Below are 72,089 nucleotides of genomic sequence, written 5' to 3'. Positions count from 1 at the left end.
GTGCAGTTGACGGGTATAGTAGGCTAGTGTAAGACTGTTACTCACAGTTACACAGTAAACACTACCATAATGTGCATTTTTTTATTGTCCTATTGACAGATAGCATACAGCATGTAAATAGCAAGACATGGAAAGTAGATCAGTTGGCCTGCTTTGGTGGAAAGCCCACTCACCACGTCAAGGTAGAGGCCGTGAGTGGGTTTGTTAGTAGGACAATACAAAAGACAGGAGTGGGTTTGTTAGTATGACATCACACAACAGACAGATATTTATCCATACACAAACCCAAATAGGCTACACTAATTTAACATATATAGTCCTATGAGTGCCATGAGTCCTAAACGCCCATCAGTTTGTTAAGCAAATTTAAATAAGGCATTCCCAAAAAGGACAGAAATTTGCGTTTAGACGCACTCAGCCACAACTAAAGAGTGGGTTTTTTTGAGACGAGAGGTACATATCTCTACAAAATGAAGGAGTTTGCCGTATCCAGTATAAAAGCTAACAAAGGCACACAGACATATACACAAACACAAACAGGCTACACATTTCACGGTCATCTGGTTCTATGACCCTAAATTTGCTTAGTAGGTCTTAAACTCTTAAACGCCCAGTAGTTTCTCTGAAGTTAATCAAATAAGCCATTCAAAAATGGGAATTTTGTGTGAACATCCACAACTAAATAGAAAATGAATATCAGACCTCTACAGGTCTACTAATCACTGATTATTAAATAAAATAAGTTTGGAATACTGTCTGCGAATTGCTTTTCCCTTGATTTTCTCTGTTTGTCTCTTTGCCAGGTGATGGAGACGTATTCTGCAGAACAAGGAGGACACCTTTTTCACAAGCAAATGAATGTGGTTGCATTCTACAGTGGAGTCGAACATGTGGCTGTGCAACTGGGGGAATAGGTTTTGATCAGAGCAGGTGGTAAGAACTTTGTTCACAATGGCAGATGTTATGCCAGGTCCCCTTGGAGGCTGACCATCGGTGATTTTAAGAAGCCGTTGGAAATGTAACTCTGTGGTTCGGCATACTGTAGCAGTATCCAATGACGGCTTGCAGAGACCACCTCTGTCCTTCAGAGCTACAAACCGATGAACTGGGCCTTCGGTTATTAGTGCCTGTGCGCAGGGAAGACAGGACAATTTGTCATACAGCTTTTTTGCGACAAAGCCAGTGATGTAGTTCACTGCTGCCTCTTTAAACTCTGATAAGCCTTCCAAATCTTCACAGAGGTCAAGGTCATATTCATTTATTTCATCAGTTGGACCAGTGATTCCTTGAGCTACAGACAATACAGAAGAAGAGGCCTGAAGAATGTCAGTGTCATCCCTCAGCAGGCAGTTACCATTTGCTTGCTTGATTTGGTGTTTTAGGAGAAGGCGCTTGTAAGCTGCCTTGAACTGCACTGCAGTAGGGTTATTGTTGCAACCACCACGGGCCCTGATGGCCCCAAAAAACAGTTCCAGGTGGTCCTGGCTCAATTTGTAGGTCAGTAAATACCTGGATACTGGATTCTGGCTGAGTACAAGGTCAGTGAACACACTGAAAACACTTCTGCAGCTGGCTATAAAGCCAATGACACAAGTTTTGCGCAGGCCAGCAGACAATGGCTTACCACTACCATCTTGGAGTCCCAGGAGATAATCCTCTGCGTGTTTCAGGATAGCCTTGGCACGGTCTTTATTGTGGTCCATGAGCGGGGCTTTGTAGCCTTTAGCCAGAGGATTCCTGCTGTTGAGGACATCAAAAGCAGCATCGACAACTCTCAGGAATTCCACCGTATGCTCAGATCCTGTGAACTGAGGTAAGCGCAGGACATTATTGCAGTAGTGGAGTGCATCTGCGACACTCGAGCTGAGGGTTTGAGCAGCCAGGTTCACCTTCATTTTTTGTTTCTGCCACTGCATGTGTGCCATCTTCATGTTATTTCCTAATCGGAGGCCTTCCTTTTCTTGAAACCGATTAAGCTCCTCAAGGTATTGCCATTTGATTTGCCCCCCATTTCGTGTTTTGAAGACTTTTCCATCGCCCCAAGCATTTCTAATGAGTTTCAACATATGGCAGGCATCCAGAAGCACATGCACGTTTTGTGAAGGGTCAACAGGGTGAGGAAAGAATGGCTGCATATTTGGGACGGCTAGTTTGGCTCCAAGTTCCCTGAACATGGCAAAATTGCTTGCAGCACCATCTGCAGTAAGTGACACCACACGAACACCTATACAATGTAGCCGGTGAAGACACTGCCTAATCATATTGGCCCTTTCTTCTCCAGTCATGCCACTGATTAAGAAGTAGCCAAGAGGGATCTTCCAGGATTCATTAACAGACACTGCCATGATGACCAGGGCCTCCTTAGCTTCTGGTAAGGAATAGTTCACCACTCCGCTGCCTACATCAACATATCCATGTATTTTACCCCCACAAAACTCTGTCTGTTTCCTGATTGACATTTCGTCCATCATCAAAGCACATATGGTGTCTTTACCCTGTTTCTTATTGTCTTCCACATGGCACTGAAGCGCACTGAAGGAGGCCTTGGTGAAACCAGGATCAGCTTCCACAGAGTTGTACCAGTTGCGGATTGTCTGTGGATGTGGCAAGACTAGGTTGAAGGATTGACGGACATATTCGTAAGCTTTAGCAGAGTAGAAATGCAAGGTCATTGCAAACATTCTTAACTCCTTAGATATTCTGTGAGATTTTTTGTTCCTACTCACTCTCAACAGAATTTCCCATGGCACACCAGAAATGGAGCCCTTGAGCAGCTCTGCACACTCAGAGGAGATCAGGGATTTCTGTTTGAGCTCCAATTTGACAGTGGACAGAGAGGTAACTTTTCGTTTTAACCTCATTATAGCATCACCCTGCAACCTGATCCGTTTGCGGCACCCTTTAAGTTTGTTCTGCACTGCATCAAGCTTGCGTTTGAGTGTTCTGGGCGAGTCGCCTAACATATATGTATGATCCACTGATGCATAGGATATGCCACTTTGGAGATAGCAATGGTCATGCTCAACACGGTCACTGCTCTGCTGCTCCAATCCCTCCGCTGTATTGCCATCTATCTCTGGCAAGTCATCCTCATTCTGTAAATGGTCTCCCTCTTCCCATTCATTTTCTTCAGTTTCACATTGATCCCAACCACCCTGCATTTCAGAGCCATCATCCTGAGAGAGGGCACCTACAGCGACATCCGAGGGAGGAGGTACTACTGTATGGCTGTGCTGGACTGGAGTTTGGACAGCTTTGAAGCAGCTTGCTCTACAGTAAGTATGATCTGCTAGATAAGGATCAGTCTGACATGCCTGATCATGCATTTTCACTTGACGTTTACTCACATGGTCTCTCTTTTTCTTTCCTCTCTTCTCTTTCTGTTGCAGGCTTTCTGGGAGGGAGAAGATGGAGGGCACAGCTGTCTCTGTCAGAAGCACTCGGCCATCAGTGGTGCTGTAAAAGCATTCCTCTTCAAAGTGGATGGAGCACAACCTTGAGCCAGCTTTGGGTGTCCAGTTAGGACGTCCAATCCTTTGTAGCCAGAGCTGAAGCCTGTCATTTTGTTTTAAAGGGAATCTGTGTGTGTGTGTGTGTGTGTGTGTGTGTGTGTGAGACAGAGAAGGAGGGAAAGAAAAATCATGAAATGAGCCACCAATGAACTTCTATTTAATGAACTTGTATTTAATGAACTTGTATTTAATATTTAATGAACTTGTATTTAATAGTAGTTGTATTTATGAGTAGAATTAGTAGTTTTTCACTGATTGCTTCACTTTTGTTGTACATTTTACCATTAATAACATTCTTTAGCCAAATTATTGCTTGTTTTGTGTGTTTATTTCCATTGCATTATGTGTTGTTGATGTCTAAATCCACACAACAGTACAATTTACGCTATGTGTATGCATGTAATTGATTTAGTTAATCAGGTATTGTATGCAGCGATAGTGTAGATCTGACTTAAACTATTAGATTGAATTAAGCAAATCTTACCGATGTAGGCGCACACCCTTACACCCTTCAAGTGTACTGCGGCTAGTGCAGTTTCTTGCAGCGCAAGAGGGCATTCTCAGTTTTTCTATTGTACTTGGATGTGGAGTTACAAGTTAGTGTCACCTGGAACAATGCAGTCTCACAGAGAACTTCATCAGGTCCCTCACCCTGATTTATAGCAGGTACCATAGCTGGTGTCACTTTGCCTTAACGAGGTTTGCCTGACTGATTATTTGCAGACAATATACTGAGATGCTCTTATTGACACCTTTTCTTATGAGCAATTGCTCTTAGAAATGACCTAGGGGCCTATCAGGTGTCCCCCTAGTCTAGAATGATTGACAAAATCCAGTGCACTTTTGTGGGTTTTAACTTAATTTTATTTGTTTAGCACGGCATAACCTGTGGATAACCTGTTAATAAGGTTTTGCACTGAAAAGACATGAATCTGAGAAGACATTTCAGATGGGTTGGTGTAAAACACCTTGTTTTTTTCGGTGCCAGTATATTATTTATAGGGAAGGTCATCGAAATTCTGCTTTTTACTCAGAGAAAGTCATGGAAAAGTCGGAATTGTAAGGTTGACTTACAGTGGGAAGTGGGCTAGGTGTCCTTTCTTTGCCGCTGTTGTGTAATTTACCGTCTTTAATTATATTAAGGCTATTTTTGAACAACAAACGACACAACAAACAACAACGAAACAAGATCAATACAATTATCTTTATTTGTCACATGATGCATAAATAACCATAATATACACGTCTTCTCATAGGCTCCTCAAGAAATACGCACCGAGTAACGTTTGGCTGTTGCCACCGGATAGGTACCCGCCCACCAACATGTACGCGCAGGAGAGCTCGTGCCCAACACGGACTTTCGTGCACGGAGCTGGATCCAAATGCTCCATGCGGCGCCATACTTGAAAATGGCGCATGCTAACATGCCGAAGCTAATCTGCACGGTCTTGACCCCCTGGCTTCTACGCTACGTCACATCTCCCGCCCTGCGTCCTGATTGGCTCTACCATAAAATCTGGTGCCGAAATCACTCCCAACGGAAGCGATCCCAGATGGATGTGAGTGGAGCTAGGCGGAACAAAATTCAGTCAGAGTCAGGTTAAAACATCATAGGGTGTGTTAGAAATGGCTTGGCCCAAGGATTCCAACGATACCTCATTTCTGAAAATAAACCAACTTGAAACTTGTTGGTGGCGCTAGAGCGACATGATTGAAGACAGACATGAAACTTGGTGAGAAGAATCAAGGGACTGTCCCCAATCTGTGTGCCAAACTAACCCCATACATTTCTATGGAGGACTCTTTGAGTGCTGTGTCTCATTAAAAAAGTCTCTGTTTTAACTTAACTTATTATTAGGATATTGGCTACCCATGTCCTGTCCTAAATCAAACATCAAACAATCTACATCAAATATATTCATCGTACCTTCAATGCATACACACATAAACAAACACACACACACACTAACTAGTTGGATAACAACTTCAATATATTAGTTTATTTACCAAGAAGTGTGTCAGCACTCTTTTGGCACTGATACAAAGTTTGTTTCAATTCAATCTGAATTTGTATCTTAATAGGTTTTATTAACTGGACATAATGCACAACAGAGCAGTTGTAGGAGTAGTAAATGAGGGGGCTTTGGAGTCATGCTTTGTTTTCTTTGCATATTATAGGTGACAACATCTATTTTTAAAGGTGCTATTATTATTTTTGTTGTTGTAGTTTACTCACTCAGTGTATTTGTAATTCACTATCTGTTCTTGATCGGATAATGATCAGACAACAGTTAAGGCTCCATGGCCACAGCACTATTTTTAGACATGTACACCCCACCCATCATTTCAGAGCACCCAGTTAAGGTATTTACCATGGGTGTCCTTCACCGTAATATGAGAGTATAAAACAGCTACAGTTAGAGCAGGGGGTAGTCTGTTTCCCCACAGTGGGTGTCTGAGATTAATCAATGCAGTCTTTTTGCCTTTGTTTGTTAAGCACATAGTTTGAGTGCTAAAAATATATGTAGAAAAAAGGTAGGTGAAGCTGTTTGTGTTATCTATACTGTTATTAATGTATTATTAACAACTGTACAACTCACACACAATTCTAGTGAAATACCTTCATGATTTATTTTATTTATTATACTCGGTTTTTAATTATGTTAGTTTTTTTTACAGATCTTTTAGTATATTGATGAGCAATCTAGTATAAAATATTTAAGTATGTATCTATCTATCTATCTATATATATATATATATATATAATAAATAATTCATATAATTATGACTTTTCTAATTATGATCTGTGCAGGCGTAATATATATTCAAAATATAAACATAAAGAAAATATGCAGGCTATGATCCTTCTATACAGGATATATGCCGATTTAAAAATTATACTTAGTTACAAATATCAGATTGCATCCTGCTGTTGAATGAGAGTAAGTTGAATGTCTTAGCTTCACAATGGCACAAATGGATTAAAAGACATTGTTTATATTGTAGGTGGTTACCTTGAAGAGTACAACAAAATCACCCATGATGTCTTCTAATATGTCTGTCTATCCAGTCTTCTCTGCTGTTTTGACAATGGAAACACTTAAACTTGCACCACCACAAAATTATCCTGCATTCATCTTTGGGACTCTAACCTATTTAAGCATTGTCCTTTGTAATACAATGATTCTTTATGTTATTGTCATCAGTAAAGATTTGCATAAACCCATGTATATTTTATTATTCAACATGCCACTTAATGACCTGGTGGGTGCAACTGCTTTTTTCCCACAAATGGTCTTTAGTCTTTTGTCCCAGAATATTTTTATATCCCATCTTGCGTGCATCTTGCAAGCATTTCTTGTGCACGTGTATGGAGCTGGAGCCCTTCTCATTCTAACCGCCATGGCATATGACAGGTATGTTGCCATATGTAAGCCTCTGAGGTACAACTCCATTTTCACAAACGGTTACGTGATTAAACTCATCGTTCTCATGTGGACTGTGGACTTCAGCCTGATGATCATCCTGTTTGCATTACTCTTGCGGCCTGAAATTTGCAGGACAGAAATAATGGATCCATACTGTAATAACCCTGCTTTGGTTAGGCTTATGTGTGGTGAAACAAGGATGAATAACTATTATGGTCTGTTTATAACTGCATTTTTCCAAGGCTTATCATTGTCTGTGGTGATTTACACTTACTTGCGCATTTTGATTGCTTGTGTCTCATCAGCAAATAGAACAAACACAAGAAGCAAAGCATTCCAAACCTGTGCCACACATTTGGCAGTTTTCTTGATTTTTGAGAGCACGATTTTGTTCAATGTACTTGCTTATCGCATACAAGGTTTACCAACAGGTCTGCACAAGTTTTTTCCCTTAATGATGCTTACATTTCCTCCTTTTGTAAACCCTTTAATATATGGCCTGAAGACTAAAGAAATTAAAAAGAAAATTACCATTGTCTTCAGTAAATAGAATAACTGTTCATTAACTGTTAACAGAGATCAATACCTTTGATGTTTGTATTTTATCTGCTTAGAGGGAAATGTTTACAAATCCTATTTAGAGGTCCAGTATTAAAGAGTTTACCAGAACACAGTGAATGTGTGCAGTTTAATCAAATTAACCTTTATTTATCTGAATGTCAGTCTAAATAGAATTACAGAGTTGTGTGGTCAGTGCTACACACAGAGATTGAAAACATTTAAACAATGGTAATGTCCATTTATTTGTGTTTGTGTAAATACATTGTTTAGGGTAGGTGTTCAGTGTTTTTTGTAGAGGTATTTTCTATATTTTAAATTGTAAATCTTGTCTCACACCCACTGAAAAGAGGCATGGTTGGACAGGGATGACTATTATGAGGTCAATTGAACAGAACTGGTTTACATGTACTGTACTATGTAAGGGATAATGTATAGAACGCCGGTCATTACTGGGAAAATAAGTCCCGACAGGGCGAACCGGACCCCGACGCGCAGCGGAGGGGTCTTGTTCCGCCCTGAAGGGACTTATTTTCACAGTAATGACCGGCGTTCTATACATTATCCTGCTTATTATACGGCTACTTGCCAAAACAAAAAATAAACTCCCCACAATATGACTTTAGCCTACATAACCTAGCCTATTTGTTACCGTTCATCGTGGCAGTTGCTGAGAAACAAATAGTTCGCAACAACACACGCTGCTGAACTTGAATCAAACATTCTTTAGAACACAGCTGATCAACCGTCTGCTTTTACGTTTGAATGAAGTTCCAGTCCTTGCGTAGTGATATGAAAGACGTATCAGAAGCACAAAACCTGTTTCCATTGACAGCGGTAATTATATGTTTGCAGCGGTAATTACATGAATTTATTTTACCGTAGAACGTTGGGAAATCCCATTCAAGTCAATGGAGCGTTCTACTAGCATTGTGAAGAGCCGTATAATAATTAGGAATACTACCACCCCCCCCTCCCCCCACACACACACAAAACTAGAATGATCCATGAAACATATATTTTGCATTTATCTGATGACCTAAAAGATAACTCAACTCAAAAGAAAAGTCAACTGGCATATAACTCTGTTCAACTCAACTTCAACTTCAAATGTAATATTAAATTCTGTGAACATGCTAACAACAGGAATGGGACATCACTTGTGACATAAAGGGCAGCAAGAGCAGATGTGTAGGGAGTTGAGGCGTGCATCCATGGCAGCCATTATGCGCCAGAACGCTCACCACACACCAGCTTGAGGTGGAGAGTGAGGTAGTGAATGAGCCAATTACTGTGTGGGATGATTAGGGGGCCAGATTGAATGAGCCAGGTTGGGAATTTAGCCAGGACACCGGAGAACCCCCTACTCTTTGCGATAAGTGCCATGGGATCTTTAATGACCACAGTGAGTCAAGACCTTGGTTTAACGTCTCATCCGAATGACGGCATCTGCTACAGTGCAGTGTCTCCGTCACTGCACTGGGGCATTGGGATCGATGTTTTTGGCCAGAGGGAAAGAGTGCCACCTACTGGCCACCCAACAACACCACTTCCAGCAGCAACCTAGTTTTCCAAGGAGGTCTCCCATCCAAGTACTAACCAGGCCCACACCTGCTTAGCTTTAGTAATTCAGCTAAGACAAGGTATTCGTTGGTCTGACTTTGCTAGCTTGTACGCACTGGGCAGCCTCAAGTGGTCCATGAGGACCTGAAACTTGTATTGTTCAGAGAGGTGAGCATGGATGTCTAACAGGTTTTCCAACACCATATTAAGCAGAACAAAGTCACTTTCCTTTCCACTCTCAAAATAAGGCAGTCTTGGCCTTGTGATACCAAAAGCAGTGGCTACTAACAGCCCCATGATACTGGCTTCCTGGACTGGACTGTCTGAAACACAACAAAACATACACAGCACAGACCAAAGCAAACAAACACTAATAAAACATACAGGGACGTAACACCCCCACCACCAAAAATCAACGTCTAATGTTGATCAATTAATGAGTTACACAAGGCACAAAATGTATCAGGCAAGACACAGGCACATCACCATGAGAATAGGCGGTCACAGGAGCTACACAGACACAGGACAATCAGGATTCTTCATGGTTTACCTGGAGATATAATATGTTAACATACTGCGACATTCACAAGTTTTACAGCTCATGCAGTGGCAACAAGCCAGAGAGGGGTCAGTTCTCTGTGTACGACGGATCAGCTTCAGCACGTCAGAAACTTCAGCACCAGACGTAGACAGCGACCGAGGTTCCAAGTTAGCTTCGGAAAAAGACACCAACTTATTCTCAGGTGATGTTAAAATATTACACGATTCTCCAGTGTGGACTATTGATGATTGAGCAGCTGACGAGACTTGAGAAAGACTAAAATCCAATTCAGAATTCTCCACTGAATTCTCCACTGAGTCGAAATGACCGGCGAACGAGCGATAACTTTTTGGCCAGCTAAATCATTACCTAAAATAAAGGTTAACCCTTTCATAGGTAGCTGCGGAATAACAGCGACTAACAAAACCCGAAGCCAGAGCACTCCTGAGGTGCATAGTGTGTAACGGGACTTTTAAAAGTCCAAGCTCAATTCCTCTTACAAACACATCAGAGCCACAGTAGGTCTCCTTAGAGAACGGCAAAGCAAAAATAAGAATAAAAGACTGGGCTGCACCAGTATCTCTGAGCACCTTGATAGGAACACTGTCCCTCTCACGCCCTGAGATAGACACCATTCCTTCCAAAACGAACGGATCAAAGACTGAATCCAATTCCCGGTGTGGATTAACTGAATTTAAAGTGTGCACAAAGCCAACACTTTTCGAATTTCTCCGCTTAGGAGACGAATTTTTATTTTCCAGAGTTGGACACACAGCAATGAGGTGACCCACCTCATGACAGTAGTAACACTCACAAGTCTCACCTTCAGAAGGTGACTTATGCCTTCGGAACTCTGAATCTCTTCCGTTCTGCCTCAGACTGGAAGGCTGAGCTGAACAACAACGACAAGGAGGAGGAGAAGAAAAGAGAAAAGAACTTTTGTGTGTCAACACATTCGTCAGCACAGACAGCAGCCTGTGACAGCGTTGTTACCTTTTGGTCGTTTAAATAAGTAGCTACAGTCTCTGGAACACAGTTTTTAAATTCTTCCAGCAGTACGAGTTCTCGGAGTTGTTCTTTAGTGTGGGCACGTTGAGAAGTGCACCACCGATCAAAAGCGCTCTCTTTCTCCCTCACAAACTCAACGAATGTGAGCCGCTCAGTTTTTCGAAGGCCACGGAATTTTTGCCTGTATGCCTCAGGAACTTTTTGCATTCATTCTCTCGCTCCTCGTATTCTAATAGCTTGAAATTAAGCTCCAATTTCTTATGCTTGATCTCAATTTCCTTTTCTCAACAATTCTGCTTCTGCAATTTTGCTGCCTCTAACTGCATTTTCCGTATTCCGCATTCCCGAAGTTTGAGCTCATTGCTTGCAGCTGATGACTCTGAAGCTAGCAGAGAAACAGGGCCTTCAGCTTTCGCTGAGAAAATCTGCTTCTCCACTAGGCCTGACTCAACAGCTTTATATAAAGACTCCTTAAGCTTTTTATCATCATTTAGCTTTTTAACCAAAAAAATCTCAGAAAACGATAATTCGAAAATACAACGCTGTAACCTACCCCGGCTTGGGCACGAAACTCTGGTCCCTACTTACCTACCCCAAAACTAACTTAAACCTGGCATAGTTTCAAAAGCGTACCAATTGAAGGTCCACAAGGAACCTCCCCCCGGAGTTGCTTTCAGAACCCAACCCAAACAAACAATTAAAAGTCTAACTCACCAGAGTTTCACGATCACAGCGTGTTTCTGAAAAGACAAAACACGCATGAAGCAGAGAACGATTAATCAAAAAACGAGTTCAAAAAACGGAAGAGCCCCCAATTTGTCACTTCCCAGTCTAGGGGTTTTGTGGGACATGAGCAAAAGATAGGAGACGGCCAAAAACTACTGCGGAACATCAATTAAAAAATATTTATTTACAAAAATATAAGAAAAAGTATTATAGAACAAAAACTAAGGCTGCAACAAAAGTCCAAAACGAAAGGCCTCGAACACAGGCCCAGGCAATCCCCAGCCTTTTCCCAGACTCTCCCTCCGAGAGCAGGCAGGAGCGACGGAGACAGAACTGCTGGAACGAGTGGCTTGCGCTAAGCAGCGGCGCGGCGTAGCGTGGCATGGCAGCGGCAACCCCAAGCAAAATCCCGAAAGCGAGTGAGCGAGCGAACGAGCGAGTGTAACAGAGGTCGTCTCTCCCCTCCCTCGATCACTCTGCGTTGTGTATAAAGGATGGACGCCACAACCGACCTTGATTTTACTGTCTATTGCTCTCTGGAATATAGGACAAAACAAACACATCAGGCAGAGAGCGAGCCAGTCGCGTCACAGCTCCTCTGCCTCAGGACAGTAGCAAAAGAGAGCGGCAAGACCACGAGACACGCAGTTAACGGCGTGAATCGCCATAAAAGTACATGTGAAAAGACAATAACAAAAGTACATAAAACATGGCATACCTGGAATATAGGACAAAACAAACACAAATCAGGCAGAGAGCGAGCCAGTCGCATCACAGCTCCTGCCAATCAAACAGGTAACCCACGTTTAAATACATTCAGTCAATTCACCAGTATGAAGGTCTGTAAGCTAACTAGTTAACGCAGCTACACCTGCAGCCATGTTAGCAGACTGTAGCATGTAAAACTGAGGAAATATGCATTGTGTAACGAGCTAACATAAAAACAGTGATTAAACAAACGTAACTCGTATATAAGGTGTGCAACACCAGAAAACAGTTCTTTGTGAAAAATGCACTATACAAGTACAGTATATAAAAGATATGATGTATTGTATGCAAGACTTCACATACCTCTGCCTTCAGCGTGGGAACCAACCCCTGCCACACCCAAGCCACACCCCCCTATGGGGAAATTCAGGGAAGCATAATTACCCCTGCTACACGAGCTCCCGGATGACGTCAGCCGGCACCTTTTATAGGCCGGCCCAGCAATTAAGCCCCACAACAAAACATACACAGGACAGACCAAAGCAAACAAACACTAATAAAACATACAGGGATGTAACAAGGGTATTTGAATCTTGGCAGGACGAGGTACGGTCCACACTAAATGGTGGAACGAAGGAGGTTAGGGAGCAGGTCGCTCTGGGGGTAGAAAGGGTAGTTCGAACTCTCAATCGCAAACATGGACGCAAAGTTTGGTCGTTTTAACTATTGTCCCTAGGCAGTCGCACTTGTGTCGTTCCTTTTTTTTACGAATTACGAATTTAATTACGAAGTGGATGTTTATCTCGTGACTCAATGATTTATCTATCCTGTAGCTTTATTTTGATTAAGAGACTGACTCCCCTGCTTGGCTCATTCTTGCTATTTATGTTAATTCGAGTATTGCCTTGCTTTTTGATAAGCTAGTATTATAATCTTCACAGACTCTTTAAATCAGCACAGTGATAAGTGGTGTAGTGGCTAAAGCAGGTGACTTGTTATCCCAGCGTTGTAGGTTCGATTTTCTTATGATGTGAGATTTGCTTCTCGCTACCTGCAGGTGAACTAATGTGACACGTAGATTCAATTGTTTTTGACTGATGTCTTGTACCTATGGTCTCTCGATGTTGAGTAACTATATACATAAATATGTATGGTCAAAACCTATTGTGTCTCGTAGGCCTACTCTTACTCAGAGGTGAAAAGAAAAGTTAGGATGCGAACTCCGGCCGAGCGCATAGTGCACTGCCGCGCTGCCGTTGAGCCACGAGACAATTAAAAACATGTGATACCCAGACATTTATCCAGGCTATATATTTTTTCTAACAGATATTTAACACAAATAATGACACATATTGGTCGGCTTCAGTAAAATGTTTTATATTCTTGCAATAGGTTTAGGTTTTTGCAGATGACGATGACAATGCCAGTATTAATCACTCGGTTTAAATTAGAAAAATGTCAACATAGGTGGCAGAGAATTTCTAGGGGGTGGGGTATTACACGTTGCCACTGTTTCCACCAATGATATGTATCGCTGCATCATCAACAACGTTGTTGGAACTACAGTGTTCGAACGTCGGAGGTAGCGGATTGTGACACAGGTACGATGCTTTCTGGAAACAGGTGTAACAATGTCGTTGTTTGGTCGCAAGTTGCGTCGTACCATGGTGGTTGAGCAACGTTGTTGCTAAATTTTCTAGAAAAGACCCTCTGGACTAGACGTCTAAACTACTGGGTGGCTCCCTTGAACAGAATGGAGAGTCTCAGACTTACAGTATTGACGGGCCGATTTACAGCCAGAGGCAAGGATTGGAACAAAGAAGTGGTTGGCTGATTCACTGGAACAGGATTGGAGGCAGATGTTTGAGGACCAGCAGAGGGAGCTTGCTGCTCTGAGAACAGGTCAACAGGTTCACCTGAATCCTCTTGAGCTCATGGAAAATGGGGCCAGCACTTGAGGTGGGTTATAATCACTGGACCGAGCTGGCGGAGCAGGTGGGTGTTCTGTGGTCACTTCTCCGGTGAACAAGGTTATTAGCTGAGCCTCTTCCAATTCTCGTTGAACTCTCTGCAGCCGTTGCTGTAGAGTCAGGGATCGGGTCAACCTCTCTCGCTCCTTCAACACTGCTTGAACTTGCCTGTCCAGTTCTTGAGCCTGATCATCTAGGGCTTGCTCCTCCTGGATCTGACTTTGGAACTCTTGCAGTTCTCCAAGTTTCTTCCTCTCCTCAACCATGGCTGCCTGTAGAGGGGTGAGCTCCACCTGGTGGCTCTTCCGTGAGCTCTTCCGTGAGCTTTGGGAACTTCTACTGGCATAAGTGTAAGTATAAGAGGAGACCTTCTTCGATCTTGGTAATGACATACGCTTATCCCTCTAGATATGTTGGGTCTCACCTCTCCCTATAAGGGTGGAGCTGGTTGTGGAGCTGATATCTCCTCTACCGATTCGGGCTGGACATTTGTGGGTGATTTCTTCTTTCTCTACTTCTCCATCCTCGGCTGCTGTCATCTCTTCCTCTTCAGGCTGTTAGAGGGTATCTGCCTGCGCAGCAGCAGTCGTAGTAGGAGATGGTTTGGCTGCTTGGCTGTGATAAGGAAGGCTCTTGGGTTTACTGTAGACTTTCCCATCAGGAGCCGGGAAGCCATAGCGGTCAAGTTGGCGTCTCTCTCAGCACTCCTCACGCCCGGATAAAGTATCACTGGGTTTGACTGGGAGATCCCTCTCATCCAACTCTTTTCCATCTGGTGACTCCATACCAATGCCTGCCATGGTATCCATTTCTCAGTCTCCGGCTCGAAGGACCATTGAAGGAACTGTAGGGGCGATATGGGTCGAGATAGAGTGAGTGTGTGGTGCCTTGGTCAGGAGGCTCAATGGTATGGAGTCATGACACGGAGATAGCAGGTTTCTGTTATTTTATTTATTTGAGTTTTAATTCCTTTGTTCTTATGTGCTGCATCCAAGAGGAAATAAACAGAAAATTGACTAATCAGTGAATGGGGTGAATCAGTAAAGATCCCAACTTACAAACCAAACAATTGACATTTGAATAATACTGAAATCACATGGCTATTTTAGGTACAACTAAACAATCCTTGAAATCCCAAGTCAACCAGCACCATTAACCAGCACAAACATAGCCCCACATCATCACATACCCTTCACCATACCTAGAGATTGGCATGGTGTTATTATTTTAGTTAGCCTATTAGCTGGTCGTTAATTTACAAGGTCAGCCTATATGAACCAATGAATTAACTTGATGACCCAACTTTGTTCAAAATTGATGCATTCAAGTTAACTTTGCAAAGTTAGTGTTATAGCCTACTTATTACAACGTTGTCAATCGCAAACGCTAATTTATTCTAACGTCCCTATACGGAACTACCTGCTTCATTTGCAGAGGACGAAGAGAAAGCACCTTTTTGATAATTGAGTCAGTAGAGAAATAACTGTTCAGAATGAATCTGTAGCCTTGGGTAGGCTTCTGCAGAAAACAATGTTGGTGGCGATTTAATACTATCTAGCGACGTTTTTATGTGTGTTTAATTTACAATGGCACATTATGTATTTATTTATTAGTATATCTGCAGCACCAGCTGATTTTAACTCTGCTGAAGAGGATATATTTAAAACTTGTCATTATTTCAATAAATTTGACAATTTTAAGCTTGACCTACCACTTTCTTAGAGCGAGGTGGGGCTCGAAAATGCCCCCTTGTTCAAAGTGGGGAATGAAAGAAAAAGTTTGAGAACCACTGGCTTAACAAGTTACCTGCAGTCCAGAACACACAGAATATTGCAACAGAAAGTTGCCTTTATAATCAACTACTATTTGTTCCAACAGCATTCAAACAAAGCCTTTATAAAAGTGAAAAAAAAAATATTCCATAAGAAGTAAAATAAAATACTGTTACTGTACCACAAGCTTCACAGAGCTCCCCACGTATGTGACAGGCCGACGTGACACCGCTAAATTCTCAGCTTGTTTAGGCTATACCCCACACTGAACGCGTAAGACTGCTAGGCCCATCACTGTGGGGTGTGGTAGCCTACTCTCTGGGATTTAGGTCAAGCAATATAACCATACAAATGCACTCTCATTGTTTCAAAAGGAGTAATTTTGGCTGTCAGAACTGCCCATTTTAGGCTACGTAAAAATAAACAAGCAGGCATGGACTGGCCATCGAGCGTACCGGGCAATGCCCGGGTGGGCCGACGCACATTTTTGGGCCGGGGCTGTCATAATTTAATAATAAAAAAATAAAATAAAAAAATCCACTGCGACGGTATTTGAGACACGAAACGCGGCCCATTGGTTGATTTTCTTGACGGACATTGGGCTAGTCCAATGACATCTCTCAGCCCTCCCCCTCACCTCACAGGGTTATCAAATTTTGCCATTTGATCTGTCTGACCGCGGTGAGAAGTTCGTTTCCGTCTGTGAAATTTTGAAAATGGATAATAAAGCACAAAAGCGCAAGGGGGGCGCACAGAAGCTGCGAGACAAAAGGCTGAAAAGCCTACAAGTGGACGCAGCAAAATGTGCAAAAATCACTGAAATGTTCACCCCAAGGCCGACGACTGTTACAGCGGGTGCAGGGCCGTCGTTTGATGTGCAGTGTAGTGACACACAGGGAAAAGTACAGGTGGATTCGGAGGAGGTGGAGAGAGATTTTACGGAGGAGGAGGAGGAGAGAGACATTGCAGGGACAAATTGAGGAAGAGGTCAGATTCAGAATAGCTACTGTAAAAGCAGAATGAAGAGGGACGTTTCATGCAGGGAGGGCTGTTGTGTGTGTGTGGAGGGCTGGGTGACCACCTGCTCCTCCGCTTTCGATTGACATGCATTTGAGCGTTTCTCTGCAACATGCATCAGTAGCAAAGAAGCCATCTGCATTTTACATTGCGCTATTCGATTGTCGTCGACGCGGAGAGGAGAAAAAATAAAATAAGTTATCCACAACAAATCAACGACTGGTCGGCCTCAGCACGCACTCAACTTTTTGAGATCTGAAGTCAGTCATGATTGGTCGAAATTGTTGTCAATCTTGACGCAGTACAACAAACAAACCTATCACATTTCTGTGCACATACTAGACACTAGAATGACAGAAATTATGATAGCCTGTAACAATGAAAATGTTTTGGGATGTGTGTATCTTCACTTAATAGTATCTGGGGAGATTGTAGGCTAAAAGCGTGTAAATGCTCAACAAAGAAAATAATTACAGGACTCATTTTATTCAGTCAGACTTAAAACATGCATAATAATAGTAGCCTATAGAGTTTTGTGCACAACCTCGTCCTTGCTGGTTTGGAGGTGGTCACCCTAGTGTGTGTGTGTGTGTGTGTTTTAATAGCCTTTGTTTTCAAATAATGCTACGAGTAGACTCTGTGTCCAACTTACAGTGTTATCTTAGCTTGCCATAAAGTTATAGTTTGCAGGTGTTACAGCTTACAGTTATTATTATCATGTAATATTAGTGAAACATTGCTTTCCCGAAATGGATGATAAATCATTGGTCGGTAACCAGAGAAATAACACTAGTGAAATTAACATCCCTGTCTCTCTCTCTTTCTCTTTGTTTAGTCAAGCCAGACTGTTGAAATAGAAGTGGAGGAGTCACAGGGAGATCAGGCAGATGTAGACTATTTTAGCCGCCCTCATTCCACAAAGAGGCAGGAATTCTTTAAGTTTCACCCACAACAGGATGCCACAAATCTTGTCGTCCAGAGGCTCTTCACTAGAACGGACGACATGGCATGGAAATGGCTGACTTATTGTGGTCAATGTCATGCTTTATTTAGTTTTCTTTGCCTTGCTTTTAGCAAACCTAATGATCCAACTGCTCCAGAGCAAGCATTGGTCACCTCCTTGAGGGAAGACAGTTGACAGGACACCGTGAGCAGGTTAAGAAGAGACGCCAGGTGTTGGAACGTGTAGTGGAGGTTGTGAAAGTCATAGGGAAGAGAGGCTTAAGCTACAGACAGGAGCACAGTGAAGCTGCGTACACCTTGGACATCGATAGTCTCGACCATGGCAATTTCCTAGAACTAATTATATTGTTGGGGAAATATGATGTTTGCTTAAAAGAGCACCTCAGCAGTGTAATTGAAAGAAGCAAGCAGATCCATGCTTCGGGCACACAAGGCAGAGGCTCTCTGATCACCCTCCTGTCCAAAACAACTGTGAATGCAGTAATCGATGCTATCAAACATTTAATTCAAGAGAGCATCTCTGCAGACATTAAGAAAGCAGGGATGTTTTCTGTGCAACTAGACACAACTCAAGATATTACAGGGAAAGAGCAGTGTTCTGTGATTTTGAGGTTTGTCACGGATGCAGTCCATGAAAGGCTGGTTGCAGTTGTACAATGCAGCGCAACTACAGGACAGTCATTTGTGACTCTGTTAACTGAAGTCCTTGAACGTCTGAAATTGGACATAGGCCTGTGCATCGGTAACTCCACAGATGGAGCCTCTAATATGTAGGGGCGATACAGAGGTTTCTCTGCATTAATGGCATCCAAATACCCCACCTATCAGCATGTGTGGTGCTAAGCACATGTCCTGAACCTCGTGTTGTCCGATACCACCCATAGTGTTATTGAAAGTGGATCACTATTTTACCTGCTGAATGACGTTGCTGTATTCATCAGGGAATCATATACAAGGGTGAGTGTGTGAGAGACCGAGAGCCTGGACAAGAGGCACAAACGCATTTCAACAATTGGAGAGACGAGATGGTGGGCTAAACATCATGCCCTGAGGAAAGTTTTCGGAAACTATGGCAGACCTGGTGGCCTCTTTGTTGAAGTGGTGTCCACACTCTCTGCCATAATGAACCTGAATACACTTGCATCAAAAGCACGAACCGAAGCCAGAGGATACCGAGATGGCTTACTCCGATATGAAACTGTGCTAACAGCTCAGTTATTCCTCCGGATATTTAAATTCACTTCACCACTATCAAAATACCTACAGACCAGAGGAATGGACATCCTCTCAGCACATAGGATGGTCACCACAACACAGGATTCACTGAAAAAGATAGCAAGAGATTTCCCGGCAGTCAAAAATGCAGCTGACTGTTTTGTCCATTGGGCAAATGAAAAGTTAGAGGAGCACGATGAACTAGATTTGGAAGTGGAGGCTGCACTGCCTCAAAAAAGGGTGAGCAGGAAGAACGTCTTGCCAGGAGAGATGGCCCAGGATGAAAGCCTGAGTGATTCAGAAAAGGCCTATGAGGTCAATGTTCACCACCAGATTCTTGATACAGCTGTTGAGGCCATGCACCAAAGATTCCTCACCCATGGCACCCTGTATGCAGATTTATCCCTCCTACATCCCAAAAACTTCCCACTTATCCAGACCAGCGGCAGTGCGCTCCCTGAATCTGCACTTGAAGAACTCAGCAAGTGCCTAGTTGTGTATGACAGCAGGGCAACTGTTACCAATCTACAAATTGAACTGAGAAACTTGGCACAGTAATGGGACAGGCTGGTACAATCGGCCTTGGATGACTACACAACTAGAGCAGTTGAAGAGGAATCAGATGATCAAGAAGAGATGGACAAGAGGGCTTTGTCGGAACTGGCCATTGTAGGCTACGTAAAAATAAACTTCCAAAACTAACGAAAAATATTTATCTTCTTTCAGTTAATTCAAAAGTTTCCAAAAAGTTAAAAACAGATGACGTGATGCGCATCATTGACATAATGCGCAAATAATATTGTCACGACTCAGAACAGGAATCAGTTGCAGATCAAAATGATTTATTTACAAACAGTCCAGCAGGCAAATCAGAGTCCAGGTACAGGCAGGTTTCGTAAACAGGCAGGCAGGCAGACAGAAACAGACGGACAGGTACAGGCAGGTAATCCAAAACCGACAGGCAGAAGACTTCGTCAAAAACAGGCAGGGTTCAAACAGGGAAGAACAGTAACTAATATCTCTTTAAAGAGCTTCACGCTAGTCTCACTCACGTGGCAGCCAGGTAGCAAACAGTACATACCATGACGATCTGACAAAAGTGAATTAAAAGGGCAGTGTTTAAATACTCCACAAATCAACACAAAATGAGAGACAGGTGAACAGAGAAATTGGAGGGAATTCAACAAAGGCAGGAAGTTGCCCAAATAAGGACATGGGTGTGACTCTGGGCACATGACCCAACACATGGCTACAAAAATAAAGTCTAGAATTATCACACTACAGGTAGGGGGAGACAAAAACAACAGTCCATACGAGAGTCCTGACAAATATAGCCTAGATATTCCAATATATTCAAATACATGTGTTTATTTTAAAGGGAAAATTCGAACGTCATTTTTGAGCAATTTTGACAGCCCTAGTCCACTGTAAGCTACGCCAATCGGCTATTAACACCTTCCACCTAGCCCCGGTGAGTGGGGGTTGTTATATTAGGTTGGATTTTGTAGTTAGGCTACTGCAAATGTAACACACTCGTTTCTATGAAACTGGAAAAAAACTGAACCAGGAGACTTTGTCACAAGACAAAACAGATGTCTCAAAGCCCATTAGATTAACGTGGTTTAGATTTGTAAGACAAATATTTGGTTAGACTAGGCTAGCTCACTGACACAAGTAACAATGCTCTGAAGTCACGGTCAACATGAAATCCAAAACTTTTTGATTAGTTGAAATTTCCAGCTCAACCACAAATATTATTTTTAATATCATCCAATAACTAATTCAATGTTGATTTAGGCCTATAGGCCTAACTCTGCCTACTTAGCAACACCATTGAACTAGGGCTGAAACGATTCATCGAGTTACTCGAATAACTCGATTACAAAAATTACTCGAGGCAATTTTGGTTGTTTTGGTTGTTTAAAAATGCAAAAAAAAAAAATATATCGATCGATAAAGTGCTAGATTAATCGATTACAAAAAGAATCGATAGCTGCAGCCCTACATTGAACACCACTTAAAAATTCCACGAAGAGTTGCCATTGCTGCTGCTGTGCTGAAGAGATGTGGATGGCACGGCAAGGCATGCACAATGAAAATAAATTAACGCAACGCAACAGACCCCGCTTCTCTCGCATCAGTCACTGAAATGAACGCAACACAGAACCCGCTTCTCTCGCGGCAGTCACTGACAGTAGCCTAGAATAAATGCATGGGGAAAAACACTTCGATGATAAGCGCTGCGCAGCAGCAGTTGTTTATTAGTGTAACCTCATGTATTAAAACTAGTATTGCCAGGCAATACTAGCCTACTTTCAAAAGTAGTATTGCCGTGGCAAGCTGACCGCGAGGGAAGCTGGCCAATTTGAAGTAATGCCCACTGTACATGTTGGTTAGTTGAACGATGCATCGTACCATGTTAGTAAAAAGCTAACCTCCGTAGTTGTACAGGAAACATACCCCACATAGTTGGGATCAGGCTACTGAAATTATTGGAAATTCTATTTAAAAGTTAGATATGCTGCAATTCTTTAACCGCCCATTAGGAGACTGTGGTTACGCAATGAGGACGTGGCTGTTGCCCCCCCTCGCCAACCCACAGACTGACCGAGAGCAGAGATACAACCGCATCCATTCCTGCACTCGGTCAGTTGTGGAGAGAGTGATTGGGCAGCTGAAAAGTTGGTGGCGCTGCCTTAACACGACAGCCTGCTGCTTTATCATCCTAAAAAGGTGTGCTGGCATGTGGGGTGGGGTCCTGCACAATGTTGCGTACTGGCACGCAGTACCACTGCGTGAGGTGGTGGAGGCACAGGAGGAGCCAGACCCAGGAACTGTTGATGTGCAGCCCAACCCAGGTGCCAACAAGTGATTGGTAAACAAAGATATCATTCATTTTTCAACCAATTCTTTTAATGCCTGGATTTATTACAGAAGATTTTTACACTTACTAACTGTCCTCCTACCAGCACTGCAGTCACGCTATCCGGAGAAATTCTTTGGTCACCTCTATTAACGATTTATGGCTCCTAATGACTTCCATTCAACACATGTAAACAATGGGGGAGCCGTAAATCGTTAATATATATGATATATCACTTTATTATATGAAATTATCACGTTATTTCAAGATAATGAAACTAAACGAAAGGAGAGGCAACAATAGGCTATGCTCATTTATACAATCAAATTCTATTTTAAGCTCGGTTTAAGACATGGTGAGATTCTCGTTATTGATCACGGTGGATGATATTGTTATAGGCCTATAGCCTATGCGAACACCCAAGCATTGTCCAGAATATTCTGCACCTGTGTGCAGTAGCCCAGGGATGGATTACTACATGGGTCTACCAGGCCCAGGGGCCCAAGGGGTCAGGGGGCCCTGAAGCCCAAGTCTTTCCATGAAATCATTGCCTCAATGTCAACAAATCAGGATGTAGGCTATGAATCTGACTGAATTAAAGTATTGGCCATCCCCAAAATGCACCAGAATACAGGAAATCACATCAAACAAATTAAAAATGTTCTGGGGGAGGACCCCCAAACCCCCTCCCCCCTCCTACATATGCGACAGTTAATGTGGGGCCCTTAATACATCTGGGCCCAGGGGCCCAAAAGTTCATAATCCGTCCATGCAGTAGCCTAGCGGAGTGGCAATCGGGAGAGTCGGGAGGATTCCCGATGGGGCCGGGCTGATTACTGTAGTGTGATCTCAAAAAACACATGCTATTGCTATTGAAACGCTGCAGTAATAGCTATTGCATGCTATTACTGCAGCGTTTCACTTCTCACTCCCCGCGTCCCCTCCCGACAGCCCTGGAAATGACTGCGATGACCTGACATGCAGGCTACTGAGCCAGAGCGCTCTATACATTCACCCACATTGTGTGAAGATTCGCATATTTATCAAAGCCCTTTCTCCCCCTTGCGTCAAGTTAGCGAAAGTTTTGTTTATTGTGTTGATAAGAAGATGAAGCAGAACTATCAGGCTGTGTGAGCAGGCTACTCCTGCACAGAACCTCTCTCTCGGCCTCCTTTTCAGCGGCTCTCTGCCGATACACACACATCCCTCTTCGCAGCTCCTCAGTCAGCTGGGAAGAGACCACACACACGTAGCCTACACACACATACACACATGCACAAAAACAAACACTCATCAAGCAGCACTGTGTAATAGCAGTCAGGGTGCAAGTTCACCACTAGTTATTATTTATGCCAGCCATGAGCTCTCGTGACCTTGTTTCGTTTAGTTTCGTTATCTTGAAATAACGTGATAATTTCATGCAAAAACGTGATAAATATCTTGTAAAAACGTGGAAATCTTTAAAGGAACACGCCACCCAAAATCAGTAGTAATATATGTTCTTACCTTAACTTTCACGAGTTGAGTCATACCTCTCCCGCGCCGGTAGGTGCACTCAAACACTCTGTCGCGCGGCGTGAATATGTTAGCATGTTGCTATGCTAGCGGGCTCTGCCGTGGCCGTAGAGAGAGGAACATAGCAGTAATCAAACACCTCCATTTTTTCCCTACTTAAATACAGTTGCACGAGTAGTTGATAAAAATGTGTACGTCACACAACATGAAACGTGGCGATTTTCCAAGCGAATAAACAGGAGAACTACAATGTGTGGCGCAATAGCACTTGGGAGTACTTCGACCTAGCGTGGTAATATTATTAACACCTAATTGTAGATGCTATCCACCACAGAGTTTAGAATCCATGCTGGATCGACCCTCAGCCTCTCCCTCCCCTCTGAGCGAGAGAGAGGCACACACACTAGAGATGCGCTGATGGGCTATTATTTCAACCATAACTGCATAGCAAAACTTATCATCCATCAGCCATCCATCAGCACCAAAGTTTGTTGACCAATTTTCAAAACTGCACCCGCCCACCATCCGTTGGTTGTTTTAATGTAGGCTATATGGGTAATGCAGCGCTGCTGACGTGAGGCTAGAAAGCCCTTGCCTGTTCTAGAAAGACTGATCTAATGCAGCAAATATATTAAAAGGCTGAAGTCGTACATTGGCTAGGCCTATCCCCAGAATATCAGCAGCAAACTCAGTCTCTGTCACGCAAAACAGTCTCCAAATAAAACGCACATCGGCCTGTTGCCTATTCTGCCATGCAGCTTGTGACAATATATCGTCCAAAATGCTTGATTGCATTGCATTCTCCACATTTTTAGCTAAATTTTCATGTACCACATCAGCATTTTTGTTCAGTGAATCTTTTGTAAATTGCTTTAAGACCAAATGTTACTAGAGTGCAAGAAGTTAATAAGTTCTCCATAAATGTAGAATTACAACTAACAACCACTAGATGACAGCAGCATAAGAAATTAACTGACAGCTAGTAAATCTTTGAACATGGAGTGCTAATAATAATAAATATAATGTCAGGCTCACAATTTTTACAACTTAAGTGCTAAAAGTTGGAGAAATGAAAAAAATCAATGTGCATTCTATTAAAAAAAATATTTATTAACATGCAAATAGACAATAGATATCCAGCAAAAAGAAAAATTACAAGTGATGTATGCCCCCAAATCACTGATATATAAACAAAGCATTCTTTACAATAAAGTATATTCTATTCTTTATAGATCAGTGCCTCAAATCTGTAATGTGCATGGATTTGTCCTGAATCCCTTCCAAAAACTTGGGAGCAACTAGGGTATACAGACCTTCTATACAGTTGCCATAACGTAACTGTGTCTAGGACAGATATACACACCTTCTGTAATGCGTAACGTGTCATCCCGTAACAGTGAGTGAGCGAAAACGGGTGTGTGTGTGTGTCTGGGATGGACAGGGAGACTGCAAGTAGTCAAAAGTATTACCTCAAAGTCTGTGTGTGCTTGATGTTGGGTGAAACCCTAAGATCCTTCAAAACCAGTATGGAATAACTTTCAAGGCATACCTAACATAACAAACAGAGCCTTCTTTTTAGAATCAATGTATGTGTATGTGTGGGTGTATGTATGTACACATGAGTATCAGTGTGAATGTGTGTTTGCATGATACAGAGAGAATCTAAAACTACCAGAAACCTTTGTTTAGCTTCAAAAGAAGCTGATTTTCAAAGTTTTTTGAATTAACACGTGCCCTTTTTGGTGTAAAAATCAGACCTGCAGTGCAGAACAGTCTTTCACAGGCAGCGGAGGCTGGAAGTGCAGTGTTGAGCCTCAGTGACAGGTGGCGTACTGCCGGGAAAGACTTCAGTACCTCCATTGTATCATCTGGGCTCCCAAGGTACGTCTCCAGCTGTTTGGTATTTTCTTGAGAACTGGACTGCTTAATTGCTGAAAAAAAGTCCTCCTCCTCCGAAGAATGGGAGGCATCACCTTCATTCACCACAACTTGTTCCTTCAGATGACTTTTGATATAGTCAAGGCCTATGGAATACAAAACCAAATTAGACGTCAACATTCTCTAAGATGGTTTATAACATTATTTTGAACACAAAATATGAGGATTACATAAATATTGTCCTTTTGTTTGCACTAAGGGATACTTCAAATGCCGGACTTTTCACTATTATAAGCGTAAAGCAAACAGTACAAGCCTTACCCAGTTTTAGGATACATTCATCAGTTGTCCAGCAGGTCTTAAATTTAGGGACAAGGATGGCAGCGGCAATTAGCTCTGGAACTGTGAGCATCTGTCCGAAACGTTTGTGAAGGCCTGTTAGAAGCGCTTCGATCAAAGGCCTACAGGACTTGGAGGAAATGCAGATGTGCTGGAGCTTCGCCTGTAGTAGTGTTATTGTCGGTATCAACCATCCCATCTGCACATTGGCCTCCCCCTGGAGAACATCCAAGTGCCTTTGCAAATGGGCTCATGGTCTTTGTGTACTCTGCCAGAAAAGCAAGCTCAACAGGAGTGAACCTGACAGAATTGACAAAATATGAGTGATTAATGAACATAGCATTTCATTCATAGTGAGAAAATATACATTACGCCAATTTAAACCCATTCTTAACTGCAAGACATTAACTAAATTATATGAGGCTACCTCATATTGCAGTCAATAAATCTACAAAATAAAAAGTCAGGTACATACATAGGTATTTTTAGAGCACTGCAGACAGTTGTAATTGCTCCTTCTCCTTGTTCCCTTAGGATTCTCACAATCCTCTCAACGGCAAAGAAGACGGAGTTCCACCGTGTCTCATTGGGCCTCAGGAGCTGAAGCTTGCAGTTTTCCTCTATGATTTCAGCAGCTGTGGTAGATCTTGAGCTTTTGCTCCACAGACTTGAACACTTGGAGAACGCTGAACGAGACAGCCGCTTGTACACTGGATTTTCATTTGCTTTCAAGGCATCAGTAGTGGAGATCAGGTTGAGAAGGTGGCAGGCACAACGTTGATGCTTTGGCAGCTGGTATTCCAAGCCATTATCTTCATCCAATATTGTCCCGGCTTCAACAAACTCGACCCCTGTGATATCTTCCCCCTCTTCTTCTTCATCACTCTCTCCTTCTCCTGTACTTGCCCTCGCATCCTGAAGTGCAGTATCTGAATTGTTGTTTTCATCCAGCACACCATAGACTCTGAAGGCCTTTATAAAATTTGAACCATTGTCAGTTGTTGTGCAAACGATCTTTTCGCGGATATTGTACTCCACGTGTATATCGTTGAGAGCACTAGCAAGGGCAGAAAAGGTATGTGACCCTTTTAGCTGTTTGCACGCTAGGGCAGCACAGCACCTCTGCAGAGTTGTACTATCTATCCAATGCGCAGTGACACCTATAAAACCCCGTCTGTGTGCGGTCCAGCAATCTGTGGTGGTTGCAATAAACTCAACTTTACTCAAGGCCAATTTCAGATTATTCTTCATTTGTTGTGTTGCTTTCTCCACTTTGTTTTTAAGAGTGCCACGAGACATCACAGCTAGATTGGGCTGGAGGAGCAGCATAAGGTCTCTGAATCCCTGTTGCTCAACTACACTGAGTGGGTGTAGACCTTGAATGACAAAGTCAGTGATTCCTTTATCCACACTGAGCTGTGACACTCTCTTGGCATCCCATAACTTTGGTTGTTTGGGTGATGGGCCTGCATCTGGGGTTGACTTTCTTTTCTGAACAACTGAAGTGAGATTTCTGTAACTCTCCGTATGATTGGCATGCTTTCTCTGTGAATGAAAATACACACACACAGTGATGTAGCCAAGACCCTCTGACATAACTTACTATGAAATGTGAAACATTAGGCACCATGGCCTAAAACCTATATCTTGGAATAATTTCAACTAGCAACATATCACAGAATATATATTATTTCTTAATATTTCAATACACTGTAAATGCAGCTTCTACCTCTGAATGGGCAAAGCACTGGTATAGCAACTGTATGACATCCATTACTGTTTGAGTGAACTTGCAAATTCTTTATGGCTAGTAAAGTCAAACTTTGGATTGCCGTCATCCGTGATTCTAGGGACAGACTGACTGACTATGATCTGGGGAGTGCAAGCAAGGCCCGTTCAGAAAAGATACAAATGTAACATTTCTTAACGGTCTTAGCTTGTGCGCCCCACATCCTGTTATCAGCTCATACACAGTTTGAAAGAAAACAAGTAAAGTGGTCTTGATAATAATAACGTTAATAACAAAAAAATTAGATAAAAAACACGAGTCCTCTAACTGTCTGAGAGGTTTGAGACATTAACATCAGCCCAAAATAAAGTCGATTTGAGACAAGACCAAGTAACGTTAATGTTAACTTAACTGGTCTCGAAAACCAGAACAGCCGCACTATTAACGTTACACTAAATCAAGTTACTGAATTCGTTTTTAATAAAAAGCTATACATGCAGATATCGTATCAGCTCGTATTAGATTATATTAAAATAAACTGAACTCTCGCTAACCTTAACGTTACTTGGCGTTAACGTCACCATAACCTAAATGCTAACATGGGTTTTTTTAAATTTGATGGAGAATTTTTGAAGGCCAGAAGTTCGTGGTATTTGGGCTGGCACAGTTTACAGCACATTCTCCAGGAGTCATTCTTGGTGCCTACAATGTCGAACATCTCTCTAAGATAAGGCCAAGGATGATTCGGAACTGGCTGCTTGTCTGCTGAATCTATTGGATCGTTTTCTAGATCTACATTTTCAATCATGGTGTTGCCGTCTACTACGATGTGCTAACGTAAGCTGTGCAAGCTGCAATGCTTTGACACTAATTAATGAATTGCCGCCCAAATCTGTCGAGTGGTCTTGTAGTGGTGGTGCGTCAAGTGCAACGTAAATTCCCATCCAATTAGATTGAATTCAGTATTGATGACGAAAATAACAACTCCACTGAAATTATTTGAAACTAAAGTAACGAGCCAATTTTGGAAAATGTAAGGAGTAGAAAGTACCGATATTCGTGTTAAAATGTAAGGAGTAAAAGTAAAAAGTCGGCACAAAAATAAGTAGTAAAGTAAAGTAAAAATATCTGAAAAATCTACTTAAGTACAGTAACGAAGTATTTGTACTTCGTTACTTCCCATCTCTGGTTATAACAAGCAAGGCCGTAGCCATGATGTCAACATTGGGGGGGACCAAATCTGTGGTGCGGTGTGAATTTCAATAACAGAATTTCAATACATTTCCTGCCATGCAAAAATATTATTAAAATCACAAACAAGTCATTAGTTAAGTCAGTCAATTAGGATATACCAAACTTTTGACGGACATAGGCACGGAAGGATTATGAACCCCTGGGCATAGATGCAAAAAACCCTCCCCTGTTAAGATAGGGGGGCCCGGGGGCATACTTCCCCGGAAGACTTTAAAAAAAAAAAAAGACCCTTTATATTATGACGACTTGTGAGTTTTGTGGAAATAGAAGAGAAGGGCGGAGAAGCAACTTCACACAGTCTTAGGCTTCAGGGCCCCTTGAGCTCTTGGGTAGGCCCATTCAATAATCCATCCCTGGATATAGACCTGTGGTATGACTCCATTTGTCTCCAAAATGTATATTTTAAAAGAAAATACAAACTAGAGTATCTTTGATAACCTCTATATTACACTGAATGCTTACTCATAGGTTTGGACCTAGCCCAATCATATTTTGTATTTTGATTTTATTATTCTGGCGGCTAATCACACAATTTTAAGGTTGTTTGAAAGGGATGGGATTCAATATAGGCTACTAAGACAGGTCCCTCTTCTGTCTGACTCACCTCAAGTTACCCTATGCATTATAGGCTGGTTTCTGACAGAAATTACGCTTTGTGTTAAAATGTAGAAACACAGCCTTTATTTGGTGAATGGAGGTGGAAATTCCTTTCTTTGGTTAATGTCCGCGATTCACATTAACTGTAGGCTATCACCGCCATTGTAAACGTTTTTTCAACTTTTTGCCGTCGCCACATTTGAGTGCTACGTTTTGCATGCATGGATGCGCGATTGAGTGCGCATCTAAATGTAACATGTAAGATGCAACAGCCATTTCTAAGAGGCTTATAAACCGGTTCATTTCTGACATTACTACTAGCATATGAATGCATTATTTATGTTGTAAGACATGTGAAAGAAATGAATGACACAGGCATGCAAATTCAAATAAAAGGACACTACGTTTCACTTTCGCTATCATTGCGAGAAAATAGGCTACAATATGGAAAATGCTTCAAAGTTACCTTCGAGTCTGATCAGCTTCAAAAATTAATGGGGTTTCCTTAGACAGTGCTACACCTTCCCAACAAGTTTTGTGAGAATTGTACCGGTATCTTTTGCGATATTGTTGACAGCCTGCACCGCAGTAGGGTGCAGGAAGCTTTTGATAGCGCACGCCTCAAACGATAAACGCAAAACCTCCAGGACAAACCACTCACAGTGTACTCTCTGAAACCATGAATAGGTCACTAATTTGTGTGTTATTTACGTTTGATTGCATTTCAGATGGCGGGACTTGTTGGTTTCCTGTAGTAGCCTATAGCGTTTTTTTCTTTATTTTTTTGTATGTCCGAATATTGGGGGGGACATTTTGGTCACATCTGAATATTGGGGGGGACACGTCCCCCCCAAAGTCTATGGTGACTACGGCCCTGATAACAAGAAACTTTTCACGTAATTACATAATACCGAGCCTTTTTATTTATTTTAGTGTGGCAGCAATACACTTCCGTAGTCACACAAACACACACACACAGTCACGAGTGAACACACACACACACACAGAAACACACATACACACAGAAGCAAACACACATATACACACATCTACAAACTCATTACACACAGACTGAATGTGCAGGACTGACCGGCGGTCATATTTTCTAGTAAAGTCTGCATTGCACTTACAAAGTAAACCTTTTTCGTATGTCAAAAGTCAAATCCGGGGCTCCTCACATTTCATCCTGAGAGCAACAAATGGAAACAACACTCTAACCTGTTAACATGGGCACCAAAATGAAAACGGACTGGTAACACAGCTGACACACAGTCATGTTGCTTCTGTTTTCCCAAGAGAGAGGTCCTCAAGTGTTTTTTTCTCAGAGCATGCAATGTGATTGTAGAAGATAAAGTATATAAGTACCAGACAAAACTAGTAGGCTGAGGAAGGTTAGGGCAGGTATTGATCCCTGGGCATATTCAAGTCAGGGAAAATATTACATTGAAATTGTTAAAGCTTATCACAAATAATGTCTCTACTTAGACATATGCCTTGTAGTTGTGTTATTTAATATGAACCAATTACTGGTAAGGTATTCTGTTGGTATTATTTTTCAGTATTTCAGTGTGATATTAGGTGATTCTGATTAAGTGTATATGACCACCCACTTTTGAAAAATATTTTGTGGTATTTCAAGTTTAAGCATTCAAGTTCATGCATCTCTCCAGTTTAAAATCCGAGAAAAAAATCAGAGAATTTAGACATTTTAATAATTAAATATTGTGTATCATCAGTTTTATATGTCATTATGCCTGTGATAGCTTACAAGGCATTTACAATTAACTCTTACATTAATATCTTCAATGTCTCAATATTTTTTTACAGTTGGAGCACTGGAGGAAACTTAATTATGGGGGACGTCTCAAATGCATCACTGAAAGAAATTATATTACAGACTGGTTTCTCAAATGTGTCCTCAGTTTTAATTTTGCAAGGCTTCAATCTGCCTTCTGCCAGTGTTATTCCTGCCTTTCTATTTGCCAGTCTGAATTACATGCTCATTCTCTTCTGCAACCTTGTACTCCTCCTCACCATTCTCTTAAACAAGAGCCTCCATCAACCAATGTACTTGTTGCTGCTGAACTTACCCATCAATGATATTATAGGCTCTACTGCTCTTTTTCCACAGGTTATAAATGAACTACTGTTTGACTCTAGGCGTATATCATACGTTGCCTGTATTATCCAGGCTTTTCTTATTCATATCTATGGAGCAGGCTCTGTGTTCATATTGACTGCCATGGCTTATGACCGATATGTTGCTATATGCTGTCCATTACGATATGGAACAATTATGAGTAATGCTCATGTTATAAGAATAATTACGTTGGTGTGGCTTTCTAACTTGCTTTTGATTGGTTGTCTGTTTTTCCTTCTTTTACGATTGCCGCGCTGTGGCTCCCAAATGGCACATTCTTACTGTGACAATCCCTCACTTCTTAGGCTTGTCTGTGCTGACACAACTATTAACAACATTTATGGGCTGGCATTGGTAGCAATAACACAAGTGGTAGCTCTTGCAATCATTTTCATCACGTACATTCAGATCCTTGTTGCTTGTTTCAGAAGTAAAAGGGCAGACACTAAAACCAAAGCTCTACAGACATGTGCAACACATTTAATTGTGTTTCTGCTTTTGGAATGCTTGGGTCTTTTTACAATTATTTCTTACAGGATACCAAATCTTTCCCCTCAAACAAGACGATTCATTGGTGTTTTAACTATGGTATTTCCTCCCACTTTAAACCCAATTATTTATGGCCTAAAGACTAAAGAAATCAAAGACAAAACCTTTAATTTTTTTAGGACTAAAATTCTCCCAGGTAAGGGTTGAGCACTGATGAATTTGTAATGCTGCTACACAATCACATGTGACAATATTTCAATGTTAATAAATGAATGTAAAAATATAGGAAGATAAAGTAAATATGCCCCATGCAATCCTAAGAAATAGCCTATACTGTCTACTCACAGATGATTTATTAATTCAGCTCCCATATGCAAGCAAAGATATTTTTCTCCTCATTTTAATTCTGCAAAATTCATCTTGATTTGTGAAAGAAATCTATTAATATATCTATATGGTCATGTTGTGATACAGTAGAGGAGAGCCTTAATTTGTTTGTGCCTGTGGGATATAAAGTGTACATCTGTAAACTAACCATAGTAGTTAACTTATTTTAACTTATTAAAACATTGTTCTGAGCATTTGCTTAGTATCATTTTTATACACTGCCCAGCCAAGTCGCCAACTGTAAGATTTAATTGGGTTGCATTTCACTATGATTTTGGCACACTTTCATGCGTTCACTATGGCATTTCATTTTGACAACCCCATGCAGCCTGACAATATTTGTTTTTGTCCAGAGTTGCATTATTTTTTGCTAACATTTTGCATTAATGACAGGAGTCTTCTTGACCCACCACATAAAAGTTTTTTCAGCATATTCCACAGACTTTCAATACTCAATAGGGTTCAAGTCAGGACTCTGTGGTGGCAATTCATCTTGAAAATGATTCCTCCCCCGAACCACTCTTTCATAGTTGGAGGCAGATGAATCCTGGCATTATCATCCTGCAATATGCCAATGCAATCGAGGAAGAACAGATTGAAGCAACTTACACGATTAACAATCAGAAATACTTTATTTATCCTGAAGGAAATTTGACTGTCACAACAGCACCGTCCTGTAAAAGCAAACAAACATAGACGTCAACGTGAAATAAGTTAAGAAGAAGGGAAAAATTAAAATGTTGCATCACTGCAGCAAAGAGGTGAATAATTGTAGTGTTTGATGGGAATTGGAAGGAATTACCTTCTGTGTAACATGGTAGATTAGCCTGCCACTGAAGGTGCTATTCAGCTGAACAAGCCAACATTGCTTCCACAGGCTTTGTGCAGTGGGTACTATACTTGATGGATTTCAACACACACCTTGGGGCAAGAAAGTCATCGGACTGGAAGCTAACAGCTGTGTGGCCATAAGACAACTACTTTTTAAATTTATTTTTAAAAATATTTTTGGGGGATTTTTATGCCTTTAATGATAGGACAGTGGAGAGTGACAGGAAGCGAATGGGAGAGAGAGCAGGGGTGGGATCGCGTATGGTGCAGGTGCCCCAGCCAGTTGCGCCACAGCTGGGGCCAGACAACTTCTTTTTTATTAGGCATATTGGAATGAAGGGAGAATAGAGATCGAACTTTGTGGGCCGTGGGAAGTGAGTTTTGGTTGGGGGTGCTGTAGTCCGGGGGGGGGGCCAGGAAAAATAGGCTTTATTGAAATGGTAAAAAAGTTATTGTATTTTATTTAAACGCCTTTCTGTGTTAATGTACAACAGCATACTGGAATTGCATGACACACAGCACAGGCATACATCACTGTCAAGAACATGGCTACACTACAGAAAAAATTTGACAAAATGTCGCAAACCACAGATTGATACTAACGCAAACAAAGTAACCGTCTGCTATCTTACGCTACACTAGTAAGGTAACAAAGTTGCTGTAGCCTTGCACCGAAATTGACGGTGAACACGTGAAATATAAAACTGTTGAACACCAACATTAATAAAACATAATAATTATTGACGCTTCTGACATGGGTGTCAAAACAGGCTAAAGACCCTATCGCACAGCATATTAGACAGAACACATTGACTCAAAACATATGCATAACATAGGCCTACACAACGCAATATTCATAGGCTAGCCTACATTGATCCACATATCACAAATATAGCCTACAACAAATGCTAACATCATAAACGCACAGTGTAGCCTTTAACCTACACTTTCAAAAAGAAGAGAAAGAACGCTCTGAGGAGGCCACTGAAACAGGCACGCAAAGACACAGATGAATAAGTTCATCTACCTCGCTGAAGAGAGCTCTTGTTTGTAGATGGAGCTTACTCAATATCCATGCCACCTTTCACCGTGGTGCACCGAGACTCCCCGATAACACTATGCATCATTTTAAGCTGAAGATTGAGGCAGCCCGTGTTCAGCTCCTTGGGAAACTCACGGTAATATTCAGCTACTTAATATGGCATATTGTCATACCATAAAGCTAGCGTCATAGGATATCTCCCTCAGGTTTGTTGTGTTCATTTGTTTCGTTTTTGTTTAGATCTCCCAGGTCTAATGTAACATTTTTAGTGCGTAATAGAATAATAGACAGGGGGACGGAGAGCTTCTTTTTTTCTGATCGTGAGTGGTATGACACATAAATACGCGTGCTTTCCTGCAGTTCCCACAGCTATGGCGTCAGGCTACTCAACAACAAGAGAAAATTTCCTGTGTGTGTGTGTTTTGGCCTAGCCTGGAAACCAGACTCTGGCCTAGATCCATAGGCGTTCGTTTATTTCCGGGTGGGAGGGCACAGTTTTGAGGTTTAAAATCATTGGAGTTCCTTTGAACCGCTTTGAACCAATCACCAACAACCGGCGTTTCGTCATACAGAGAAGTTTCTCTGCAGCACGCCCAAGCACGGGTGCATCTTATCAGCAAACAATCACACGTTTCATCTGCGTAACTCTCGCCAAAATGCATCATATAGTGTTTTGTGAATGTACCCAAGTCAAACTTTCATATAAATGCATAAGTACGTCCAAAGCGCCACTTTTAAGCTTGTATGCGTTGTCGTTTTCTGGTGAAATTACCTTTTGAATGGGATCCCTATAGGGCTAGGGGAGCGCGGGGCACAAAGTAACGCGGGGTTAAATGTAACACGGACTTTTTCCCTATTTGCAGGGGGTTGATCGAGGCATGCTATTGGTCAGTTAATCACATTACTATGAGACGGTGTTCCACAAATTTTCAGTCAGTATGGACGTGTTTCCACGTAGATCTGCAGCAAAACGCCTTTTGAAGACATCAACTTAAATGTCTAGGTGGTACTTGTCTTAACATTACTGAGTTGTGGGTGCAGCTCACTGACTCCAATCTTCTATCATCTTAATAACCGTCTTGTAGGCTAAAAATGAACACCGTTTTGAAACATGTAGCCAACTCATAGCAGGAGCTAGCTTATCTTATAACAAACGTGACCCAGCGGGGTTAGTTGTAACGCGCTGTTACAACTAAGCCACTCATACTGTACAATGATGTTGCAATACAAAAATATGCGCGTATTAGTGTTAGTTTAGTTAGTTTTTGTGATGTTTTGCATTTTGCCTCATGTGTTTTCAGGTTTGAGGGCTTTTCTTGGCAGGATTGACCTTGGTTAGACTCTTTGCTTCCATTGGCGCATATTTCTCCGTATAGAAAATAAAGTCAATTTTCGACACACGTCTGTTGTTAGTTCATGACTTATGTATCATAAATAGTCAGATCCTATTCTATCATACACATTCAGATACATTTATTGAATTAATTTAATTAAAAACAGCCGTTGGGATGAGTGTTACAACTAACCCCGCATATGGGGCAGGTTGTAACATTTCACCTATCGCCACTCTCGGTGGAATTGTAAAAGAACAGTAGCTCCTACAAACAAACTTCCAGTGCATATGTGTAACAGAGATATGCATGTTGCTTGTTAAAAAGTATAACTAGTGAAACTCAAATGATTTTAGAATTATTTAGCCTTAACCAAAAAGTGTTACTTTGTGCCCCGCGCTACTTTTTTGATACAATCGCGTCAAAATTTTTCAAATACTATGAAGGCTCAAGACAACATGAAACTTTGATTGAAGTATCATCAGTGTCTCTACACATGAACTCGAGCATTGAGAACATTGTTGGTGTACACAGAGTTTACTAAAAGAGAGGTTTTGACTCACTTGTTTTTTCTGCTCGCTGCCATCTTGCAAGGAGTGAGTTGTCCAAAATCTTTCTTTTTAGTAAACTATGTGTACACGAACAATGTTCTTAATGCTCGAGTTCATATGTAGAGACACTGATGATGCTTCGATCAAAGTTTCAAGTTATGTCGAGCCTTCTTAGTTTTTGAAAAATAGCGATTTTGACCCGACCATGTTGCCTACTCGGGTTTGACTCGGGTACGTTCGTAGCCTTTAGTGACAAAATCTATGACTAAAGTTTAGCTGACGATATAACATCCTACTCCACTGTGACTTCGTTCATGACACTCCTGTTAATGGGCTAAACTATTATTTACATTTGCTCAAATATTTTGTAGACAGGCCAAGGCCAGGCTAGTTTTGGCCCACCATACCTTCCCAACTATGGACAGTATCCCATTAGCTGCATGCCATCAGGCTACAATTTACAATTTTCTATTGAAGTTAGTGAAAACGTTATCAAAATTAACGCGCACACATTTTGTTTAAGCAGGAGAGAGAGAATACGCACGCAGGCACGCAACTAGGCTACTTGTTTTCTTTTACTCGGCTATCTATAGTTATCAGCACACAATGTTGAGCTAATTCACTAACTCAATACTCATCATGGATATCACAAGTTTAAACAATGAAAACAGAAAGGATGGATGCAGCAAAGCTAGGAGTTATTCCAGATGGGCAAGAACAAGGTAGGCAATTGCTTGTCAGAACGTTAGACTGCTGTTTAAAGCCAGACTTCACGGTAAGCTAGAACAAAACTAAAGGTAACTTTAGAACTTTAGCCTGTATAGGGCTGTATCAAGTTGTCCAAATGAATAGGTCATTGAAGACGTTGTTGTTTTATTATTGCATGTGAATGTTGCTATGCTATGTAAACCGGGAAACGTACGGGGGTAGTGATAGGTGTGCGTACCATAAAATTAATTCCTGCAGGCGCCCCTGTATGAGAGTATGAAAGGGAGCATACTGTATAAGGCGATGCACCTCTCATGGGTACTGCCCACAGCAAGGTGTGGGGTATCAGTTGGTCTGGACACAGAAATGTTTTGTGTCTGTCAAATTAACTCAGACTACATGAATGACCAGGTAATTCCATCAATGGATTTTCAAGCATTAATTCAGAAATAAGTCAGAATGCTCATATTATGAAAAGGGGCTCAGGGAGCAGTTCATGAAAAATTATTTCCACACATAAATTGGCCACCACAAATTCCTGCCTGAAAATCACATTGTTAGTCTTAGGAATGTTCCATTAAAATGTAGGCTCATTGCATTCAAACTGGCATGAAAGTTTAGCCTAGAAATCTAGACGCGCCCCAGGGCTAGTCTAGCAACTCTCCGTTGGCTTGTGAGCTCCAGAAATCGAAACTCAATCAGGCCAATGAAATCGTGTATAGAGTCGTTAGGTGGGCTTAACATAATGATTGATGGCAGAGTTGCAACGGTTTGGCTTGAATTCCCTGTTACTTGAAAACAAACTAGATGTACCGCAGAGCGGTACAAAATATGACCGCCGCCCAGTCCAGCACATGTTTTCCACAAAAATAAGTCATGCTGAAAGGCATATATGATTCTAACTGTCTCACTGAATTGCATTATGCACACTCAATTCTCACTGGTATCTGTTGACAACAAGTACCAAAACATGATTAGTTCTTAGATTTCACATGTAAAATACATTTTATACAACCCCACCCCCATCTTGCCTGTTCATAATTCTGAGAAATTCTTGAATTGTGTGCATGTGTGCGTGTACATGTTTATGTTTATGTGTGTGTGTGGGTGGGTGGGTGTGTGTGCGTGCATGTGCTTGTGTGTCTGCCTGTTTATGTGCCTGTGTGTGTGCATGTGCATGCATGCGTACAGTATATATGTCTACTGTGTGAGTATGTGTCAGACGTAGGATTACTGTGAATGTATGTGTGTGCGTGTGTATCTGTTTATGCACATGTGTGCATATGGAAAGGGTTTACATGACCCCTGGAGGCAAACATACACAAAAAATTGGTCATCCTAGGCCCTACGGTTCTCAAGATATTCACAGAAAACTGTGTCTGCCCTACCCTCCTTTCGGGGGGGTCCAGTCCAGCGGGGGGGCTACAGATCAAAACGAAAAATGATGGTTCCATGCTATCCATGTGGGGTTACATGCCCACCAAGTTTCGTGTACCCCGGTCTTTCAGTGTCCCGGGAATCCTTGTTGGTGTACGGTCACTAAATGTACACATAAATTATTTTATTGTAAGGCCCCCCATGAACGAAAGTCCACGAAACTTGCCATGCATTCGGAGGGTGTCATAATGATCCTACACTTTCAATTTCGTGCAGTTTTGACCATGTCAGCCAGAGAAATTGTGATGAAAACACCTAATGTTTTGCTTTTTAATTTTTAACTAGGTGGCGCTACATGAAATAAGTGGTAATGGGATAGGTTGACATGCCCCCTTAAGACCAACATACAAAAAAAAGGTGGACCTCCTAGGCCCTACGGCTCTTAAGATATTCACAGAAAACTGTCCCCGGCCACCTACAGGCCAGTTGGTGTATAGTAACATAAATTAATTTATTGTGTGGCCCCCCATGAACGGAATTCCACAAAACTTGGTGCGCATTCAGAGGGTGTCATAATGATCCTACACTTCCAATTTTGTGCAGTTTTGACTATGTTAGGTCACAGATACCTGCGATTACAACACCTCATTTTTACTTTTTTGTGTTTAACTAGGTGGCGCTATACATGAAATGAGTGGTTATGGAATTGGTTGACATGGCCCTTTGAGATCAACATACAAAAAAAAATGGTCCTCCTAAACCAACTAGCTCCGCTGGTGGGAAACGCATGGGACTCATAGCGCTGCCGCTGTCCTATTGCGTGCAGAGGGAATTTGAAAGACAACTGATTATCCCGCCCCTCGGACTGAGCACTGCGAACGGTGAGTGCCCAGACCCTACATTTTGTGGGTCTGGCTCGTCAGGCTAATGAAAGTTCATAATGAACTTGCAAAGTGTTCTCCCTCCCTGTCTAATAAACCACCCATCATTACTTCAATCCTTGATTATATTGTGAGCCAATTTTACAGTTCTCAGCAAACAACTGTTTTTTCTTCTTCCTTTCCAATTGCATGTACTTTTGTTTCCAACTGTATAACACATGTAGTTGCATTTCATGGTGTTTCTGTGCTGTAGTCACAGTCTTAACAAACCAATCTTAAGGAACCAGCCATACGGCAGTTATGGACATGTCAATGTACTCTGCTGTACAAAATTATAGATTTAAAGGGGGTTCTCATGGGTCTCCTGTAACACAATCAGCTCAGGGGGCCTCCTCCCAGCCTGTCATCTGCCATGACTCCCATGGCTGATTGTGCCAGCTTTAGATGTAGGTCACACCTGTGGCTTCCCTGGTGATGTGGTATCCAACACAGGCCAGCAGCACGTGATGATGATTTTCTCATTGTCATTTATCCTTTAGCAGTGAGTAAGCCAGATGCTTGGGGAGCAAATCTGTTGCTGTTGCTGTTGTGACTTTGATCAGGCACTGGTAAAATGATCCATTCTCTATTGTTTGAACACCTGCTCATAAGAAAACACTATAATTAACTTAATTGGCCGCACTCCGGTGTGCAACTTGAGCTTACTGTAATAATAGCCTAGCCCTAGTGTACTACCTGTAGTGATGGTTGTATTGTTAAGAGTGCAATACCTATGCCATGCTATATCTATGGTAATACGCCCTACAAGACCTTGGAATCCTCTCTGTCATATTGAGACTGGGTTGCATATTCTAGGATCCTCTGATTGGAGTACCAGGCATTACTGATTAGATCACAATTATTAAATGTATTGTACATTGTAGGCTACATGCCTTTTGGGGAGTTTTTCTCTGGATTATTCTAGCTCTTCCTGACAGCAATACACTTTTATCTGATATGTGTGGTGGAAAATGCCATTGGAAAAAATCATAGTAAAACTAACATTCATATTACATGATACATTACAAGACTGCATTTTATTAAATGTATTATAAAAAATAAAGGTGTATTTCTTTGATAAAATAAAGGTGTATTTCTTTTTTTATATGAGCAGTATATGACACTTAGTTAGTGGTTGAAAAAATGTCCCCATACTCACACTCACACTAAAGGGAGCCAACTGTATAGGGTGGGGAGTACGGAGCTCAGTCTAATTAAAAGGAATTGATACTGTTCCTCCCTTTACCTTATTTTAATAATCTGTAAGAGAGTGATTCAGATCATCTGTTATAAAAACTTTTCTTACATATCATGGCATGGCCTTTTCTATTTGTGACAAGAAGATTACAGAACTGGTCACCTATCTTGTCTCTTAAATGACTGTGATTTAGTTCCTTGAAATTTAGCCAAAGGGGTAGGAGAGATTATCAATGATAATAGGCATTAAGAGTTGTAACTTTTAATGACTATGAAAGCATAGGCAGGAGATAGACGGTTTGTACGGTAGTTTAAAATAACCCATTTTATGGAATCCGTAAACTTTCTTTATACTCCTCAGCTCTCGGTTGTGTCATAAATGGTCATAGACATGAATGGATAATGTGATGTACAAAGGTTTTATTAACATTTTTTATTAACTTTTGAACCATAATTCAACATGTAAATGGAAAGGTATATGATACAGAATCTTTATGACCACCTCAAGACTCACAAACTGAAGAGACAGAAATATAACAGTGTGTGCTGTCTCATACTGCAGGTCATACCTTATGCAGAAACCCTGAATATACTGTACTGTAAAGTTACACATATTCTCTATCATATGTACAGATATTTATATTTGGATGAAAAATATCCTCCAGTATTATATATTTCAGTGAATCAATATCAGTCAATATCAGTTGTCAATCAGTATTAGAGTCGAATTCAGTAAATCAGTACTCTTAAAACCGAGAAACAGTATTACATACATGCTATATTCACATTGGGAATACATTTTTCTTAAAGAGCACGATAGCTCTTTTCCTGATTTCCTTTGTATTGATTCCATAAATAATTGGATTCAGGGTAGGCGGAAATATTAAAGCTGAAACACCAATAAACTTTGTAAGACCAGGAGACATGTTTTTTATCCTGTAAGAAATTACAGTAAAAAGCCCTAAACACTCAAAAAGGAGAAAAACAACAAGATGTGTTGCACATGTTTGCATGGCTTTGCTTCTTGTGTCTGTGCTTTTGTTTCTGAAACAAGTGATCAGAATCTGCAGGTAAGTGTACAGAATGAGACCCACAGTTATTGGCTGTGTGCAAGACACAGTCAGGAGACCATAGATGTTATTAATGGTTGTGTCTCCGCACATCAGCCTTAGCAATGATGGATTATCACAGTAAGTGTGAGTTACATTATTTCTACAGCGAGGTAGCCTCAGAAGGAGGATGAAAAGCACTCCAATCAAAATCAAATTCGAACCCCAGACTAGAGCAATGATCCTCATGAGGTGGGCATTGGTCATTATTGTGGCATACTGCAGTGGTCTGCATATGGCAATGTATCTGTCATAGGCCATGGCTGCTAAAATAAACACTACCCCTGTGGCATAGATGTGAATGAAAAAGGCTTGAGTGACACAGGCAGGGAACTCTATAGATTTGGAGTTAGACAAAAACTCCCTGAAGATCTGAGAAAATAGGGCTGATGAGCCAATGAGATCGTTGATTGGCATGTTTATCAGAAGAAAGTACATTGGGTGATGAAGATTCTTGTTGAGAATGATGGTAATGAGCAGAAGAAGGTTGCAGAACACAATAACCATATATCCTAGTGTGGCCAGAAGAAAAGCCAGGAAAGACGTTTCCTGTGGTACATCGAAGCCATGAAGTGTCAACACTGACGATACATTTGAAACGTTGTCCATCTTCATAGAGTAGGCTCCCTCTGTTTCAGGCCTATAAGAAATGTTATTGCAGATATATGCTTGTAGATAGATTGGTTTTACAATATGATCATTTCATATCATTCAACAAACCTTAAAACAACATTTCTTTTGAAGTTTAACTTACATTTAAAATATTTTACACTGACATTGATACTGTGTGCAATAATGAAAACACATAAAATGTAAAATTTCAAGTTTCGTGAATCAAGAAACTATTGTGGTTAAATGTAAGATTGCAAATAGATTAAAGATTATACATGAGAAAAATACATTTTGTCATTTCACATTACATTATTGCTAAACTTCAGACTGAGTAAATGGAAATCAACAATACTATCAGTTTAGTTTCACACTTAAAGTACTGACAATACTTATTCTGTGTCTTAGATGAAACTAAACAAACAGATGACATTAGAGCAATTACAACAATGTTGTCAGAATACCTGGTATGCTACACTGAGGTACCACTCCATTTCCTACAGTTAGGTTGCTGCTAGGGTTTTTAAAGCCCTCTTGTTTTGAGTCCTATTGCCTCAAGGATTGACATCTCTTGAGGATTACACAACAAGGATCACTGCAAACATCAGTAAATGTATTCGTAAAATGCAGTGCCGCACATCACACAATTACATTTCACTCTGCAAAGGATGCAAATCCTTACTCAAAACTAGATGTACCACATAGCGGTACAAAATATGACCGCCGCTCAGTCCTGTACATCCATTCCGCAAAAATAAATCATATTAATGAATTTGTCTCCATCTTCTACTCCATCCCCCACTGTTGAAACTTTTGTGTATGCTTGTTTGGAATGTGTGTGTGCGGGCCGAAGGGGTAGCAAAACACTAAAGATGGAATATTCCTACCATTTGAAGTCTTTGTATCAGAAGTCATTGAGTGGCCTCTTCCTATTTCCGTGCTGCATCTTGCGGAATACCAGTTTAGGAGAGGTTGCACAGAACCATCTGCTCTAGAATGGGAAATGTCTGGAGAGAAGAAAATGAAACAAGTTTGAGTAACTTAATTGTTATTAACTTTCATAACCCACTGTCAACCTGGCGTTTCTAAAATGAATGACAAAATATGCTCACTGTAGTGGCAATAGGAAATAGCATCATACCATTAGGAGCAGCTATGCTTGGTGACTGGTGGTTCTGAAGACTGTGGGTTGAAGTCAGCTCCTGCGCCATCCCAGTCTGTAGGTGTAGGTTTCACAAAATCCATGCTTGTATTCAGCATGTCGTCTGGCAACTGTAAAACCAGTTATTATTTTTTAAAATCATATAAAGCTTGAGTGAATAGAGTAGAAAATTTAACCAATTTATCTCAATGAAACTCTCCTTGTCCTAACACTTTGAGACAGAATTCATGCGAAGCCCATGAATCAAATAAACTCAGAATAGTGGTTAATAACTTTGCAATGATAGCTCACATTAACTACAAAAACGTAGCGTTAGCTATTAGACATGTATTGTCATGTTCATGTTAGCAGCTGCCAAACGTTTTCCTCAAGCAAAAAAAAATCGAACGTTACTTACATTTGGTAAGGCGCACGCACTAGCGCATTATTAATTTCGGACCCCAAACAGGATGTCCATTTCTCTGCATTTCATATAACACCATTTCAAACACTTCATACATTACCTTTCCATACATAAAATCTATCAGCATGCTAACAAACAATCAAACCTCAACTCAAGTAACCTAACTTTAAGTTAATGTTAACAGTTCACTGACTAAATCAGTTAACAGTTCACTGCAAGCTTGCTGCTGCTTCGTAATTTAATTGACAAACTTAACATATTGTGACAGCAACAAATAAACGTCCCTTTCACATAATGATGATAACCAACATAGAGATTTGTGACTCACCAAGAAACTTCTGTGGAGGATGAAACGCTGCCATCGGTTCTTCACATTAGAATTCTAGCTGATACTTTCGTTAGCCAAATGTATCGGTTCTTCAAGGTAGCTGATATTTCCGTGAGCCAAATGTATCGTTTCTTCACATTAGCAGAGACATTTCTGGTTAGCCAGTTTTACAGTTCACTGTGTGCTTTAGCTTTCAAGCTTCATAGGTGCATTACTGCCACCAGTTGTTTGGGAATGGAATTGCATCTCTGATCGTCGTTCTCAACAAGTTTGACACTTATTGATGATTGACGGTACAGGGGCCAGTCAGGGGCCAATGAGATTTCAGATGGGGCCCGGGGCCCTGTGGCCCCGCCCCTAGAACCGCCCCTGGCGAAAAGTTAATCGTTTTGCATACCAGTAGTAATACATTTCACGCAGCTGTGTTAATCACGGAAAGCGCGAATGAAGTGGTAACTTCTAAATGGAACCCAATCCACTGTACAGTAGCTCAAGGTCTGTGGCTAAAGCAGCCATAATGAAAGTGTTATCATTGTTTGGATACTTCACACACACGTGTTTTTTAATCGCATAGACTACAACTACCAAGCTGGAATCAAAGCACATCAACTCCCCTCTCACACCCTAAACACGCACTTCGAACAAACAAAAAGTATCTGTCTCACGGTAGCTGTGAGAAAGTGAACCTCACTTCTCACTGTTATGTACTCCCCCATTGACTTGGAATTGCGTTACCCGCGAGAGCGGGATAATCTTTGGACATTTGCACACGCACGTACATACACCCACACGCTCCCGTTTAAACATTATGACTACATAAAATAATGGGGTTATTTTGTGAAGGTGTATGGGGCTATGCGCCATTAACGCATTCGCGTTCATTGTGTTTAACGCGGTTAGTCCGCGATTTCATTCACAACACTTAAAACTCATTTGTCACTGCTTATAACTTTATACTTTACCACCTCCATGACATGTAGTGCGGTACCCACTATTTCATGTCCCATTTACTCCCTGTTTCTGTCTAAAATCCTGGTTAACTCATACTGTTACCAGAGAATGTCTAATAAGGGGAGAACTGCCACTCTCGGAAAACTTCCGGTTTCTGAACTGGTTGCAGTTCCTTCTGTGGTTCCACATGAGGGCGCTCGTCCACGAGTGCAGAATGCATGGAGGTCTATGGAGCTGTACCCCTCAAAATCCACTTTTCTCGGGATATAATTTTTTTTCAAGTAATTTGAGAATTGTATTCGAAAGGGGAGGCAAAGAAAATACACTTGGTTGAGTATTATATTTTTTAAAGTCACTTAATTGTTCTAAAAAGCCTTTCAAATGTGTCAATGACGTCATTCATTAGCACAATGCTAGCGTGTTATGTGCAACAACGACCCAACCTGTAAGAAATCAAAAGGACAAAAGTATACTGTAAAAATTGGATAGTTCCTTGAAGAACCTCAATGTTACTCCAAGAACCCAGGGGCTCTTCTGAGAACTCAAACGTGCCTTGATGCTCTTAGAGGTCTCTGCAAGAACCTTAACAATTTTTCAGTATGAAAGGAGGTTCCTCAAAGAACCAAATTTAATCAAGGTTCCTGGAGGAGAATAATTTTCTTGAATTTATCTTTTACAGGCCTATATTGCTGTGTAGCCTAGGCCTAACTGATTCAAAACATAACCTAATCAGATAATATGATGGCTAGGCCTGTGATAGGCTATGACAACAAAATAACAGTTTTGAATAGTAATCGCCTATAGTTTGACTATAGTGTTTCATTGCGCAAAAGATCTGAAGCATTCAGCTACTTGTGTGGTGTTTTGTTAATTGTGTGTAATTAACTATTTTGAAAAACTAGACGAGCATAGGCTAGGCCTACTGCCTATGCCAAAATAGCAGCAGAACACGGTCGGATAACTCGATGGGCGCACAGGTGTTGCTCTAGGCGATGACGCGCGTGTGGAATCTTCTTTAAAAATGGCAACAGAATTTGACAGTTGAGTCAACGTTACTACAGGAGGTGAGTGCAACATTTTGACAGCCCTATCTCAAGCTTTTTTAATGTTGACGTTTGTCAGAAACTATACCTTAAATGATACATATTCTACATATTAAATGGAAACGAGACGTTTTAACCAGCATACAACTAAAGGTAAGGTCAACGTGTCATCGTTCGTGAACGTTAACCTTAGAGCTAACTTTTTGTTTAACATAACGTTAGAGCTTAGCCTTATTTAGCCTACCGTTAGTTTGTTAAGTTATAAGATACCGTTAGCATTATGCCTTGGCTTGTATGCTATGCTTAAACTGAATGTTAGCCAAATATTCTGTCTATTTTACTCCTTCAGCACAGACTTTTCAACTTCCCGTGTTTCCAACTCTCCTGAAATGAAAGCTAACATTAATGGAGGAGTCTGACGTTCATACTGCTGCACACAGATTATACAGGTCCTATTTGATTACATTTCTATGTGGTAAGTGTATAGCATGAGGTAGCCTACAGCTTTAGCTGCTACTTACTATTCTTCATTTGCATTCATGCAAAACAACAACCAGTCATTTAAAATATAGGCTACTCCATCTCTATGTTTAATTTCAAAGGTATCCAGTATCATGACATTTGTGCTGCTGCTGTATCTAAGCACCCTTTCCTCCGGGATCGCACAGGACCAGGATATGCATGTAAGTAGATTATTAAAGTAATAAACATACAGTTAGGCCTACTGGCTGTAGTGAGGGTCCTTTTTTAGTGCACCTAACTAGTAGGGATAATGGGATGGGATATTCCTGTCAGGGGTATTCAGGTTGTTGTAGTCTGCTCACTTACAGATGCAATAGCCTATATGCCAACGCTAGTGCCGACGTACTTCCGTTTACAACTAAGCCACCGTTGCCATTTCCGGAATGCTATCCCTACCGCTGTTGACAAGCTTGGTGCTGAGGTAAATAGATGATGAAGAAAACATTTAAATATCAACGATCTATGGGCTCAACGTCTGAACACTGTTGTGTGCCGATGTGTCAGGCCTCTGCTAATACTTAGTTTCCACACTTTCCCCACGGATGAAGAATTAAGACACAAGTGGGTTGTCGCCATTCGTAGGGACAACTTCACGATAACGCCTCACACCCGGGTGTGTAGCCGGCAAAGAAGATCTTCGTGAACCAGCGTCGGAGAAAGGACGACGATTGTTGAAAAAGGGATCTATCCCAGCTTTGTTTCAATGGAATAACTTCTCCCTCCCACCTGTAAGAACAAGTGTTTGGGAGAGGAGAGATAGACCGCTGCCGCTGGACGATCACGCCCCCGAACAAGATGAAGCCATGGAGGAAGATTCCGGTGATCCTGATCCTGCCTCCGCAGTCGCCGCCGAAAATACAGCTCTACGAGAGGAGGTTCGCCTGCTTAGGGAACAGGTTGAAAGCCTTACGATGAAGCAGAGGTTTGGGATCCATCGCTTTGCTGCTTCAGACAAGGACATCCGGTTCTTCACAAGGTAAGATGACTAGCCTAGTCAGTTTCGAAAAAGATGCATGGGCAGCAAATAAATTATTTTCTCAGAGTATTAGCCTAGTTATTTTAATTGGTGATACTGTCTAAATGCAGTATCAGCAGTGTTGAATTAAAGTGATTGCTGTTTATTCTGCTATATAGTTAATTGTGAAAATCATTTACACATATTCAATCAAATATCTGTATCTCATTTTTTAAGGTTTGCCTCATACACGTTGCTGATGCGGTTCTGGGCCCTGATTGAACCTGCGGTGCCATCCATGGTCAGTGTGAGGCAGGCTCAGAGAGGAAATCTCACTGAGTCGAAGTCTGCAACCCATTCCCTCCAGCCCATTGATGAGTGCTTCATGTTTTTGAACTATCTCGCCCTGGGCTCCAAACAACGGGACCTCGCTGACCGGTACAATGTCCATCAGTCCACGGTCAGTCGCATTATAGCATCATGGAGTAATTTCCTTTACACGGTACTCAGTTCAGCCAGGATCTGGATACCACAGGAGCAGATAGGTGAATATTTGCCTGAGGATTTCAAGGACTACCCTGACACCACTGTAATCCTTGACTGCACCGAGCTTAAGTGTCAGTGCCCATCCTCCCCTCTCCTCCAGAGTGAGGTTTTTTCCACCTACAAATCCCACTGCACACTCAAAGGTCTAATTGGGATTGCTCCACATGGAGCAGTGACCTTTGTTTCCTCTCTCTATGCCGGCTCCATAAGCGATAAGCAGATCACAAAGGAATCTGGTATCATCAACCTCTTAAAACCTGACATGGCTGTCATGGTAGATCGTGGTTTTATGATCGAAGACATTGTACCCTGTAAGATTTACAGGCCAGCATTCCTCGCTGGGCGGTCTCAAATGTCTGCTGCTGAAGTTAGGGAGACCCAGGCCATAGCTCGTCTTAGGGTGCATGTGGAGCGACTCATTCGGCGAGTGAAAGAGCACAAATTTTTTGACACTGAAATCCCTCTACGGCTTTTTGGGAGCATCAACCAACTCTATACTGTTGCGTGTCTCCTCACCAATTATGAAAATGGGCCTCTTGTCAAAGCATGGGTTAAGAAGCCTGAAGCCTGAGCCATGGGTAGGAATGAGTTGCAAAAACAGCTAAAGCTGAAGCTTTTTATCCTTTTACTTTACCAGGGAAAACAAGCATGTTGGTTGTTAAATAAATCTATTAGTATTATTACTGTCTAAAACTGTGTCCCTTTGTTTACTTTAATGCACCAATTTCATGTCTTACCATTAAGTATATCTGACCTTCTGCAACAGTAGCAAAAATACCATCATACCAAATTATTTAAAGCCATCTTTTTAATAGTCAGCCATTTGTTATTTAACTCATGTTCATGTGTTTAAATATTACCATTAAATTTAAAAAATACATAACATGCACTACATATAACATGCACTACACTACACTACACAAGAAAGTGCTGAGGTAAACATAGAAAAAAAAGTAATCAACCCTCTCTTTGATGATGTCAGTGATTTCACGGTCACGAGGAATCCTTTCTACAAGCATGTCCTCCTGTGTGTACACAACAAAATCACACCACTCACATCCAGAAATCAGCATCTGGCCCTGTATCTGCCAGAAGTAAGGATGGGTTTTCTTCAAAGTTGGTGTTCCGTCACGGACTGCAATGTATGGACAGTCCACATAACTTGCTACGTTTGGGCACTTAACTTCAACAAGTCCAAAGACAGACTGGCTCTTGGGGTCATAGACCATCCCATCAGGGGACGAGCCCATCCATGGGGCATCAGGATGGATAAGGAACCCACACTGATAGTGGTTTACTTCTCTTACTCTGCAGTATTCCTCTATCGCTGTGGATTCCATTTCTAGCCCCCTCCTCATGTCGGCTGTCTGGTGGCAAGGCCTGAGAAGCCGTTTGGCCAGATTTTCAGCAGATGTTAGTGCTTTTGTGTGACAGACCTCTCTAAATCTGGTCGAGGTGATGCGGGGGTGTCTTAGTTGGTGCCACTCTGTACAGCTACTCTGCTCTTTAGTAGAGATTTCTATTTGGTGTGCCATCTCTAGTGATGTTTCTAGGGATGCCATGTGGTAATGTTGCTGTTCAGTGTAGACAAAAGTACAGTTTGATGGCCCAAGTCTATAATCACTGAGTGGCAGCTGTGGGGGTGAAGGAGCATCTTTATGTGGAAATGTGCGGGGCACTACCTTTGCAGGCATCTGATAAGACAGCACACTTCCCTCCTGAACTCTCCCAAACATAGAGTCAACCAGAGGTACATCATTTGATATGGACATGGTTGTAATCATTGGAGCCAGATCAGCTGGAATGTCCTGGTACACTGCTCCGACATTAAGTGTGGCTGGTACAGGCAAGGGGGAAGTCACTCCCCTATACAAGTTGCTTCTGTGAATAGGACAGAACAGCAGAACAAAAGGCAATAATAGAATATAGAATAGAATAGATCTTTGTCATTGTCACAGGTACAATACAATTTAAAGTGATCTCCAGTCAGTGCATTATTCATAAAAAAAGAAAATAAATACATTTAAAAAATAATGAATACTTTAAGTGCTACTGTTTCCTAAAACCTAAATAGAAACATATAACATAATTAGCGGCATACATAGACACACAGTCATACACACTGAGTCATTGCATTAAAAAATAATGAACAGTCATTGCATAGAAATAGCATGAACATTCATCTGCAGGCATGCACACTATCTGTCATTGTATGGAGTCATTTAATATCTGAGTTCATATAGCACATCATTTTTTTGCAGGATTGAGGGTGGTTATTGCAGTTTGAGTCTATTTGCCCTTGTTTTAATTGATCTGTACTGTCTGACTGAAGGCAACAGTTCAAACAGGGAGTGACCAGGATGGTGGTTGACCTTTATAATGTTCTGGGCTTTTTTGAGGCAACGGGAACTGTGTAGTTCTTCCAGTGTGGGGAGACCTAGAGTGATTGTGTGTTAAGTTTGTAATCATTTCAGTAACACAATAGCAATACAACAATGCAGTAACAATACAAACCTGATTCCTTCTACCAGCCTTCTTTCTTTTGGTCGGGCTGAGAGGATCACCATCTTGTTCACCAGACCAGGTTTAACACCCTGCAATGAAACCAAACACGTTTTAGTCAAAGTTAACCTAACATCCATTAATGAAATTGTTAGCGTAAGTTTAAAAGGTAAGTTACCATGGTTCTTGGTTTGTGCCACCTCTGCTCTGTCTCTGTACAGCTGTGCACCGGTGGAACGGCCTTGAGCTCCTGCTGCGAATAATGTGCGGTTTGGTACAGAAGAGCTGCCACATGGTTGCACAGGGCAGTGCCAGCCACACACGTACATGTACAGCTTTCGAGCGTCACAGGCTTCGAATCCCTCAGAACAATCTGTTACAAAACACACGTGTTAGGAGATAAAAAAAATGACCAGTTGCAAGAGCAATTTAATGTTACAGGTGCAGTGAGCGAGACTTTAATAATTAATTCAACTAACCCCATGTCCCTATGATTGACTTTCCCTATTCTCTTGAGTACCCCATAAAAAGATGTTGGACAACAGTTTTTGTAAACTCATGTGAACATACTTAGGTGTAACATGCACAATTTCATCCAGAATCACTAACTGCACTTATAACAGTCTTGAACACAGTTTGAGAACTGTTTTGAACTGAAATGAACTGTAATTAACCTAGGCTGGGAATTTATAAGAAGAAATGAGAAAAGAAATGAGAAAAGTGAGACACTATACAAGTGCAACTTATGTGTAGTAGGCCTAGTCAATAGCCTACATTATTATGCATAAGTTAAAGAGTCCAATTTCATGATTACGCTCACTGTACTCATTTACTTAAAGAGTGAAGTAGGAGCAAAGAAAGTAAAGAAGTAAGAGAACTCTGAACCAAAATCTAGTTTCTGTGAGATTTACTTTCTTCCTTTTTTCCCCAATACTGGGTCAGATCACATGGAACAAATGTGACAATACACATTATGAGAAATATAGCCTGTTAGATAGCCTAGCCTAGTTGAGCATTTTTTTAGCCATCATTTAATTAAAAGCAATGCCACAGAAACTTGATTTGAGTAACTCATTTGTCATGAACCTGATCTGAACCTGCGTGATCCCTTACACTTGGACTGTGAGACTTTTTCCGTTTCTCCATACTTCTGAAGCACTCAGACCTAACCGTAATCTCTCCTGCCGGACTCTTGTTTGAAACTGAGATTAACACCGGGGTTAATATTAATATATTGTACACAAATAACTCACAAAATACATTAAACATAAGCACTGCTGTTACCGTTAGCCTATCGGTAGTTGCTAAGTTAATGTAGGAAAACAGACATGCTAAGGGCTAATAACAACATTGTAAACTTACCTTCGTAGTTGTTTATGTAGTTCGTCACATACAGTTTAAAACCCTTGTTCTTCATCGCCGCCGATGTTGAAGAGTTAAGAGCTATAATACGACTCACGTCGTTCAAATTCATCCTAGGTAAGTCCTGAAGTGACCGGGTGAAAAACACTGCCATATTGTCAGCTTCAGTGAACGCAGAACGCTAACACACCGGAAGTAGAGGAGCGGGTTTAGCAGTAGAGCGGAAGGTCGTGTCATATAGGCTATTGAATCATGTATGCCTACTATGACACTCTTCACTTCTGTTGGTATGTTGCTTAACACCTGTATAAACCAGGCCATTGTATTTGAATTTTACTTTAGGCTAATTGGTTTATATAACCTTTCATATTATAGTTGGTTGGGAATGCTAAAAACAAATTCAAGAAGGAGAGAATCCCACTGAGCCTTCCTGAAATTGGATACCATTGAGCAAAGCATGGGAAAAGGCAAAATTCATCACAGGCAAGTCACATTTTCATCACAAAGCAAAATGCATCTGTATCTCAAGCAGAAGCTTTCAGAATTACACTTCACTGTGATCCTTGTTGAGGTTTACTTTGATTCCAGGACAAAACTCAATCCAATGTGAGGGAAACCACACTTATTTTTTTTTTCTATTCACACAGATACCTGCTACCCAGGATGCAAACACTGTAGTTCAGGTATGGTGTGTGTGTGTGTGCGTGTGTGTGTGTGTGCGTGTGCATATGTTCACTGATGATCTTTTTACACTGACAGGTTGTAGATGTTCTCTGTGATGAAAGCGTATCCAAATCCAATGTAAGTTTTCAGATGATGATTAAACACCATATATTACTACTTATTACATTTCTTTAACCAAATTGACCTTTACTTTAAATTGAATGTAACATTTACAGGACAATGAGACAAAAATGAAGAAGGAGTGTTGAAAAGTAAACCCTGATCTAAATACGATTGAAAACAGAATAAGGAGAACAATCAGTGACAGAGTGGCATTTATTCAACGCCACTCCACACAGGAAATCCTTACTGAATACCCAGCTTTACACCAGATTTGAACTGTGAGTTAACATTTGGCATTTAGTTCACGGCAAATTATTTTTCAGATGTTCTTCTGCCAAGCAACATGTAATTTGTTCTTATCTTTTTAAAGGTTTTCTCTGAAATTCAGCACCTGCATAACATTGACCTAAGTACCAATCTGCACTAAATCAGGCCTGTGAGGAGACAACCTACAAATACAAAGGTATTAAGAAGTTTGATTTACACTTCATGTTATTACTGCTATAAAACTGTATGGAATTACAAGTATGTTATTACTGCAATAAGACTTATCCAGTGTATTGTTCAAATTCAGGACTCTTTGCAGCAGAGCGGCCATATGTTTGGGGACAATCCTGACAGGCTCATACGTTGTGGATAAGGTAAGAGTACCAGTCATTTAACACTGTTAGAAACTTCCCCTGCCAATGGGCTTGAATATCACCAATCACCATTCTAAATACTGTTATTCTGTACTTTTCAGATATCCAAGACACCCACACCTACCCTGTGCATGAGAGGCAACCCCTTTGAGGAAGACACCACCATTACACTTTGCATGGACGGACAAGACATCGTAACACCAGAAGATGTGTTGATGGGCATTGGAGCATTGCTAGCAGTTTATTTAATTTTCAATATGGAATACCAGAAGGCCGTGAACAAGACATTGTTGTTTTTACAGTATGTGTGATATTAAGACAAAAGAAAAAATCCCCATTGCCGTATTTCGGATGTCAAATTTCATACTCTAAATTAAATACTGTAGTTCAATCAATCATTTATTGACTATTTCATTTAGATTAGGAAGTTAAAATTGTGTTCTTGTTAATAGCATTGTTTAATAGATGTTTTCATTCATGCCTTCATCTATGTAGCCTGTGTATTATTTGTTTATTTATATATTTATTTATGTATCTATCTGCCCATCCTTTCATGTACAGTATTCCTAATATTTTGCCATTGAACCTTTTGAGGTTCCCCCACAGTTTCAAATTGAAGAACCCCTAAAAGTTCCTCCAGGATCTTATAATTTGTACAGTGTACTCGTTCATTCAACTTTTGACCTATAACCCATGTTGAAGTTATACAAACTACAATCAAATCTGAGATTTGTCAACGACAATCAGGTGAAAGAGACAAATTTAGCCGTCTAGCTCCATTGACTCCCATTCATTCTGCAATCATGGCGATCGCCCCCAGTGGAACTCTGGTGGAAATGCATCCAAAATTCGGTACAATGGGACTTAAAGGAACACGCCACCCAAAATCAGTAGTAAGAGGGGAGGGAGAAGCTGAGGGTCGATCCAGCATGGATTCTAAACTCTGTGGTGGATAGGATCTACAATTAGGTGTTAATAATATTACCACGCTAGGTCGAAGTACTCCCAAGTGCTATTGCGCCACACATTGTAGTTCTCCTGTTTATTCGCTTGGAAAATCACCACGTTTCATGTTGTGTGACGTACACATTTTTATCAACTACTCGTGCAACTGTATTTAAGTAGGGAAAAAATGGAGGTGTTTGATTACTGCTATGTTCCTCTCTCTACGGCCACGGCAGAGCCCGCTAGCATAGCAACATGCTAACACATTCGCGCCGCGCAACAGAGCGTTTGAGTGCACCTACCGGCGCGGGAGAGGTATGACTCAACTCGTGAAAGTTAAGGTAAGAACATATATAGTTCACACATTTCCTGGTTCGCGGTCCAGTTTGACTTCTCCTATGCGGATGCGCGCGCCGCTGTAGGGCCAGTATAGAGTGTCCCAGTGACGCCACTTCCATTTGCCTCCATGGGACCTATCTTTCAAAAAAATTTGAACGCCAGTCTATGGCGAAAAATAAATGATTTTCTGGTCCCGGTTGACTTGTGCCTTGAATTACCCATATGATGTTTGTCAATTTTAAAGACAATTTTTCATGTAAAGACATTTGCTCTTTGTTTCGTAACTATTGAATTACAACATTGTGAAAGATCGTAATTCCAACGACTACAAACCCATCAGTCGCGCTAGTGACGTTAGCTCATTCACAGCCACAGTAGATTGTACAAGCATACCAGCAACAGATCTTAATTGGGCTTTCCTTGCCGATGAAAATACCATGAGTCAGAGGATTAAACACATCAGGTAAGTTGTATTCGTCCATAGACTGTACATTAGATACTGTTAAGTGCAGTGTTGGGTGTAACGCGTTACAAAAGTAATGTAATTACTGTAATATATTGCTGTTTGCGGTAACGTGGTAATGTAAGGCATTACAAAAAAAAATTGGGTAATATTTTACTCGGTACAAACTTCAGTAACGCGCGTTACAATGCATTTAACCCGAAATTAAGTGGTGTTTTGTTTTGATACATATTCGCAAACACCATGCGAGAACAACAGAGGAGAAAAAATCAGCGCAAAATAGTAGAACGTTATCTCCTGATACTGGTTGAATATGACTGCTGCAGCAGACTCGCAGGCGGACTCTATTTGCGGGATGGACATAAGCTTACGCTCATTATTTTCAGCTTGTCAGAGACAAGGCTATGAAGAACATAATAGTTAGTGCACTTTGTGTGCGAAACCGAAAGATCTCTCTATGCCTCGCGAAATAGCACAAGTAAATTAATGAAACATCTAAAGTAGTGCCACGCTAATCTTTTTGATTCTTGATAAAACACAAACTATGCTGTTGTGCATGTCAGCTTTGTGCTGTGAACTTGAATTGAAGAGAATAACGGGATAGAAATGCAGAAAAAGATTGTGTAGCCTGGCAGTGCCACCGCTCCCACCACGCGCATCACGCACTTTGCGTTGGGCACCAAAGGACAGAGGGGGCACCCAAATGTAACCAATTAATAGTAGCTTTATTGCAAACTGCGTTTCACTCTTCATCAATAACGTTTACAATGTCAAAATGCACTAACACGATGTTACATGCAAGTTTGATACCTTTTGGGTTCTCTCAATCACCACGTAGTACTAGAATTGGTGGGTCTTAAATCATTCGTTTTCCAAGCATTTAGGCTACATGAAGCACATGATATGCTGAGTCGACTGAAACGCATTCCATTCAGATAGCTAGGTGGATACCAGGCTCATAATTCACTTGTATTCGCAAAACGAAATGTGAAGCAACATGTCATTGCATACTTCCATTTCCAAAGCAATGAAGGTTGCTTCAAACAACTTAACATTGTGCATATTATTGTTAATATTGTGCTATCAATGTAACTCAAACAAATAAGGCTTGTAAACAAGAGCTGGCAAAAGGGCATTATGACAACGTAAAGATCAATGCTCTTAAAGTGACAGTGCACCATTTATAGGTAAAACATAATTTCTTCAGAAATTAATGTTTAAATACACACAGGTGTTTGAGTGTTTGAGTTATCATTTAAATGTCACTCACTCAAAGCCACTCACTTAGGGCACCGAAATGGCCAGCAGGCCACCATCTTGACATGTCTTTATTAAAGGAACCGTATGTAAAACATGTATTTCAATTAATCATAAAATTGCCCTGATATGTCACTAGACATTAAGATATGTTCATTTCAAATACTTATATCACTGACAACAGTAGTCTGGCCAGGATATTGTCATTTAAAAAGTGAAGTTGCAGCCCTCAACTAATGTTGATGTTGTCATGTTGTGTTTTGGCCTAATGCGCCACCCTCCACCTATCTTCTAATCACAAAGTCAGTAGTGTTTCGTCATCCGGTTGCCAACTCTGCCAGTCAGAGGGGAGGGGAAGGGGATACACCGCTCTACAGTAAGTGTATATACAGAAAGTGTATATACAGAAAGTGATTGTAGTACCAGTTTTGGCCACAATCTTACATACGGTTCCTTTAAGCTTTGATTTTAATGAGTAGGCCTAGGCCTTAAAGTTACAGTATTTCTATCACAATTTAGCAGACTTTGACCTTTTGTCGGTTTTTAACAAAATTCTGACTATGATTGTTCCTTGTATTGCATCCTGAGCACTGCGCCTATTGCATTCTACTGTTGTTAGCCTTAAGCCTAGCTCACTCATTATGCTAAACCACATCTCCCTCCATTGGAAGAGCAAGCTGCATTGAGCGTAATAAACTGCATTTAGAATGGCAAATCCATATTTCTAGATATTTTGGTGAAAGTAACTTAAAAGTAATGCAATAGTAGTGTAATGCCTTACAATTCAGAGACAGTAATATTATAATGTAACAAATTACTTTTAAAAGACAGTAATAAGTAATACATAATACATTATGATTTTGAAGTAACTTGCCCAACACTGGTTAAGTGACATAGCAGGCAGCAAGATGCAACCGTTAACTAGCATAACAGCTAGCATGCTAATCTTATCGTTTCATTACGTTGGTGACGTACATCGTCGAGACGAGAGATGTAGTCCACTGAGCGGATTCGCACAAAACCAACATAACTTTTGAAGTCTATCGAACAACAGTACTTTCTTGACTTGAAAAATTATTTTTTAAATTCACACACATCAAATGTGAAATTTGTGGCACAATTCAAACTGAACCAAAAAAGAATTGTTATCTCTCCATTAACTCCCGTTCATATTTTTTTGAAAGACAGGTCCCTTGTAGCGGAAGTAAAACGGAAGTCACTGGGACACTCTATTTCTCCCCGTCCCAGGGCAGAGGGGGCAAAGCATTGTACACAGGGGTGGTTTGGTTTGTAGTAATGTTTTGTATGTATATATGTGTTGTAAATAGGTGGTGTAAATGTGGTATAACACAGTTGATATAATAAGAATAGTTTGTTTTCATGTAATGTTTATTTTGTATTTAGTTAATAGATTATTTATGGTCTTAGCCTAAAAATAATACCCTGATAGTTGGTATGGTCCAATTAGTCCTGAAGGGGCCAATTTAGCCTAATACTTTGGCCTATTTAAGAGGGCCTCATTCTGCATTAGGGAAGAGAGGGTGAGTACTAGCTTGCTGTGAGGCTAGGTGCAAAGTATTTTGTTTGCTGTGCTACTGTTTGGAGCTAAAAGCATTGTGCTATTTTGATTTATTTTTTATTATTTTTCTTTCTTGAAATTCTGAGTTAAGTATAAATCAAATTTGATATTGTTTTGGATACAACGTTGAGCTCTGGTTTCCGTGTTTTCCACCTCCACCATCTAAAGCCAGTGAGCCTACACATCCCCATACTTGGGGTGACGCGCCGGTCCCTCACAGTAGCCATAGGCAAAACTGTATCGGACCGGTGTAACGTTGGTACTAAATCATCCATCGCAAAGAAGGATTTTTGTAACACGTGCAACAAATATGTGTAGGTCAGCCCCGCCCTGGATACATCTCTCAACGTGCGCTCTAAAACATTTGGTTTAAATGGAGATGTAGATCATCACAGGTGTGTTAATAAGGGCCCGTCCCATTTCTCCCCCCTTAAAACTTCCACTTGGTTTTGATTGCCCTCAACAAGCCCCCTCGACAAGGGAAGTGGAGGTGAAGATCTTTCCCTATGAATTGGGACACCACTATATGCAAATTAGCGTAGCGAACATGCTCACCTACGTCACGAGCAGCGCCGACGTGTCTACCGGTAGTAGCCTGCTACTATTTTCATTCAGGAACATGCCCGTTCCAGCGGTCATTGTTGTGTGGGCTGTGCTGGTTTATCTACGTCTGGTTAATCAACAAAGATATTCGTGTTCATGCAAACGCTAGAACACACACCTTAAATATTGACGAAACTACCCAGATCAGATATATAATGTTATTTGATGGGCAGACTCTCTCAAAGCACTCAGCAGATATCATGAACATCGTCAGATAGCTTCGTGAGATATTTTCTAACATTAGTGTTCAAAACTCAACAGTCCATCAGATGTGCATCAAACTAACATATTCCAACATATTTTGAAATTTTAATATGCTTATTTGCGAAAATATATGAAAAATTTGGCCGGCTTGCTGAGCTTGCACTGTATCCTGGGTAATCTCATCTCCCACTTCGTTTTAAGCCTGCATCGGTCCTGGCTGTATTTTGAGGGTTGATTTTAAGGGGAAAATAGCACTTCCCCTTGCTCCCTAAAGTAATCGGACACCACACGTGCAAACGAGGGTTAGGGCAAAAATATAGGGGTAGGGGAGGTATTGGGACGGGCCCTAAATCTACATTGCGGCAAGTTGACACAAATTATTCACTTTGACGAATTTATGTAGTTTCAGTCCTAGTTACTTTACTTTGGGCCATGCTCTTCCTTACTTGAATCACCTTTGAAAATAGAGGATTGAAGTATGTTTGGGAATGAACGTTGACTCAGATGCTTTTTGAGACTTTGAGCAGAAATGTCCCAGCCCGGTGTTTAGGATGCATCATAGACAGGTTTCAGGTAGCCTATATATTTTCCATTAAAAAACCATCACGTAGCGAATGTGTTGTGGCTAACTCACTTAGCTCCTGTTAGTAGCCTAGGTTATGGTCAAAAGCAAATGAGATGAAAGATACTATTAGTGCTGCTATCAATTTGCTTGGTATAACCGCATAGTTTTCTACAAATGCAATCAAATTGGCCTCCATCACTCAACCAATGCTAACGGTAACATTATTATTCTCAGATTTATTTCGGCTTCAAGAAGAAATGGGAATTACATTTCATGTGAAAATCGTCCTATCCTTATTAGACGTTCTCTGCGGTAAATTACAGTCCTTGTAGGAAGCGTCGATTGTTTTTCCAACCCACTTTAGATTAACTTCCAACAAAATTACGTCTCACTGCAACGATGCGCCATCTGGTGGACAAACGACTACGTATCGCCAATACTGGAAATGCAGCCATGATGATGATGATGAATATTTGGTTTTCCTTTAGTAGTTGCTAGGTTACGGGGACGCTGGCGAGACACGCCGCTCCGTCTGGCATCATGTTTTTATTTGTTTTTATGTAATGTTCGTAATTTTATGTAATGTCATGTTTATTTTTTGTATTGGTTTGTCTAGTTAAATGTTTTCTCTATTTATTTACGCTATTTTTGATAGTTTTTGTGTTATTCCTTTTTACTTCTAAGTCAGCTGATGTCGTTGAAATATGTCCATTGGGAGCTTGCTATGGCTAGCTTTTGCCCTAGCTGGGCATCGGACATCCTTCCATCTATCCGTGAGCGGTGCAGCACTTCACTGTCTGGTCGAGGGGATCTCTCGGGACAGCTGGACCTAGGCTACTCTGCGAAAGATCTGCCGTGGCCGACGAGCTGTTGCTGACCTGCGAGCTGCCATGCCAACTGCAGACTAACTGGGCCTCTGACATCCTTCCATCCATCCGTGAACAGTGCACTTCACTGTCTGGTCGAGGGGATCTCTCGGGACAGCTGGACCTAGGCTAGCTACTCTGCGAAAGATCTACCGTGGCCGCCGAGCTGTTGCTGACCTGCGAGCTGCCTTGCCAACTGCAGACTAACGTTAACGGTGAAGAGCTGCAATCTCACGGAGCAACAAACGGTCGCTGTTAAGTCCACCGAATTGCGGATCTACACGATCGCTCAGTACTTTGGACTGTGCTTCCATTATCTCCAGACTGCAGTCTAGCAGGCCTAGCTTCTAACGTTAACGTTATCTCCAGACTGCCAGTGAATTCACCGGGTTGGTCAGTTGCTAAAGAACTTTGTTGGCATTGCATCGGTTGTGAAGACACAGCTCTGTGCGCAGTTTTCACGGATAATCATTGCCCTTGGACATTTTCAGCTGGTTTGGAAATTGGACTAATTTTAACATCACTTTTCCCCTTATAATATATTTTCTTTTTTATTTGTTTATTTGTTTTGTTGTCTGTCTTGTATGTCTTGGTGTCACGGGTACGCTGGCGACTACGCCGCTCCGTCCGACATTTTTTGTATTTGTTATTTTTTAAATGTATTTGTCATGTCTTGATGTCATGGGTACGCTGGCGACTACGCCGCTCCATCCGGCATCTTTTGTCTTGTTGTTATGTGTCTTGTTTGTGCATGTTAAATACGCTTTAAAAATAAATCTGACTTGACTTGACTTGACTTTAATCCTACTGAATTTGTAATTATGTATCGGCCGTTCTAATTGCAGATACCGATAGTATGTGCGTGCCTGTATATGTGTGCACCACCATCTACAGGCCAATGAGTGTACAGTCACTAAATGTACACATAACTTACATTTTTTTAGACCCCCCCCCCCCCCCCCCCATGGATGAAATTCTACGAAACTTGGCATACCCCCAGAGAATGTCAGGTTAATCATACACATAAAATTTGGTGCAGTTCTGAACATCTTTACTGAAGAGAGGGGCGATTAAAGCAGAATGATATTGCATTTTCATTTTTTACCGGGGGGGTGCAAATCACAAATGAGTGATTATGGGCTAGGTTGATGTGGGCCCTTGAGACCAACATACCATAAAAATTTCTTCATCCTCGGTGCCACGGTTCAGGTAGTTATTAAGGAAAAACTGCATTTTTTGGGTTTCGGGGGGCCCAGCGCGGAGGGGGAGTAGCCCCCGGGGACCAAACGGAATTTTTCCGTAAAAGTCTAGTGGGGCTACATACCCACCAAATTTCATGTGCCCCGGTGTTTCGGTGCCCCGGGTATCGTTGACCAAAATTTCAGGAAGTAGATGACGGGAAGAAAAAAAAAAAAGAAAAAAAAACTTTGACAATCCCTATATGACCGCTTCGCTAGCTTCGCTAGCGGCGGTCATAATAACATTTGGGGTTGCTCACAGTATACCCACCACTACAACTAACTAACTAGACTACACCACTGGTTAAATGGCGCATTGCAATTTACAATTTGTGTGAGTTCAGGGGCATACAGAAAGTTGAAGTTTGGGTGACATCAATAAAGAAAATAGAAACAAAGGGATGTGTACAGCCTCAAGTATGAATGATGTCACATTAACAGAAGGTTCAGAGCAGCGGCAGACCTTTCTTGGTGCCACGCAAGTTATTGAAAGTCATGTGTTTTCAGAACGTAGTGGTGCTGTGCCATGTCCCATGTATAAGGGGCTTCAGGTTGATCCAGTGACGGTGGGTGATGATGTCAGGGAGATGGATGTCAGGGGACTTGGAGAAAGGGGGAGGACATGCCACCTCAGACGACCCCAGCCAAACCACTTCACGTAGGCATTCCCTTGCTTGCAGACTAATGTAGACCATGGAGACCACCTTGCCGCCACCTCCAGTACATTCAGCCATCTTATCTGCAAAAAGGAAAGTTACAATAAAGTTAGTCAGACAATTTTACAACATTACAAAGCATCTAATCAGGCACTCAACATCACTAGTAATACCAATTAATTGAATATATGTGTGCAATAAACTTCACAGCCTACCTAATGTTAACTACACATTTAAATATGCGGTGGGAATGTTATTAACTTGCTTCAGCTTGAAAAATAACGTTATCAGTATGACTGATCATGGACGTTAACTTCGATGACAAACTGGTCTTTCTCAAATGTTCACCGATATCCCTGGGAAGTTACTGGTTCTTGGCGTAGTGTTTAATGCAGGCGTTTCATTTATCGATCATTCACTTATGCGGTCTACAACTACCGACCTACCGATCTATTTTTTACAGTCTATGCTACCGACCTACCATCACAGAAGTAGCTCTAACAGAGGTGTCTGTCGTTAACGTTAGAAAAAATGCAACGCTGGCAAACTGGCTAGTAGTTACATTAACATGACGGGTTGATGAGGTTCATGCTTCACATTACGTTAACTTGCGTTGCTTTATGACATCATACCGTTGCTTTATCACATCTTAAACTGTACTGACTGTCTAGTGTTATTAATCCCCATGTACAGTCAATGGTTACTCCATGTTGAGATGGCATACATTAAGATTGAGATATTTGAAAACAGCAACAACTAATAAAACCAAGTATATCATGCATCGACTGTTACGGGAGCTGTGTCCTAATCTTCACATCAACGACTAACTTAGCCTCCCGTTGACGGTAACGTTAATGTAGCTGCTAACGTTAGCATGTAATTCGCTGTCCGTATTTCTGTTGTTAGCTCATTAGTATTCACCATACTAAATTGTCACAGTCTTAGCCTAGAAATCTAGACGCACCCTAGCGGCGGCAAATTAATTTACTCAGCCTGTACATACATCATACATGTATACATCTCAATGATATAGGATGGCCCCGCCAGGCTATCACAGTCTATAATCAACATAATAAGTTCTCTTAGACGTATTTAAGAACAATAGACAAAAAAAAACTTTTCAGTTGATACGCAACACTTACCAGACAAGAACAAACCGATTGTTGTTTGTACTGTTTAGCTAACTCACAGCCACAAAATTCATCCAGCCAGCTAGCCTTCGGCGCCGAGTCGACCTGCGTTGTCGAAAGGAGAAGGGGGCGGGTTTCACTTGACAAGGGGCGTGTTTAACTCGCTGAGTGGCAACTGAGTGGGCGTGCCTGACCGCCTGACCTTCACTGCGCATGCTTCAACTTCTGCTGCGCAGCCGCACTTCAAATTGGTTGCACATTTTCCAAGATGGCGTCGCCTCGGCGGCTTCAATTCCATAGAACACTGCTGAATGCAACCACACTGTCCAGTTCTATATATACAGTCTATGCTGCTAACACTAACGTTAACGCATCCCTGCCTTGAACTTGAACCACTTCCTGTCAGATCGCGACATATGCTGTCAATCAAAAAGAGTCCAGCCTCTATGACGGTTCCTCCAATCATCATACAGAAGCTCGGCATCCGGGCCATCCCACTGTCCCATTCTCTCGCAGAGACGCCGGGCTTCCCTGGAAATGACGATTTTGTGGCGTTTGTCCAATAAACGTGTAGCTTTTCTGCACTGAGATCAGCCCACTCTGTAGTGCCATTGAAAGTCCAATGAAGCCGAGCGTCTATGGTTTTTTTGCATGGTTTTTTTTATGGATCGCGTCACAGCAATGTATTACGGGTGCGAAATCACGATAAATGACCGGCAAAACCTTATTGCTGAACAAACTAACCATGAAGATTAACATGTTTTCAGCATGTTCTAGTTGGAATAGTAGGCTAGAAGCTAATGTAATAGTGTTATTTGATGCGATTTTCCGTGATATTTTAGAGGAGGCTGAGCTTCCCCTGTAGTCTTAGAGCAATCGCCTCTGGTCTTGACTGAGTCTGACTTTCGTCTGGCTTACTACGTAAACGTGATCTTCAGAGCCTAGCCGGGAGGAGCTACAACAGAGGGCAGCTCATCCCGGACAGAAAGGCTACAGTCTGCCTGACGTGACTCGCGGGAGACATCGCGGGAGATATCGCGGAATGTTGTTTGCAATAAAAACAGCAGAACTTTCATTCTTACTCATTAAAATGAGCATGATGACTGACGAAATAAATTCTTATGATGTAGTTTAAATAAACCACTGTTGTCATACAGTTAACAGGCATGCATTGTAGCACATACATTCAATATCAAGTGTTTCCCCTATATGTGTGTCTATCTATTTAGCCAACAGCAGAAAATAACAGAATATCCAAACGTTTTCAGTAGGCTAGCCTACCATTGTTGCAGAAATCACGTATAAGAAGGTATCCCTTCGATTTATGTTTATTTTCGCATATTCCAACATAAGGAAGCAGCATGAGCCTCCAGTCATAATCGTCATGAGGACATTCCTCCCAAATGGCCCTATCACGTCTTTGAACTGACGTCATGAGGGTGTGTTTCAGCTCGTGCAGCTCGTGGAAGGCAACTGCAAGATCTGTCTGCAGGCTAAGACTCCCGCGATATTTTAAGGCCATGTGACATGGTGTCACGGTGGTAAGTCCCTCCCCGGCTGACAGAAGTCGGACAGAATTTCTAACCAGAATGCATTGTGTCCATCCCAGTATGCATTGTGTTCAACCCAGCATGCATCACATCAAGTCAGATCTGCACAGATCTGCCGCAAGTCGAACTCCCCTATTAGCTGAGGCTGCTCGACTGACGAGGAGGCGGGTTCACCGGCTTGCTCAGTCTCATACAAAGCCCCGCCCTTTTACCCATATATGGATTGGCTAGGAGGTAGGCGGGGTTAGGATTTCCCAAGGTTTTCCAAGATGGCACCGCCCATACCCCCCATAAACGGCTTCATAACCGTTCTTCAGAAAATCTATGGGTGACGTCACAGACGCTTTGTCCATATTTTTTACAGTCTATGGGTTCAAGGCGAGGCGGTGTGTCTTGACGTGAGCTAGCCGGTTACCGAGCGGAGCTCAAGACAAGGCTGCTGTGATTGTGCTTGACTGGGACTAGCGGTTATCGAACTGGGCTCAAGGTAAACCGCTCCGTGTTTGTGTTTGACAGAGGCTAGCCTGTGGCCGAGCTGGGCTCCAGGCGAGGCTACCGTGCTTGTGGACAGTAATGTTAGCCAGTCACCGAGCGTGGCTCAAGGTAGGCTGCGTTGTTTTATGCTGAGGCAAGCTCCAGGTTAAATAACACGTAGGTCGTCAGTACAATCCAACTTATCCGAGAGTGTAGTCTGAACAGCCCGTGGAGAACAAAGTAAGCTCCGACGAAGTCACCGGGCTGCGTAGAACAACAATCGTCTGATAAGCGGCCAGAAGAGATAAGAGGGAAAACTGGCGTGTGACAAGAGCTGATATAATCTCGGTGACGTGACGCTTTTGGTATATAACTCTCGGTCTGTGGCTGGCGCAAGTTAGAGATATATCCACTACGAAGAGACTGCCCTAGCGGTCAGGTAGCCTGCATACTAGTCAGCGATCTGTTTACTAGTACCAGAGAATGTCTAATAAGGGGAGAACCGCCACTCTCGGGAAACTTCCGGTTTCTGAACTGGTTGCAGTTCCTGTTCTGGTTCCACATGAGGGCGCTCACGAATAAGTGCAGAATGAATGGAGGTCTATGGAGCTGTACCCCTCAAATCCACTTTTCTCGGGATATAATTTTTTGGCCAGAAATTGGAATGTTGCATGCGAAAGAGGGGGCAGAGAAAATATACACCGCTGAGTATTATATTTTTTGAGTCACTTATTTGTTCTAAAAAGCCTTTCAAATGTGTCAATGACGTCATTCATTAGCAGCAAGCTAGTGAGTTGTGGACAACAACGACCCAACCTGTAAGAAATCGAAAGGACGTAAGTACTCGTTCATTCAACTTTTGACCTATAATCCATATTGATCTTGCAGAAACCACAATCCAGTCTTCGATTTGTCAACGACAACCAGGTGAAAGAGACACATTTAGCCGTCTAGCTCCATAGACCCCCATTGTTTTTGCACTTATTCGTGATCGCCCCTAGCGGAACTGCAGCAGATTGCAGGTACTAATGAGTTAATAGGGAGTGATCCGGCTCTCCGTAAACGGGCTCTGCTAGTACTGAGAGCAGAAGAGCCTGAAGTGGAAGTGGTAAGCGTAAAAGCCTGAACTCCGGCGCACAGCATACGTCATTACCAAACGTTGCTGATCGGTTAAGGGAACTCCAATGATTTTAAACCTCAAAATAAGTATCCGCCCATTACGGAGACAGATTATTATTACTTTGTTCCAGACTGTATGACGAAGAGAAACGTAGTCACAGGCGGTAAGGACCAGGCTACCTTTTTGTGATATGCAGAGTATCCGCTTGTGATTGGTCAGCTGTCAAAAAACGTCAACTTTAAAAACAGTTGTGAGCTGCAGAAAAAGATGCCTGTGATCGCGTTTTTAAAAGAAACTTTTTTGAAAACCCGGTCTACTCCATAGGATTAATGTAAAACAGATGCCAGCAGCTGCGAAAAATATGCCTAGTCTGCGCATATCCTATAGGGGTACACAAACCAAATGATTGTTGTGTAATGCATTCGAAAGTAGTGGGCAAGAACAACTATGAGATAGTAAACCATAGCCTCGTTTTGGTTTACAATGTTGACATACAATGGGCAACCAGGGGCCTGTACTACGAAGTGGGGTTTCTGGCTTATCTGGGTAACTTCAAGAGTAACTTGATCACGTGTGGCGTAACTTCCCGATTAACCCGTACTATGAAAGGTGGATAGGTTTTAACCGAGGTATGCTGCCATGGCAATTTACGCTGCATCTCAAACCTGCCCCGACCAGGTTATGTTCTTGGTTAACCCGAGGTTTCCGTTAACCACACCCTTTATAAGTACCACCCCTCCACTAACAATTTCTCCCGAGACATGTCGGCGTACCTGGATGATCCATACGACATTGGAGCGCAAATCGTGAGGGACTCTCTTCGCAGGGCGAGGGGTTTTAGAGACCGCCAGAAAATATATACAGTATAGCCTACCCGGACGATATTCTCTATGAAGATATAGATTGTCAGCCGAGGGAATTCGTTATCTTTGTCAGATGATCTAGGAAGACGTCTCATAGCAATGCCCGTACGTGGACATTCATGTATTCAATCGGTGATGCAAGAATACTGTATGTCCTAAAATAAATCGGACATAGGCCTACAGTATGCTGAACATCTGAGCAAGAATAGCCTAAAATAAATCGGACATAGCCTACAGTAGGCCTAATAAATAAAAATCACAATTTTAACAAACTTGTTGAATTGAATGTCATATTACTGTACCCTGCACATAAAGGCTACACATTTCCACAGCACCAGAATCCGACCGAATGCCTCCCTCAACCCCCTCCATAATCGGCCTTCCACTATTATTTGCGATGGCCAACTCCTCTGCTACTGTAAAACACTCTGGTGCCTTACAGTAGTGTTCAAAGACACCTTTTTCTTGTTAGCTGTAAAACAGAGGCCAAGTGAAGGCTATAAGCATAGGCCTACATGTTTTCATAATTAAGAAATATTAATGCAAGCTATGACTATATAAACCACTATTCTGAATAATGTGTTTGTGTTTCATTTTCACCTGCTGCCATGTGCGTTTGGCAATGGGGTTGCATCTGAAATGTTCACAGGATTAGGCATACACTAAATCAGTCAATGGGGCTACTTAAACATTCAATTATCCTTATTACTGTAATCTATATGCCCACTTCTAAATTGTGTTGCATCTGTAGGCATTTCTATGAACTCAAAATAAGTAATTTAATTATTTCAACTCATTAAATACATTCCGCAAGCTATTACTCCTCCGTATTTGAAGAGCATGTGGAAATAAAACTTTACTTTTAGGCATTTAGGATCTGCAATACGTTGCCAACAGCCTTGCTGACGTATTTGTCATAATAATTGGCATTCCTCATCCGTAAAATAAGGTGAACGCGTCATCACTGAAAGTGGTGATTTGCGCTGCAACCCGCCCCTTTTATGTGAACGCGCACAAACTCCAATGAGGTTAACCCCGGCTCAACAAATCAACTTCATAATCAGCGTCGTAGTACCGATTAACACCACTAAAGATAACCAGGTTTTGTCAACCCCGGTTTAACAAAGTAACCTTGGGTTACATCTGGGTTGGTTAAGCTCCCTTCGTAGTACAGGCCCCAGGTGAGACACAGGGCAACAGATAACTGGCAACCCTATTATATACTGTAGCTTGCAATAACTTTGTTCGATCTCCATTTCACTAATTTGGCTGGACCACTGTTGAGTTAGATCAGTCACTTTAAGGAGGGGGGGGGGGGGGGGGGTGCCCCACTTATTCTACATTATGTATTTTTCATTAACTAACATTTCTTTCTTTTAAATACCTTAATTCCATTAATAAAGGCAGTAAAAGCAGAACATATCCAAGAAGGTGAATACTTTTATAGGCACTGTAAACTCTATCATATGTACAGATACTCATATCAGAGTCGACATCAATCAGTATCAGAATTCAGTAAATCAGTGTTAAAAACAACAGTCTTACATGCATTGACATTGGGACCACATTCACATTGGGAATACTTTTTTTTTTAAAAGCATGATGGCTCTTTTCCTGATTTCCTTTGTATTGATTCCATAAATAATTGGATTCAGTGTAGGAGGAAATATTAAAGTTGAAACACCAATAAACTTTGTAAGACCAGGAGACAGGTTTTTTGTCCTATAAGAAATTATAGTAAAAAGCCCTAAACACTCAAAGAGGAGAAAAACAACAAGATGTGTTGCACATGTTTGCATGGCTTTGCTTCTTGTGTCTGTGCTTTTGCTTCTGAAACAAGCGATCAGAATCTGCAGGTAAGTGTACAGAATGAGACCCACAGTTATTGGCTGTGTGCAAATCACAGTCAGGAGACCATAGACGTTATTAATGGTTGTGTCTGCGCACATCAGCCTAAGCAATGATGGATTGTCACAGTAAGTGTGAGTTACATTATTTCTACAGCGAGGTAGCCTCAGAAGCAGGATGAAAAGCACTCCCATCAAAATTAAACTCGAACCCCAAATTAGTGCAATGATCGTCATTAGGTGGGCATTGGTCATTATTGTGGCATAGTGCAGTGGTTTGCATATGGCAATATATCTGTCATAGGCCATGGCTGCTAAAATAAACACTATCCCGGTGGCATATATGTGAACAAAAAAGGCTTGAGTGACACAAGCAGGGAACTCTATAGATTTGGAGTTAGACAAAAACTCCCTCATGATCTGTGGAAATAAGGCTGATGAGCCAATGAGATCGTTGATTGGCATGTTTATCAGAAGAATGTACATTGGATGGTGAAGATTCTTGTCAAGAATGATGGTAATGAGCAGAAGAATGTTGCAGAACACAATAACCATATATCCTAGTGTGGCCAAAAGAAAAGCCAGGAAAGACGTTTCCTGTGGTACATCGAAGCCTTGAAGTGTCAACACAGACGATACATTTGAAACATTGTCCATCTTCATAGAGTAGGCTCCCTCTGTTTCAATGCTGTAAGAAATATGTTTATAGATTGGTTGGCTTTACAAAATATATATAATCATTTCATATAATTAAAGAAATCTTTAAAATATATAAAATGTAAGATGTCAAGTTTCATGAATCAAGAAACTAATGTGGTTAAACGAAAGATTGCAATTAGGTTAAAAATGGCCTATTTTGGCATTTCAGTATTCCATTGCATTATTGTAAAGCTTCTGATTGAGGAAATGACATGTCATTGTTGATGGAAATCAACAATAAAATCAGTTTGGTTTGACACTAAAAGTACTTACAATACTTACTCTGTGTCTTAGATGAAACTAAACAAAGTGATGACATTAGAGCAATTACAACAATGTTGTCAGAATATCTGGTATGCTAGATTGAAGTACCACTCCATATCCTATAAATTTGGTTAGTGCTAGCGATTTTAAAGCCCTCTTGTTTTGAGCCCTATTGCCTCAAGGATTGGCCTCTCTTGAGGAGACCTAGTGTCCCAGCGGTCAACTGACAAGAGCTCATCTTCCAGCTATCTAGCCTGTAATGGTATCAAATATTTTAAATTATACGAGGATCACTGCAAAAATTAAACACACACACATACACATAAAATGCAGTCACAATTACACAATGACATTTCACTCTGCAAAGGATGCAAATCCTCTCTTAAAATAATTGAGTGAATACAAATAACCCATCTCGTTTTAAATAGGAGGATTCTTTATTAGCCTGGGTGTTCCCATGCTGCCTTGCGCGCGATTTGATTCACGCTGCTAAGGCAGCCTGGAGACCATGGAGCAAATTTTCGCCTGAGATAGGAGAACAATCACAGAACAAGGGGGAAAGCAAGACGATGATGAGCTATGCACAGACGCATTTGATAGACATCCGTGACACCCAATAAACGGATCTGGGCATTTTTTTCAAATACGAGAAAATTAACGTTTGGTTCCCAGACCACGTCTCATTGAGAAGTGGTGGCGCTAGCCAGGCTAATTCTTTATAGGGCATCTCCGAGGATTAAGGATAAAGGGGAGCTCTGGCCGTTTTTAACATAGATCCCTGTTGTTCAAGGTCACCGAGGGAAAAAAATGGCGCTACACATAGTGGTGTCTGGTAAGGATCCTCTGTGTTGAACAGTCCTTTTAATGACATTTTGAGTCTTTTAAGAGGCACAAACACAGTCTACATTCTGTCTCATAGCATAGATTTGTAGCCACCTACCTACACTAGCCACTAGGATAACTCAAGCTATGTTGCACCGATTTTTCTTTTTTTTTTTTTTAAATCCTACCGACAATACTTGGTGACCTTAAACAACAGGGTTTTGTGTTAAAAATTGCCGGAGTTCCTCTTAAAAGAAATTGTGACAGTTTTTTTTTTATGCAAAGAATACAATTGTACTCCACAATCTTTGACATCTTTGACAATCTTCGACTTTGACATCTTCTCCTACCCCCCTCCAGCCATCATTGCCAGTGGTCTCTGTCTTGACCCCTGCTGTATGCTGACATCGTCATCTCCCCTTTCAGCCACTGCCATTAGTTGGTCCGTCTCGACATCTGGGGGTAGGCTCCTTGCCCCTGCATTTGTCCGATGGCAGGAATAGACATCTGCTCGCCTTTAGATTCATCAGTGATGGGGGCCTACGCCAAAGACTGTTTCTATATTCAAACTGGTCCTAAGGGACCGTTCGTTATTTATAAACGGGGTCACCGGAGGGATTTTGAGTGCTTATAAAAAAAGTTGCATGACCCTCCCGTGCCTGCAAGAAAATTTTCAACGACCCTCCATCAGTCTTTTCAAAAAAGACATGACCCTCCCCGGCTAATTGTCGATACCTTCCACCCGCTACAAAGCGCAATGAAAACACGCACGCTATCGTTCGTAATTCACCCTCTGCTTTCTGATCTTACACATCACACTTCACCAAGATGGTGGCCATTTCAGTAGATTTACTCACTAACATTGTTGTGGAAACTCAATAAGCATGGAAACTAAATGCACACTTCCTGCAACCGCATTAGCCTACTTGAAATAAGTTACTCCTCTAGTAAGTATTCACATGAATTAAAACATTGAGACCATTCAACAAAGCACACTGGGTAATAACAAATTCAACACATGAACTTGTTGCTATGGACTCGTCTCTAGGCTTCCTCAGTCATTGTAAAGCTGCCGAAGCTGAACATTATCCAAAACTCAATTTCTCAGACGAGCGTCAATTTGGGAGCTTGCTACACTCCTTCCTTCTCAAATGACTTCCCATAATATCCCATAATGACTTCCCCTGATATCCCATAATACTCTCATAATTAGTCCTGCATTCTGGCCTGTCTCTGTGTTGTCCTGTTGTTACCCTTTGCCCTTCCAGTGAAACAGATGTATTCAAATCATCGTTTTGCTTGCTTGAATGCGAACTCAGAGTGATGTTAACAGGCCTATTTAAGTTAACGACGTGGTTGTTGTGAGAGCACGATTCGTTGGCGCTTGCAGTGTTCGGCCGTATAGGCTATGTCTACGTGCGCACCTGCCAGGCTAAGAGCCAAAGAAATACCCCTGTATATTCACTCCAAGTTGACCTACCATAACTTACCAACTCTACATTGTAGGCCATAAACTGGCTATTTATGACCAATGTATATGTTCAACTTTATGAAGCA

At 41.5% G+C, this 72,089-nt stretch overlaps 5 protein-coding genes and 2 long non-coding RNA genes across 7 annotated transcripts; 4 read left to right on the top strand and 3 right to left on the bottom strand.

Annotated features, from left to right (window-relative positions):
- The first annotated feature begins 2,023 nt into the window (after positions 1-2,023).
- On the top strand, positions 2,024-3,645 carry LOC143121190 (uncharacterized). Its single transcript, XR_012986429.1, has 6 exons — positions 2,024-2,202; positions 2,282-2,371; positions 2,529-2,639; positions 2,736-2,838; positions 2,989-3,275; positions 3,390-3,645. It is a non-coding gene; the product is annotated as an uncharacterized LOC143121190 (long non-coding RNA).
- A 2,921-nt stretch (positions 3,646-6,566) lies between these two features.
- LOC143122216 (olfactory receptor 52K2-like) lies at positions 6,567-7,490 on the top strand. Its single transcript, XM_076283073.1, has one exon. It carries the CDS (start codon positions 6,567-6,569, stop codon positions 7,488-7,490), a length of 924 nt encoding a protein of 307 aa, XP_076139188.1.
- Positions 7,491-31,008: 23,518 nt separating this feature from the next.
- LOC143122215 (olfactory receptor 52Z1P-like) lies at positions 31,009-32,937 on the top strand. Its single transcript, XM_076283072.1, has 2 exons — positions 31,009-31,942; positions 32,882-32,937. Exons 1-2 carry the CDS (start codon positions 31,009-31,011, stop codon positions 32,935-32,937), a joined length of 990 nt encoding a protein of 329 aa, XP_076139187.1.
- Positions 32,938-40,911: 7,974 nt separating this feature from the next.
- On the bottom strand, positions 40,912-41,847 carry LOC143122214 (olfactory receptor 52E4-like). Its single transcript, XM_076283071.1, has one exon. It carries the CDS (start codon positions 41,845-41,847, stop codon positions 40,912-40,914), a length of 936 nt encoding a protein of 311 aa, XP_076139186.1.
- Positions 41,848-48,220: 6,373 nt separating this feature from the next.
- On the bottom strand, positions 48,221-50,469 carry LOC143122213 (uncharacterized). Its single transcript, XM_076283069.1, has 4 exons — positions 50,438-50,469; positions 50,272-50,351; positions 48,815-49,638; positions 48,221-48,324 (listed from the first exon to the last, which is right to left on the bottom strand). Exons 1-4 carry the CDS (start codon positions 50,438-50,440, stop codon positions 48,221-48,223), a joined length of 1,011 nt encoding a protein of 336 aa, XP_076139184.1. The 5' UTR covers positions 50,441-50,469.
- Positions 50,470-52,761: 2,292 nt separating this feature from the next.
- On the top strand, positions 52,762-53,320 carry LOC143121189 (uncharacterized). Its single transcript, XR_012986428.1, has 3 exons — positions 52,762-52,870; positions 52,982-53,048; positions 53,150-53,320. It is a non-coding gene; the product is annotated as an uncharacterized LOC143121189 (long non-coding RNA).
- A 15,148-nt stretch (positions 53,321-68,468) lies between these two features.
- Positions 68,469-69,404, bottom strand: LOC143121350 (olfactory receptor 52B2-like). The gene has a single exon (XM_076281708.1). It carries the CDS (start codon positions 69,402-69,404, stop codon positions 68,469-68,471), a length of 936 nt encoding a protein of 311 aa, XP_076137823.1.
- Positions 69,405-72,089: the final 2,685 nt, after the last annotated feature.

The sequence above is a fragment of the Alosa pseudoharengus genome, unplaced genomic scaffold (assembly GCF_046254945.1).
Source record: "Alosa pseudoharengus isolate Yale_2024_CS ecotype anadromous, Long Island Sound unplaced genomic scaffold, YU_APseudo_1.1 YU_APseudo_1.1_scf_13, whole genome shotgun sequence".
In the NCBI taxonomy this organism is placed as follows: Eukaryota; Metazoa; Chordata; class Actinopteri; order Clupeiformes; family Clupeidae; genus Alosa; species Alosa pseudoharengus.
Note: the sequence above shows the minus strand (reverse complement) of the source record. Positions and strands in the feature narration are given on the sequence as shown.

What these genes read in the sequence shown, in the direction of transcription:
- LOC143122216 (XM_076283073.1), top strand. Translation starts at nt 6,567, where the DNA reads ATGTCTGTCTATCCAGTCTTCTCTGCTGTTTTGACAATGGAAACACTT.
- LOC143122215 (XM_076283072.1), top strand. Translation starts at nt 31,009, where the DNA reads ATGGGGGACGTCTCAAATGCATCACTGAAAGAAATTATATTACAGACT. An exon ending in AAAGACTAAAGAAATCAAAG is followed by an intron (nt 31,943 to 32,881) that starts ACAAAACCTTTA and finishes CGTCAACGTGAA; the next exon opens with ATAAGTTAAGAAGAAGGGAA.
- LOC143122214 (XM_076283071.1), bottom strand. Translation starts at nt 41,847, where the DNA reads ATGGACAACGTTTCAAATGTATCGTCAGTGTTGACACTTCATGGCTTC.
- LOC143122213 (XM_076283069.1), bottom strand. An exon ending in AGGCTGGTAGAAGGAATCAG is followed by an intron (nt 49,639 to 50,271) that starts GTTTGTATTGTT and finishes TCCTATTCACAG; the next exon opens with AAGCAACTTGTATAGGGGAG. An exon ending in CCAGATGCTGATTTCTGGAT is followed by an intron (nt 48,325 to 48,814) that starts GTGAGTGGTGTG and finishes CCCATGGCTCAG; the next exon opens with GCTTCAGGCTTCTTAACCCA.
- LOC143121350 (XM_076281708.1), bottom strand. Translation starts at nt 69,404, where the DNA reads ATGGACAATGTTTCAAATGTATCGTCTGTGTTGACACTTCAAGGCTTC.